General features: G+C 51.6%; 2 protein-coding genes and 1 non-coding gene across 4 annotated transcripts; 2 read left to right on the top strand and 1 right to left on the bottom strand.

Annotated features, from left to right (window-relative positions):
• Window positions 1–29,279: 29,279 nt before the first annotated feature.
• LOC136141575 (U6atac minor spliceosomal RNA) lies at window positions 29,280–29,410 on the top strand. The gene has a single exon (XR_010657749.1). It is a non-coding gene; the product is annotated as a U6atac minor spliceosomal RNA (small nuclear RNA).
• A 4,511-nt stretch (window positions 29,411–33,921) lies between these two features.
• COX4I1 (cytochrome c oxidase subunit 4I1) lies at window positions 33,922–40,181 on the bottom strand. 2 transcript variants are annotated; one of them, XM_065899296.1, is made up of 4 exons: window positions 40,109–40,181; window positions 35,649–35,816; window positions 34,921–35,052; window positions 33,922–34,058 (listed from the first exon to the last, which is right to left on the bottom strand). In XM_065899296.1, exons 1-4 carry the CDS (start codon window positions 40,179–40,181, stop codon window positions 33,922–33,924), a joined length of 510 nt encoding a protein of 169 aa, XP_065755368.1. The 2 variants fall into 2 exon arrangements, with proteins under 2 accessions (XP_065755368.1, XP_065755369.1); XM_065899297.1 differs by having other exon boundaries at window positions 33,987–34,029; window positions 34,914–35,052.
• Window positions 40,182–41,579: 1,398 nt separating this feature from the next.
• On the top strand, window positions 41,580–57,392 carry EMC8 (ER membrane protein complex subunit 8). The gene is made up of 5 exons (XM_065899303.1): window positions 41,580–42,070; window positions 50,172–50,248; window positions 55,564–55,633; window positions 56,300–56,394; window positions 56,923–57,392. The coding sequence occupies exons 1-5, from the start codon at window positions 41,840–41,842 to the stop codon at window positions 57,080–57,082; spliced, it is 633 nt and encodes a 210-aa protein (XP_065755375.1). The 5' UTR covers window positions 41,580–41,839; the 3' UTR covers window positions 57,083–57,392.
• The last annotated feature ends 12,577 nt before the right edge of the window (window positions 57,393–69,969 follow it).

Raw genomic sequence — 69,969 nt, 5'->3', positions numbered from 1 at the left:
GATCTTCCCGGACCGGGAATCGAACCCGTGTCCCCTACATTGGCAGGCGGATTCTCAACCACTGCACCACCAGGGAAGTCCCCATAGAAGCATTTTCATAAATATTTGTGGAAGGAATGGAAGGCAAGGATAGGGAGAGTGAGAGAGCAGCCTAGATGGAAAATTGCTAAAGACCAAGACCTCCTTCGCAGAGAGCGTTTGTTATGCCAGAGTATAAATACGAGGGTTCCAAGATTATACAATTTTTTTTCCCTTGGGATTCAGACACACTGCCTACAGGGACAAGTGTGGCGTCGATGACCTGGGCACACAGGCCTCCTTCAGGTTGAAAAGCGGTGTCCTGTGCTAAAAATGGCCTAAGATGTGGAGAACGGGCTGGGCTGCTTCCCCATCAGACAGCAACGCATAAGCACAGGCTCCGTCCAGCAGCTGTTCTTGACCGCTGGCTGTGGACCTCTCTCGACCAACGAAGAGTACTGGGGGTTGGCAGAATTTCTTTTCAGGGCAAATCTTTTTCAATGAAATGAGACCCGCCCCCACCCCCAATGCTTCTATCATACTCTGAAATTAAGACGTGGGAACTCTTTGGAAGCCGCACGGAAAGGTGAGTGTTCAGCCTGTCGGACGAGGTCTAAACACAGCTCGCTCCACATGCAGAGCCCGGCCTCCCACCCACCTCCCGGCACCGCGGGTGACCTACACTGTGCTTGACCTTCACAAAACCACAGGTACATGTGAGAGAAGACACAGCCGTGAGGTGTCCGCTCCCGAGTGGAGAGTGGCTGAGAACCTCAGAGGGGGAAGTGGCCGTGTCGCTGAAATAGAGCACGTTAGTCAGTAAGGCCCAGCCCAGCTTCCCTCCAACAGCTGCCTTTTGCTATGTTATTAGATCTGGAAACATTCAAGCAAAGAGTACGATTGAGGGGTCAAAACAGTAACACTCAGAAGCAGACAAGCAGAGACCTGGAGAGACGGTGCTTCAAGAACAGGCTTGTACGGCGCACACAGGTGTGTCCTACTACACCACTGTCGGTACCCAAAGAATAATGAACAGACACTCCCACGACCTCAAAACTGAAGAGGGTGAAGTGGGTTCGGGATCATTTTGAACACGTACATAGAAATCAACTGATTCCTAAAAGATCTGGAGTTATGTATTCTATTTTGAAAAGCCCAAATTTGAAACACTAATGCGGATGATAGAATTAATCCTGTACTGGGGGATCTCAGTGATGACACGCTGCCGTGCGTTTGCCATGTGGGATAAAGGAACAATAGAAATTCAAAACAAACACGGAGGTGTAGGCAGTGAGCACTTGGATGCTGGGGTGACACACAGGCAACTATGTTACGAGGACTCTGGGGGCCAAAAGCAGAGCAGGGGGGGTAATGGGAAAGGTGCTGGGATTCTGGGGAGGGGGTTGGGAAGTTTCAAATACCTAAACCCTGAGGTGCTGTGGTCACGAGGAGGCTGAAAGCAGCAGGGGAGGGACTCGGGCAACGTCAGTGTGAACACAGCAGGCTCGAGACTGGGGTCCCCAGAAGGGCCGCCTTCCAGGGTCAGCCCTTGGCTGGCGTCTGGGAAGGTGGATTTGGGGAGGGTCCCCCCCCTCCCAGGACTGATGAGTGGCTCCCTGTGCCTAAGCCGTGTGAACAGACGGCGGGGGGGGGGGGGGGCGGGGGGGGCGGGGGGGCGGTGCGGGACTCCTGCCGTCCTCCTGCGAGTCTGGAGTTTGGGTGCGCGTCAGTCAGAGGGTGCTCGTGTGAACGGCCCCCCGAATAAAGACCCCGCGCGCTTAAGCTCTAACGCATCCCTGATGGACGACACCGCACACATGCTGTCACAGCTCGCGGCTGGGGGAATTTAGCGCGTCCTGTGCGACCCCACTAGAGAGGATGCTGGAGGCTGGTTCCCCCGGACTTCACCCCGCAACCTGTTCCCTTCACAGTGGCAAAACCAGCCCTGGAACCCAGTCGGGTGTCCTAGGGGAGGACGGTAAAGAAGGAGACAGCATTCTTAAGCACACAGCCACACAAAGGCTGATACGAGGCCAAACGCAGATGAATGACAGCTAGGAAGACCTGAAGTGGGCCATGAGTTATCACAGGAATGGTTAAAGCGAGATAAATAAATAAAACAAGCCATGATCTGCTTTTAAGGGACTTCCAACATTACTGTGTTCTGAACGTAAGCTAGATTGATTACCAAATAAAAATAAAAATGAGGATGTGGTATATCAGTGTGGTAAATCCGTATATCCCGAAACGATATACTGAAGCCCTAACCACTGGCACCTGTGAATGTGGCCTTATTTAGAAGGAGGGTGTTTGCAGATGTGATCAGATGAAGATGAGGTAGACTGGATTGGGGGGCCCTGATGCAATGACTGGTACCCTAAGAAAAAGAGGGAAGTCTGGACACAGACGCGGGGAGAGGGCCATGGGACGATGGAGCCAGAGGTTAGAGCCACGCCTCCGCGAATCAAGGAAAGCCCAGGATTTCAGGAGCCACCGGAAGAAGAGAGAAAGGGAAGGATGGAGGCTTCCCTAGAGCCTCCAGAGGGATCAGGGCCCCCCGCTTACCGTCAGACTTCCGGCGCCCAGAACTGTGACAGATACACTTCTGTTTTAAGCCGCCCAGTTTTCACTACCTTGTCCCTGCCGCCCATACACCGACCTGGCTAAGGAGGGTGAGTAAGTGGAACGCATCCTGTATCGCCCAATGTAAGAGCCACAGCTTTACCCGCACGATGGGTGTTTCATACACACATCAGACTCTTTCACTCTGTGTGGCAGAGAATCAGTCAACTTCAGTGAACTGAATGACATGACTCACAGTTTTTAAATCAATCGATCAATCAGCCGCCTCTGCTCTGGAGAGGCAGCCTCTGACACTCAGCTTCCCAGTCAAAGGCAGGTGGCTCAAATCAAGTCCAAACAGGTGGTGAAAGGACACCCTCCCCTGACAGGTGGGTTTGTCTCGGTTACTGGAGTCCGGGGAAGGGGAATCTGTGAGCTTTGAAAGGGGCTGCTCCAGTGTGGGAAAAATGCTTTTAAACTCTATGTGTTCGAATTGAAAGAAACAAGTCTTCACCCTCAAAGCATTTGTCCAGGGCCATTAAAAGTTCCAAGACAGACGTTGGAATCTTAATACCATAGGGTGGATTTTAAGTCACATCTATGCCAGGAGCACCAAAAGGCCCACAACAGGATCCCTGGCCTGGGGCCAGCTAGGCGCGGGACAGGTGAGTGGGGGATCACAACCCGGCAAGGGACCAATGCCAAAGAGGTCAGAGCATAAGAAATACCTTACGCGGGCTTCCCTGGTGGCCCAGTGGTTGAGAATCTACCTGCCGATGCAGGGGACACGGGTTCGAGCCTTGGTCTGGGAAGATCCCACATGTTGCGGAGCCACTAAGCCTGTACGCCACAGCTACTGAGCCTGCGCGTCTGGAGCCTGTGCTCCGCAACAAGAGAGGCCACGACAGTGAGAGGCCCGTGCACCGCGATGAAGAGTAGCCCCCGCTCGCCACAACTAGAGAAAGTCCTCGCACAGAAACGAGGACCCAACACAGCCAAAAATAAATGAATAAATAAATGTATATATAAAAAAAAGAAATACCTGACGCGGCGTCCAAAGCCCCTCACAACACACTTAAGAGATTCCGGCACCTTCCAGAAGGAACCTTTAAGCTTAGAGTCTCTAATCCCCACATTCGAAGGCTTAGGAAATTCTGTACCCGAGGAAGAAGCCACTCCCCCAAGGTTACACGGAGGGAGGGACGGGCTAGGCCAGCTTGGGGGCTCCCGGCTTCCCGTGTCCTCGTCCGCCTCCATCCACACGCGGCCCAGCGGCCCAGGGATCCATGCAGAGCGCTCCGTGCACTTCCGTACTCCGCCTAGTCGACAGGTGAGAAAACAGAACTGGAAGAGGCAAAGCTGCGTTCCCAGGAGCCCCCGCCTCCCCTCCAGCGAACGGGACGGAGCCCAGCTCAGCCCGCATTCCCCTGCACAGCCCCACCCACTGGCCCTGGGGAGAAGGATTTGATGCAGCAGATGGCAGGGGAGTGGTAGAGAGAAAGCTTCGAGAAGGGTCTTCCTTGAGCTTTGGAGGCTGGGGAGTCTGTGGCCGGGCTGAAGGGGTGGAGGGCATCCCCTTGGGTGGGAAGAGGGGAAGGAAATTAAAGGCTTCTCATGAAGCAGGCCCAGAAGCAAACCCTCTCCAACCCACTGCCGCAGCAGAGCAAGCGTGGGAGCTGCAGCAGCGTTCAACCCCGGGGGCTCCCCACTGTTACCCTGGGGAAGAATTTACAACCTTGAGGCCGAAAGGGGACACCCGTGTGGGGTGCAGGGTCTCCCCGGTAACTCTGGATATCCAGGTGTTAACCTTTACCTGGCCCCCTGCAGCCCTGTCTCCTGGACCCTGTGAGGATTCGGGGAGGCTCACTGAACTCCAAAGACCTACAGTAGAGGCTGCCTCTCCCTGCACTTTGAAACTCAGCCCGTGCCCTCTCCTCGGGGACCCTGTGGAGACGGGACAGGGAACAGAGTCCCCGGCCAGCAAGTGCACATGGGAGGTCACCCCCACCCCATGCCCCCTCTGCCCACAGGGGGGATGGGCTCCTGGTCTCTGGGTTCCACGCTACAAGGTGGCTGGAGGTGAATGTACCTGCCCAGGTGGGGGGACTTCCAGAACTGGAGTTTGACAGAGGACATCTCGGGGACAATGGCAAGAGAGTCTTTTCCCTGGGACTCAGGACTGTTTCTTGCTTCCAGCTTGTTGGTAAAAGCAGTGGCCCTGAGCTCACACCGGCAGGGAGTTTTTGGCTTTGACTTCCCACGAGTTCGATTGTCCCGTGGTCACCCCGAGTTTTGGAGGTGGCTGTGTGGCCCTCTGCAGGCGGGGGTGGGAGGGCGCAGAAAGACTCCACTGAAAGGCGTCCCAAACCCCTGACCCCCAGCCACCCCTCTGATGGGGACTCCTCACTGGGACCCTTTCATCTGGCCAATGTAGTGAGTGCCCCCTGCGCCAGACATGGTCCCGGTTGAGCGCTCTGTGTCTGCAGAGAGAAGGGCAGGCCGAGCTGAGGGGACCCACACCACCGACCTCCAAAGGGAAGCAGAGGGACCGTCCCGGACGTGGGGAGAGCAGTGAGGTGTCCTGCGTGGGGAAGGAAGGAGAGGGCTTGGAGGCGCCAGAAGGTCCTGAGAGGGACCTCCAAAGGGAAGGGGGACACAGTCAACGTCTGGTGCATAGTGCGAGGGGGTTTACACACACGGCCCCTTTGACCCCCCAGCGACCCTGTGCCGTAGATCTTATCACCCAAGTTAACAGAGGGGGGCGGTCCGAGGGGCTGGTGCCTCGCCCCATGACAACAGCATCCAGCTCAGGCCGGGAAGCCGTGGACCCCGGCCTTCCCCTGCACCCCCAGCCCTCTGAGAGCCAACACTCACAGCCAGACGGGCCACACCCATGTCCCCATCCAGGCCGGGACAGGCGCTGGCACGCAGAGCCCCGCTCCCAGCTGCCGCGCCAGCCGCAGGCCAGGGACCACAGCCCCATGGCCAGGCTTCCAGCTGCGTTGGGCGGCAGCAGCCCTGGGAACGAGGGCCAATGGGGAACTGAAAGAGCACAGCCTGACCCAGCTGGAGTGCGAAGCCCAGTTCCCAGGGACCCAGCGAGGACAAGGTCAAGACCACACTGGTGTTTGTTTTGTTCTTCGTTCATTTCTGGAGCGCCATCTGCCTTCCCGTACTGGTGCACCCACCTGCCCGTCCCCGGGGCCCCCGCAGAGCCTGGCCAACAGCATACACGGCAGGCCTGTCCTCATCAACCGACTCCCCGGAGATGGGGCGGGCGGCACCGGGGTAGAGACTGAGCCCCAGAGGGCCCGTCTCCAGGAGAGGGCAGAGGGTGGGCAGGGGCGTGCGGGGCCCATCCGGGGACCCTCGCGCGGGGACAGGTCCAGCGACTTCCTCCTCCCTCCCTACCAAGCCTCGCAGGCACGCCGAATGCTGGGCGCCGGGCCCCTCGGGAAACCCTGACGCTGCTCCCACCAGTACAGCCCAGACGACTCGCCCGGCTTCACCTGCCCTGGGCCCTGGGCCCTGCGCCTCAGGTGTTTGCTGAATTACATCTTACCCCTCTCTTCTGGGACACTCATCAATGCTCACTCCTCACTTCATGAGCAAGGAACCCTCCACCCCTCGGTCTCACCGGTACACTCAGCACCGCACCAACTGCTTTCTAATGTTCTCAGCTCCTTTCTGGATCCAATCCAGCTGGGACGCTCCTTACTGCACAGAATGGGGGGCAAATGGGTCTTGTTGGTCAAAAACAGGGGCAATGCTTGAGCCCCAGAGCAGCCGATGTCTCTCGAGCTGCCTCTCGCACCCGACGTTGGGTTTCATCTGTTTTCACCCCTATCCTCTAGGGAGTCACCCCAGCTCCCTGCCTGGGAACACAGCTCAGTGGCCTCTTGAGTGTCAAGGGGCAGGAAGGACTGCTGCCACCCTCTGGGAGGGGACCCCAGGCCATGTCAGAAACTGAATACCCACATCCAGCCCGTGATTCATGAGTTGTCACCTGGGTGGGTCACCCCTGTGGCTCTCGGAGGCTGAGCTGTGAGGCTGGGGGGCTAAGGCCTCACTGCCAGGGAGGGGAGAAGAGAGGAGAGGGAGGGGAGGAGAGGGAGGGAGGGGGAGGGGAAGGTGGGGAGGGGAGGGGAGAGGGAGAGGAGGGGGAGGGGAGAGGGAGAGGAGGGGGAGGGAAGGTGGGGAGGGAGGGGATGGGAGGGGATGGGGAAGGTGGGGAGGGGAGGGGGATGGGAGGGGATGGGGAAGGTGGGGAGGGAAGGGGAGAGGGAGGGGAGGGGGGAAGGTGGGGAGGGGGGAAGGTGGGGAGGGGAGGAGAAGGTGGGGAGGGGGGAAGGTGGGGAGGGGAGGGGAAGGGGGAGGGGAGGGGAAGGGGGGAGGGGAGGGGAAGGGGGGAGGGGAGGGGAAGGTGGGGAGGGGAAGGTGGGGAGGGGGAGGGGCAGGGGAGGGGGAGGGGCAGGGGAGGGGGAGGGGAGGAGAGAACTGAACCGCAGGTCTCCAGAGTCCCTGGCGCTGGGATGGATGACTCGCACTCAACACAAGCACCGTGGCAGTTTCCTGAGACGGAGGCTTCCGAGGACCCGGAAGCACTTCCGCTTCGACAAATCAAGAGCGTTCTCTGTCGATGGGTGAGACGGGGTGGACCCACACCAGCCCAGGACGCCCCCTGGAAGCCTAAGGTCATCAACCTTTTTTATAATTTGCCTCTTTCTCCAAAAGATAAAAAATTTTAAATTCCCTTATTCAACGTTTTACTTCATGACGAATTCTCAGAACGGCATTCACTCCCACTTCTCAAAGTAGCCTGGACTCCAAAGTCGAACACAGAATCATTTTTGACTTTGTCACTATTTTATTCTGAGGTCTGGAGAGAAGCTCAACTGATCTCAAAAGCCAGGAACCTATTTTTACAAATGACTTTTAGGGTGTAAGTCTCCTGCTGTTACCGTCCGCCAGCAGCCTTTCAGCCTGCTTTTCACAGTGACCTTTTAAATCAACTTTAATACTGAGCATTTCACCGGCATTTGATTCCATTTGATTCTGCCGACAATTCCGGGGCGGGGGTTACGATCCCCGCGTGACCGAAGAGCCAGCTGAGGCTCAGTGACCGTGCCTTCCAAACCCTCTGCAGCAGGACTGCTGTCGCCACCCCCCACCCCCCAGCCACAGGACTGAGCTCACATCGTTGGCCCTTTCCAGACCACTCCGCCCACTGATGTTTCTAAAGCCCGGGTTCTGACAGCAAAGTGCTATTTTGTATTGGCTTCAAAGCCCTCAATCCGCAGAGCAGTGGCTCTCTACTCCTAACGATCCACTTCTTACATTCAATTCTTGCGCTGCTCGCTGGAAAACATGAAAAGACTCAAAACTACAGTCCACAAGATTGCCATGATGCAGCCAGGTTCCCAGAGCACAGCAGGTCCCTGGGGGCCACGAACGAGTGACCCTGGGCTGTCCCATTCCTCCGTGGCTCACCCACGGCCACGCGCCACCTTGACTGTGCTCGCCTGTATGCCGCGTGTCCTCAGGCGAGGCACGGTTGTTGGCTTCAAGAGATACCTTTGAAACTCCCCAAAGGCTTCTTTTGCTTATGGCTTCCCTGGAACAGGGGTTAATTTCTGCCCCTCTCTGTGTGCAGTTAGAGGACAAGTGACCTTCAGCCCAGTCCATCAGGGTTCCAGACCCACAGGGGGGCACTCCTTTCCAACTCCACGTTTGGTGAGGCCACGTTGGCAGCTTGAGATCGGCCTTGGTGGGAGCGCTTCCATGGTAATGGGCCAGCACTAAGGAATCAGGGCCGTCCCCCAGGCCAGCTGGTTGCTAAATCTACCAGCACCCACCAGAGGAAGGAGCTAGCACTGGGCTTACTGTCCAGTGAGGGGTTGAATTAGGAGCTCCAAGACCCCTTTCTGGCTTCAGAACCAACGTCCTCCAACACACAGCACAAGGGGACTCAGAGGAAGGGCCAAGAAGGCCGGAGCTGCCAACAGGTTTCCTTTGAGAACTGCCCTCCTTCTTCTCCAGGCGGCGGGCGGCGGGCGGCAGCAGCTGCATGCCTGCAGGAGCTCAGGCTGCTTAGTGTCTGCGGGGCTGTCTAACGGGCCCCCGAGACAGAGGGCCTCGGCCTGCCATGACTCTCCTAGCTGAGTACTTGCTTTCTGTTCGTTATTCGTAAAGGACAGCCCACCTTCCAGAAGGGCTGGGGGGATGCCAGCAAGGAGTTTCCACCCCCAGAATCCCCACCCCCATCCTGATACCCCAACCAGCAGCATGTGCCACTGGGGAGAAGGATCTGGAATGTGGACCTCAGGGTGGCTGGGGAGACCAGGTAGCCCTCCCCAGGAGGCCTCCTGCGGTGGCCTTCGTCCCCTCGTCCCCCTAATTCTGCTCCTCCGGGGTCTGCCAGTCTCAAAGACGCAGAACAAGCGCAGACCCGGGCTTGCTAGCCGAGCTTGGGAAACCAGAAGGCTGCTGCACTGATCGTTACTGAAGATTCCGCGTGTCGGGGGACCGGAAGACGCCTGTCAGCGTTACCTGTGCAGTCTCTCCCTCTAGATGGATCTGCACGGGAAGCCGGGTCATAAACAGGCAGTGTCTCAGCCGGCGCAGGGCCAGACAGCAGGGGCTGCATGAAGCAGACGCTCCGCAGCCCCAGCTAAGAGGTCTGGGTCCTCCGCGGCCAGTGGGCCCAGAACGTTGTGGGGCAGAGCTGATACCCACTGCCATGGGCACCTCCTGGAGGGGCCGGGCCTCTGGGACTCTCCCTTCCCCAGATGTGGGCCAAGTCCCTCCCTCTGCCCCGGAAACCCGTCTTCCTTCAGCTACGCCGACACCCTCGTGGGGCCAGCCAGTCCGTGTAGGGGTGGAAACCACACCTGACTCTTGGCCTACGTATCTCTGCTCTGGTCTGGTCCACCAGACGGACGTGCTGTCCAGGTCAAGCCTCTGTCCCTGCAGGCTGTGGACAGACGGCCGCCAGCCTCTGCTTGCTGGGCTGCGGGTGCAGGGGCTTGAAGGACTGGGCAAGCCCAGGGAACTGTTGAGACAGCACCTGGCACAGACCGATCCCAGACCGATCACACGCAACAAAGGTTAATGACCCCCACGTGCGGGATCCCGGGCTTCACAGCCCTACACCTTGCCAGTTTTCAGGAACTCCCTCGTGGACCAGAAGAGTCTCCGATCTCTATTCTAGGAAGTGCGCTTAGAGGTGCGGGAGGTTGTCCCCTACACCCCAAACGCCCAGAGAAAAGCCACCGTGTTGCCTCTTTCAGAGCTTTCAATGTGAAAGTGCTTTATAACACTGAGTTGAAATCTGCCTCCCTGGACCATCCCTCCAGGGTCCCACACCAGTCTAATTCCTAACTCCTCCCTGGCAGGACGGCCTCTGCAAGGCTTAGGCTTCCCCACAGGGCTGCCCCTTGAGGTCAACACCTCCATCCTCTTCACCTCATGCACACAGCTCCTCACTCCCCCCCACTGGCTTGGGCTCCGGCTGCACCTCTTGGAGGCATCTCCTGGTGATCGTGGGAGTCTACCATCAGGCGAGAATCGGGGCACCACCCCATCCCCGTCCCCAGAGGCGCCCAACATTAAGAGCTGGCGTGCATCCTTGCAGAGGATTCTCTCAGGGAGAGAAGCTACTTTTCAAACAAATGAACTGTAAGGCGAAGTGTTATGTCCCTTCTATTCATTCTACTCAAAACAAAAGGACTGGCTCTGTCTCCTCCTTTCTCCTTCTTGCTGGCTAGAATGCAGACATGATGGCTGGAGCTCGAGCAGCCATTTTAGACCATGAGGCACTGTGCTAGGAATGACAGAACAGCACAACAGGAGAAGCGTGAGGTCCTGATGACCATATAGTAGCCACACCAGCCTGGAGCTGCTCCCTCTGGAGTTTTCTTTTTTAATATGTGGACAGGAAATGATCTGTCTGGTGAAAGACCTGTTTTTCTCTCGCATGTCTTTCCCTATTCTTCCTTCACTCCCCCTTTCCTTCTCTCCCTTCTTTCCTCTTCCCCTTTTCCCTTCCCTCCCTCCACCCCTCTCACTCTCCCTCCATCCTCTTTTGCACTGAACTTAATTCTCACTGACACTCAGCCTGACACTGTTTCCATTTCAACCAGCAAAGCAGATCAAGTAGGGAAATAAATTGAGCGGAGTGGCCCCGCCACCTGCTCTGCAGGAAAACAACATCCATCAGAAGAGACGGCTTTTTCCAGACAGGCCATGTGCAGAGGAGGAACACAGACCAGCACCGTGGGGCGGAGATGCTGCACAGGCGGGTCCTGCAGCGCCCTGGCTCGGCCCAGGACCACGGGCTTTGCACCAGCTTCCCTGGGCACTCGCTCTGCGGGCTGAGCACAGAGGGTGTCACTCACTCACCCACCTGACCCATGGGCTGGCGTGACAGGGGCTCAGCCTACCAGGCACAGAGCCGGCGGTGCCCACGATTTAAAGAGAGCACGTGGTGGGGGGAGGGGGAAGGAGGGGGGGTGAGCTGAGACCCTTGGTCTAGAACCCATGTGTTAGCCACCACCACCCCCGGCCCAGTTCCTTCTCAGACCTCAGGCCCTTCACTAAACCTCTGTGCCAGAATCTTCCACCTGCCCCCCCAACCTGTCCTCCCTGCCCCGGCAAGGCTGGCCTATGTGGCTCCACTGGCTCGAGGGTGGGGATGGGGGGGAGGGCTGGCTAATGGGGAGCCCCGTGGGAGACTGGAGGGAGGAAGGAGGGCACTGTCGGGCATCTACCCGCTGGCCACCCTCCCGCCCCCCTGCCCACCACTGGCTGTGTCCCTTCATCAGAGACCCCTGCTCCTCTCAGGGAGACGGAAGCCACACGACTCTCTCCTTCTGGTTCCAGAAATTTCTTCCTTCCCTCGCCCCTTCTGGACTGGGGTGGGGACAGCTCCTCTGCAACCAGCCTGGGGCCCCCAACTCTCCCTTGAGGTTCTGCTCACAGCCACACAAAGGGCCCCTGCACTACCCTAACCCGAGGGGGCCCTCTGCGTGGCACGGGTAACCTCATCATTTGTAAACATGGATGGTCACGCCTATTTCCAGGGTTGCGGAGAGAGTTCAGTTGATGGTGCAAATAAAAAAGCTGCGTCATCTCTCACAGGCCCTGCAGGCTCGGCCAGACCGAAGTCCAGCTGGGTCAGCAGTAGGTCGTGGCTGCCAAATGCAAGGGTCAGCAACTGGTACTCAGACCTGGGGTCCAAAAGAAAGGAGGTGGGAGGTCTGCTGGCCCCTGTGGTCAGGCCACGGGGAGGGCTGAGTTCACGGCGGGCCTGGCACCTGCAGACCAGGCTGTGATAAGAGCGGGGCTGGCGCGGGGTCGGAGGCCAGGGCAGCGGGGGAGCTGGAAGGGCCACAGCTGGTACCTGGAGACGGGAAGCTGTGCGGGACCCGAGCGCTTCTTCACCGGTCTGTGACCCGCTGGGTGGACAAGCATTAGAGCTCATGGCTCCTGCCAGCAGGAGTGGGTAGGTGGAAGCTGCAAGGAGGTGGATTTGGTTCAAAAGGAGGAAGAAATTTCCAGCGATTCGAGGTTTCTAAAATAGAATGCCTCCCACAGGGAACAAGGTCCCTGCACAGGGATATTCGCCACACTGCTGTTGGGGGAAGGTAGAGGCAGATTAAGGGACCATCAATAGAACTGTCACATCATGGGACAAAATGAGCCACATTCAGAGAGGAGGGGTCTGTAGGTCCTGCTGTGGGACAAGCTCTGTCATAGATGGTTCAGTGACAAAAGCGACTTCCAGAAATGCAGGGGTAGCTGAGGATGAAAGTAAATAATGATAGTAACAGGGTCTGGCTTTGAATAAAATAGGAATCCACGAATGCACATTGATATCAGTGGATAAACGTGGACAGACCTCCATCATGAACCAACCCCCCCAAACACAGGATTCCCTTAGAAGAACTCAGCATTATTTCTGTGATTTTCCAGTCAAAATGCGTAACTTGCTATGAGGAAACATCAGACAAACCCAAATTGAGAGGCATTTGACAAAAGACTACTTTGGAATATTCAAACATGTCGAGGCTGCAAATGCCAAGGAAAGACCCCAGAACTGATCCAGATTGGCGACGGGCCATCGTGTGATCCTGGATGGGGTCGCGCCCCAAGAGCAAGAGGCTGGAGCCGTGGGTCCCATCTGTTGGGAAACCTGAATGGGGTCTCTGGGTGAAGGGTGCACAGGAATGCTTTGAAATGCTCCTATGTTTCTGTAAGTTCAAGAAAGTTTCAAAGAGTAACAATAAATGTAAAGGAGAAAAAACAAGCAAAACATAAAGTGTTGGCGGTGACTGCCATGCCTCCCGCCCGATGCAATGTCACAGGAAGGACATGGCGCCCTCTGAGCCCTTCCTGCCAAAAACTGAACTCGAGTCGGGTCCAGCCTGGCGGAAAGAGGGACACACAGAGACCCACCATCCATGTCAGCATGTGAGACATTCTCCAGCACAATGACCCAGTTTCTTCCACAAACAAAGGGCCAGAGAGAGAAAAAAGAATTGAAGGAGACTTACAGCAGCCTTTCTTGGATCCTAATTCAAGCAAACCAACTTCAGGAAGACGTTCACGAGAAAAATCAGACCAACGTGGACCCTGCTTAGATACTGGACAATACAAGGGAATTACTTCCTGTTAACTTGTCTGCATGGGATCATGCTACGGCTATGATGCTTTTTTTTAAAAAGTCCTCATCTTTAAGAGAACTTGGACACATCTGTGGACAAGACAAGATGATGTCTGGAATCTGCTCAAAAACACGTGAGCAAACGTGCATCGACAGATGAATGGATAAACAAAATGCGGGACGCACGTACAATGCAGTATTATTCAGCCTTCTAAAGAAATGAAGTGCTGACGCCTGCTACAACTTCAGTGAACCTTGAAAACATTATGCTAAGTGAAAGAAGTCAGACACAGAAGGCCAAGTATTTTTACTCCACTTATATGAGGCACCTAGATAGTCAAATTCATAGACACAGAAAGCGGAATAGAGGTTCCCAGAGCCAGGGGAGGGAGAAGGAGGAGTTAGTGCTTAATGGGGACAGAGTTTCAGTTTGGGAAGATGAAAAATTTCTGGAGACAATGATGATGATTGCAGAACAATATGAATGTGCCTAATGGCCCTGAACTGAGCCCTTAAATGGTTAAAAATGGTAAGTTTTACATATTCTACCACAATAAGAAAAGAAATGCGGGGGGCGGGGGTTGATACTGGCTGATACCACAGGCTGGTACTCGTTGAAACTGGATGATGAGAATCTAGTGATTCCTTTTACGATTCACTCTACTTTTATGCAAGTAAGAAATGTTTCCACAGTGAAACTCTTTCTTAAAACCTTACAAATAAAACAGCAGTCCCAACACCCAGGGCTGGGCTTCCCTGGTGGCACAGTGGTTGAGAGTCCGCCTGCCGATGCAGGGGACACGGGTTCGTGCCCCGGTCCGGGAAGATCCCACATGCTGCGGAGCGGCTGGGCCCGTGAGCGATGGCCGCTGAGCCTGCGCGTCCGGAGCCTGTGCTCCGCAACAGGAGAGGACACAACAGTGAGAGGCCCGCGTACCGCAAAAAAAAAAAAACCAAAAAACACCCAGGGCTGACAAGGACAGCTATGAAAACCACAGCAGCATGGAAAATGCTCGTGAGATTATGTTCGGTCAAAAGCTGGCTCTCCAATTATGTCTACGCTATGTTTAAATCACATGCAAAAATATGAATTGAGGAAAAAAGTCTGGAAGAACACATACCAGAATTACAATAGCTGTAGTGTTCGGATGGTGGGATCGTAGGTAAATTTCGTTTTCTTTTTCTGAACTTTCTCTAATAGAGTTACTTGTATAGGTTTTGGAAATAAATTAAATACACCCCAGGGCAGGCAGTCACAAGCTGTGAGAAGGGTGCCGGTCGATAAGGTAGCAATCCTTGTGGAGAGTTCTGGGACTTCTTGGGAGAGGCAGGCTGAAGCGTGACCCAAGGATTTAGGGAAGAGCCACCAGCCCAGGGCAAGGGGTCGGTGCCTTCTGCCCCTGGGGTGTGAGGGGGGCTTCCCCCACGGCCGGCCCCTCCCTGGTGTGCAATGGGCGCAGGACAGTGGCGGCCCGGGCCTGAACCCAAGGCGCCGCCTGCACAGGAGGGCCCGCTCGAGCCGGGCTGCGGGTGCTTCCTGTGCAAACGCCCGGCGGCTGCGGCGTCCAGGGCTGTGGTCGCCCGGCCCCAATCTGGGCTCCTGTTGCTCAACCCGCCGTGCTTTTCCTGTTCCCCTTTCCCGACGGCACAGCCTGGGCAGCAGGGGCCGGGGGCTCTGCGGGCTCACCGCATGGCGGACCCCCCCGGAGCTGTTTCCACGTCTCTGATTGTTTTTTCCCTCCCTGGGTTGCTAAACAGCTTATGAAGAAACCCCTTTCTTTTGCTTTTTTATTCTGGGGCAGGAATCCAGCACCGTCTGCTTGCCGAGAGGCTGTGCCGTCCAGCCAAAGTGGCAGGACAGGCCCCGGGGCCCCCCAAGGCCCAGGTGGGGCAGCTCCCCTCCTCCCGCCCCCTGAGGAATGGCGCCCAAACCTGTCCAGAGGTCGCACGATAATAGTAACAGCTAACATGTACCGAGGCGGCGGGAGCCGGCCCCCTCCGTCCCCCCGACAGCCCTCCGGAGTGGGCCCGCCGGGACACCAGTGTTCTGAGGAGGGAGCTGCAGCATCACAGGGAGGTGACACAGTCAACCCAGGTCAGGCGGGGGAGGGGGGCCAACCAGAACCAGGACTCAGCCGCTCACCCTCAAGGATCCCCCCGCACTGTCCTAGATGCCCAAGTGCCCCCAAGGCCACACGAAGGCTACAGGTACAGGAGGTCTCGGAGTTCCTTTGGAAAAGTGAAGGCTCACCCTGAGGTCACCCCTTTTGGAAGGAAATTTCAAGGGGCGGAGAAAAATGCCCACAGGGAAAAACACCTGTGTCAAGGAGAGCATCACTTCTGGGGGAGGGAGGGGCCAACTGAGAAGAGGTCCCAGGTAATGTTTTGTTTCTTACACCACGTGACAGGTCCATGGGGTTCACTGCGGTATCTTGCGTAGAGGTTTCTATGTCTGAAATATTTCATAACAATTTTAAAGCAAAAAACAAACCAACCAACCCAACTGCACAGGCCTTTTCTCTAACACTGAGTCAACACTCTGAAGAATATTAGGCAAGTGGCTGACGATCTTTGCAGCAGACACTGGACTCCAGGATTTATCCCAAGACACATCCTCAGGATTGAAGCCTCTAGCAGACAAAACAGGAGTGGAACGAGGCCCTCCCTGACCGTGGAATCGTGGCTTTGATGACGGCCAGCCACAGCACCCTCCGGCTCCGAGGGAGGCCCCCTAACCCTGCAACAGGTCTGCCCTCCCCTCCCTTACAAGAACCCCGTGGGAGACTACCAACCGCGCTGACACAGCAAGCTGGCCTCCGGGGAACCTGCCGTATTTTTCAAGCCCAAGAAAAGAAATCTTCTGGCTGCTCAGACAACTGAAACAAACATTGGCTTTTCTGATTCTGAGACCCACAGGGATCTTTATTACATAAACATCTGAAGGATCTGTTCTGTGCAAATGGACAAAAATACATAATTCACTTACAACATAAATAGCTCAGCGTTCCACTGCTCCAGCCCCTGGCTATATATTTTTTTTTTCCAGTTGTTATTATCTCGTTTTTTCCAGAATGGAAATTAGACTTTATAAAATTACATTTTAAGTAGTCCATGTATGGACCATATTTCTCAACTTTTTACCAAACTACATGAAAAGCTGTAGTAGTCTAATATGTGAACCTGTGATAAAATGTCTATTAGAACGAATTTAATGAATGTTGGCATCAATATTTTTTTAACATCTTTACTGGAGTATAATTGCTTTACAATGGTGTGTTAGCTTCTGCTTTATCACAAAGTGGATCAGCTATACATATACATATATCCCCATATCTCCTCCCTCTTGCATCTCCCTCCCACCCCCCCATCCCACCCCTCTAGGTGGTCACAAAGCACCGAGCTGATCTCCCCATGCAATGCAGCTGCTTCCCACTAGCTATCTATTTTACATTTGGTAGTGTATATATGTCCATGTCACTCTCTCACTTCGTGCCAGCTTACCCTTCCCCCTCCCCGTGTCCTCAACTCCATTCTATGTCTGTGTCTTTATTCCTGTCCTGCCCCTAGGTTCTTCAGAACCATTTTTTTTTTTTAGATTCCATATACCTGTGTTAGCATACGGTATTTGTTTTTCTCTTTCTGACTTGCTTCACTCTGTATGACAGGCTCTAGGTCCATCCACCTCACTACAAATAACTCAATTTTATTTCTTTTTATGGCTAATATTCCATTGTATATACGTGCCACATCTTCTTTATACATTCATCTGTCGATGGACTCTTAGGTTGCTTCCATGTCCTGGCTACTGTAAACAGAGGTGCAGTGAACACTGTGGTACATGACTCTTTTTGAATTACGGTTTTCTCAGGGTATATGCCCAGTAGTAGGATTGCTGTGTCGTATGGTAGTTCTATTTTTAGATCCTCCATACTCTTCTCCCTAATGGCTGTATCAATTTACATTCCCACCAGCAGTGCAAGAGGGTTCCCTTTTCTCCACACCCTCTCCAGCATTTATTGTTTCTAGATTTTTTGATGATGGCCATTCTGACTGGTGTGAGGTAATACCTCATTGTAGTTTTGATTTGTATTTCTCTAATGATTAGTGATGTTGAGCATCCTTTCATGTGTTTGTCGGCAGTCTGTATATCTTCTCTGGAGAAATGCTTATTTAGGTCTTCTGCCCATTTTTGGATTGGGTTGTTTGTTTTTTTGATATTGAGCTGCATGAGCTGCTTGTATATTTTGGAGAGTAATCCTTTGTCCGTTGATTCGTTTGAAAATATTTTCTCCCATTCTGAGTGTTGTCTTTTCGTCTTGTTTATGGTTTCCTTTGCTGTGCAAAAGCTTTTAAGTTTCAGTAGGTCCCATTTGTTTATTTTTATTTTTATTTCCATTGCTCTAGGACGTGGGTCAAAAAGGATCTTGCTGTGATTTATGTCATAGAGTGTTCTGCCTGCATTTTCCTCTGAGAGTTTTATAGTGTCTGGCCTCACATTTAGGTCTTTAATCCATTTTGAGTTTCTTTTTTTTTTTTGCCTTTTAAAATTTATTTATTTATTTATTTTTGGCTGTGTTGGGTCTTCGTTTCTGTGCGAGGGCTTTCTCTAGTTGCGGCGAGCAGGGGCCACTCTTCATCGCAGTGCGCGGGCCTCTCACTATTGCGGCCTCTCGCCGCAGAGCACAGGCTCCAGACACGCAGGCTCAGTAACTGTGGCTCACGGGCCCAGTTGCTTCGCGGCATGTGGGATCTTCCCGGACCAGGGCGCGAACCCGCGTCCCCTGCGTTGGCAGGCAGACTCCCAACCACCACCAAGGGGCCCACCAAGGGGCCACCAGGGAAGCCCCTTGAGTTTCTTTTTGTGCATGGTATTAGGGAGTGTTCTAGTTTCATTCTTTTACATGTAGCTGTCCAGTTTTCCCAGCACCACTTATTGAAGAGGCTGTCTTTTCTCCATTGTATATTCTTGCCTCTTTTGTCAAAGATAAGGTGACCATATGTGCATGGGTTTATCTCTGGGCTTTCTATCCTGTTCCATTGATCTATATTTCTGTTTTTGTGCCAGTACCATACTGTCTTGATTACTGTAGCTTTGTAGTATAGTCTGAAGTCAGGGCGCCTGATTCCTCCAGCTCCGTTTTTCTTTCTCAAGATTGCTTTGGCTATTCAGAATCTTTTGTGTTTCCATACAAATTGTGAAATTTTTTATTCCAGTTCTGTGAAAAAGGCCATTGATAGTTTGACAGGGATTGCACTGAATCTGTAGATTGCTTTGGGTAGTATAGTCATTTTCACAATGTTGATTCTTTCAATCCAAGAACGTGGTGTATCTCTCCATCTGTTTGTATCATCTTTAATTTTTTTCATCAGTGTCTTATAGTTTTCTGCATACAGGTCTCTTGTCTCCTTAAGTAGCTTTATTCCTAGGTATTTTATTCTTTTTGTTGCAGTGGTAAATGGGAGTGTTTCCTTAATTTCTCTTTCAGATTTTTCACCTTTAGTGTATAGGAATGCAAGAGATTTCTGTGCATTAATTTTATATCCTGCTACTTTACCATATTCATTGATTACCTCTAGTAGTTTTCTGGTGGCATCTTTAGGATTCTCTATGTCTAGTATCATGTCATCTGCAAACAGTGACAGTTTTACTTCTTCTTTTCCGATTTGGATTCCTTTATTTCTTTTTCTTCTCTGATTGCTTGGCGAAAACTTCCAAAACTATGGTGATAATAGTGGTGCGAGTGGGCAACCTTGTCTTGTTCCTGATCTTAGTGAAAATGGTTTCAGTTCTTCACCATTGAGAATGATGTTAGCTGTGGGTTTGTCATATATGGCCTTTACTATGTTGAGGTAAGTTCCCTCTATGCTTACTTTCTAGAGGGTTTTTTATCACAAATGGGTGTTGAATTTTGTCGAAAGCTTTTTCGGCATCTATTGAGATGATCATACGGTTTTTCTCCTTCAATTTGTTAATATGGTTTATCACATTGATTGACTTGCATATACTGAAGAATCCTTGCATTCTTGGGATATATATGATTATTTCAAGAACTCGTGGAGGGTTCTGTGGCGAGTGACCGAGGCTCAGTCACCATGAGCAGAAGTCTGGCAATGAAAGGCTCTGTGTGGAGTAAACGTGGGAAAGCCTGGAGCGGGGCCAGGACACAGGTCCCCAAGGCTCTGCATCCCAGCATCTGGCCACCGGCTCCCTTTTGTGTCGATGGTGTGCAGGTGGCACTGGATTCTGAGGTTCTGCTTTTCGGGATTGCTTCAAGTTGAAAACACTTTTAAGGGAGTAACTCGGAGCTATTGAGGATTTGGTTCCAGTCCACGCAAGAAAAAGTGAGTCATGAATCTTCTGGTTTCTCAGTGCACGTAAAAGTTACCTTTACACTCTACTGAGCCTATTAGGTGTGCAGTAGTATTATGTCGAAAAAATGTGCAAAAACAAAAAAATAATTACCACAGTAACATCTAAGATCACAGAGCACAAATAATAATGAAAAAGTTTAAAATATTGCGAGAATTTTCAAAATGTGACACATGGACATAAAGTGAGCAAATGCTGTTGGAAAATGGCACTAATAGACCTGTTCAACACCGGGGTGCCACAAACCTTCAATTTGTAAAAAAAAAAAGCCCACCACCTACGAAGCCCAGTAAGGCACAGGGGAGCGGGCAAGTGTTTATACCTCTAAGCTCACCTCTCTGAACCTCAGCTGCTCATCTATGATTCGGGAGGGGGTGGAGACCAGATCCACAGTTAAAACGTCTCCTCTGATCTCAGATGCCCAGGGTGGGCTTCCAAGAACTTTTTAGCATGTTTTTCAAATCCGTTTCAGCCTGAGAGTCTTGGCACCTAGAAGACCCATGAAAGAGATCCACTGAGCCCGTGTGCTCAACCACACGCTTGTACGCATCTGCACGCTTGTACGTTATTTCTGGGGAGAGGATTCTTAGCTTTTGTTGGATTCTCAAAGAGGGTGGTGAGTCCAAAAGTCTTTGAACCTGTCTGTTGGACCCTTTCTGTTATGAATGACCAAAAAAAAAAAAAAACCCCAACCTAAAGTGGCTGGAGTAGAAAAAGGAGAAAAATGGAATTTATTGGCTCGGGCAAGCAAAAGGTCCAGGGGACACTTGGCTTATGTAAAGCTGAATCCAGAAAGCCCAAGTCTCTCTCCATCTCTGGCTCCACTTTCCTCTTTTGGCTTCATCACTGTCAGGTGGACTCACTATAACCAGGTCCCCCAGTGGGTCCAGACTCACACCCTCACCGTTCCAGATGCAGCAGAAGTCCTGGCATCGCACGGGCCCAGTGTGGGTCACTTGCGCATTCATGAGCAAATCCCTCCGGCAGAGGACCAGGATGCTCATCCAGGACGTGGGTTCTCAGTCTCTCCAGCCCATCTCCCCTGCAGCCCCAGAACAGTGGTTCTGCCACTCATGAGGATCCCAAGCTGGTGTTTTCCAGGGGACATCTGGGAGGTCTGAGGAAGTGGTAGCCCTAATGGCTGGGAAAGTCCTCTGGGGCAGCCTTGTGACTTGCTTTGCAGGTGACCCCAGCAGGTTCCTGATCAAAGGGAAAACCCCGCGAGTCCCTCTCCAGCCTGGCACAGCTACAGCGTGTACAGAAACGCTTGGGAAGCACCAGAAGCCAACGTGGCCACTGGCCAAGAAGCCCCAGACATGGAAATGCTGCCTAAACCCCCTGCTGGTCACACCTCTGGACACACGTGGTCACCTCCAGCTTGTGCTCTCTGGTATGTGGACCCTGATTGTCTCAGTACCCAACAGAGAAATTAACCAAAGCCATCCCTAACCCAGCCAGCCTCTGAGCTTGCGTCCTGCCTGACAGCTGTGCCAGGAGCCTCGGGCCATCATGGTTGAAGGTGGAATGCCCAGGCACTGCAGTGGGACAGACCAGGGTTTAGCTCCTGACTCTACCAGGTAATACACAACATAGACATTAGCATGATTATTTACTGAGTAATACGTGCCAGCGTTACAGTAGGGAACAACGCAGACACAGGTGTTCTGGAGCTTACGAAGGTGAAGAAGGAGGTGGTGATGGTGATAACAGTGATGATGAGGATGGTGGTAGACCACAAGATCCTCAGGAGAAGGCGCCGTAGTTCCTACTTCCCGCCCCTCCATGTCTAGCACCGTGCCTTGCACGTAGTAGGTACTCAAGAAATGGGTGTTGTTGATGGACTTATTCTCCAAGTCGCTCTAGGCAGAGAAGCCCTCCAAGGGTGGCTCAAGCTGGCCTCCATGCAAATCTCCTTAAAGTGGTGTGTCTTACCTTTAAAACGGACTTGAGCCTCTTTCTACTCTGCGGTATATCTACGTTTCTTCTACTTGTAAACAACAAGAAACTTTTTCCAAAACTTCGAGTGAAAATGATGCCCCAAGAAAACATACCGTTTACTCCTGTGGCTTTTGAGACGCGCACGCACGCACGCACGCGCACGCACACACATCGGAGGTCCACAGAGCCCAGGGCCAGAAGCACGAACCCAAACTGTTAAGCATCTGGGAAAATGCGTCTCTCCTGGCGGCGCTGAGCCGGAGCAGAAGGGCAGCTGGGCACTGCCCCACCCTCCAGACGGGACCTACCAGGAGGAGGCTGAGCCCGGACTCGGCCACTCTGTGCTGAGAGCCAAAGGCTCTGAAAAGGCCTCTGGAAACTTTGTTTTCCCCTTAAAACCTGGTGTTTCCATCACGGGGGCCGTATCACCACTGGACGGCCTCTGGACGACACGTGGGTTCTGGGACTCACGGCATTTAGGGAGCTGCTACTCGGGGTGGCCAGAGTCTCAGAACTTGCTCAGGAACCCTCGCAACTCCCCAGCAACAGCATTTCCAACCAGGAAACAGCCAGGAAGAGGGCAGGACACTCCCCAGGGCTGCTGGCCGACCAGAACCTGATCAGAGCCCGGCTCCCCGCTCGCACCACCCCACTGCCTCGCCGGCCTGAGTTTCTATTTTGCCATTTCTGAAGTGAGTCTCCTACACCATCTCTCAGGTGGTTTTCAGTTCTGTCACATAACATCCATCCTCCAAAGAGTGGAGGTGGACAACAGCTGAAGGGCGATTTGATGATGACACGCTCGTCACCTGATCCCCGAGGATGGGGGGGTCCTGTCCTTCCCGCAGCAGGACGCTAGCACTGACGTAAAAATGAACCAAGGGGGGGACAGTCAATCTCAGTCCCTCCCCTGCGCGTGTCAGGAGGCAGGTCCAAGAAGCCTACAAAAGCCAGTGCATCTTCCTTGGGGGGCAATTTTACTTGGAATTTGTGGCAATCGTTATTTCTATATTAAAACAAACACAGCAGTGTCATGGACTAAAACACAAAATTTCCGTGGATTTTCACGATCAAATACAAGACTTTTGAAGGCACGTCACGTACGCGGCAGGACAATTCAGATCACTGCCCCACAGTCCAGATTGCACAAACTCTTCTGCCAACTATTCAGTAGACAAGCTTGACAAGGGAAAAAAAAAAATTGGGGGCGGGGGGCTTCCCTGGTGGTGCAGTGGTTGAGAGTCCGCCTGCCGATGCAGGGCACACGGGTTCGTGCCCCGGTCCGGGAGGATCCCACATGCCGCGGAGCGGCTCGGCCCGTGAGCCATTGCCACTGAGCCTGCGAGTCCGGAGCCTGTGCTCCGCAATGGGAGAGGCCACGGCAGTGAGAGGCCCGCGAACCGCAAAAAAAAAAAGAAAAAAAAAAAATTTTTTTTTTAGTGCAGAGCCTGCCTCTGGGGGCTCCAGGACAAGCACGGAGGCTGGATGCCACCTCGTGTTCATTTGGGACATGACAGCCAGCTTGTGAGGATGTCAGATTCAAAGGCCTGCTGGCGGACGGGGTTCCTACGTCCCTGCGGGAACCTCGCATTTCCCGGCCTCCCCACCCCTCCCCCGACAGCCTGTCTCGGCACCTGGGCCCCCCTTTGTTAACAGGCTCCTCTGCGTGAGGTGGAGCCTCCCCCAGCCTGGCCTCAACAGCACCCATGGGCTGGTTAACCCCAGGTTTGCTGCCCCGCAGATCATGGCCCAGCAGCCCTGGGTTAGGCAGAGAGGTCTCTGTTTTCAACTGGTTGTCCAGGCAACTTGGGAATGAAGGCAGTGGTTTGAACCTGCACTTGAATCACCTGGGGCTGATTTTAGACGCTGCAGACGCACCCAGGATAAGGCCCACGCCTCAGCGCCTTCACACAGTCTCCCAGGTGATCCTAAAGCCCAGCCTGAGCTGAGAACCACTGGGATGAAGACTTGCATCACATGAATTTCCTGAAAAGAGTTCAGCATCCGGGGACTTCCCTGGCGGTCCAGGGGTTAAGACTCACGTTTCCAATGCAGGGGGTGCAGGTTCAATCCCTGGTGGGGGAACTAAGATCCCACATGCTGTGTGGCACGGCCAAAAACTAAATTAATTAATCTTTTAAAAGATTTCCGCATCCTTGGGAGGGACGGCAGCAGTGAACCTCACTCCTCAGCCGCGTGATCAGCACTGTCAGCCGTCCTGGGACCAAGGGGTTCAGGGATGTGTAGGCTGCCTGCATGGACTTGGCCTGTGTTTGGGGATTATACCCTGCTTTTGCAAGGACTTTGTCAGGACACCCTAAATATCCCGTTTTCAGCTTTTTTCAATAAAACACATAAATTCCACAGTTAGAGCTATTTTCTGCCACAGTAATTGGTGGAATTAATCGGGTAAATGACAACACCAGGAATGCAGGGCTTTAGCGCTAAAATTGGGATGGACGATCCTGGGAAAACTAAGATAGGTTTGTCACCGTCAACCTCAGACCTGCCTCAGACTAGCAATAACTGGAGCCTCCCCGTGCATTTTCGAGAGTGGCAGTGGGAGTGTCCATCAGATTCTCGAAGGGTCTGTAATCCCCAAGGATGACAATCCTGCCTTCCGTGCTTATCCACAATACAACCCTGCTGGTGCGCTGGCCTGAATCTGACAATAGCACAGCTAAGTTTTATGGAAGGAATGAGATCCCAAGGAACATCCAACCCAAGACCAGGTGCTGCCCACAGGGCAGGTCTAGGAAGGGAAGGCTCGGGAGGTCACTGGTCAGCTGGAGAGCAGTGGACATCTGAGTTTAGCTGGTTTTGTAGTTAACTTTGGTTTGGTTGGGGACTTGGGGAGAAATCACTGTTACAGGGCAAAAGGTGAGGAAATCGCTTGAAAAGACCCTTAGAGGTTGACCCTTTCCTAGGGTTTGGACATGTTTGTTTATTTAATAAACATTTACTGAGCACCTATTTTGTGCCAGGAGTTGTACAGATGCTCAAGCGAAAACAGCAACACATCAGGCACTGAGTGGTCTCTGGTGCAGCCCAACTGGAATTCAAATCCAAGCTCTGACTTTACCGGCTGTGTGCCTTTAAACAAGTTACTTAACCTCTCTGTGCCCCATCCCGTAATCTGTAAAATGGGAGAATAACCTCACGTCTGTAACGAGGAAATAAAGCACGTAGGGCAGTGAGCCAGAGCTGGGACCCAGGCAGTCTGAGATGGTGATGGTACACTTAACCCCTCGCCAGCCTACTTCACAGATAAAGCCCTTATGTACTTTAACCCAGGGAGCAGCAAGGCCAGAAACAACTGGCTCTCAGGCCTTGTAAGCCTACATCACATCCTTGTAAATTACGTTTTGCTTTCAGGGTCTGTACCAAGTCAAACCAAAGCATCTCCCTGGTAGTGAAATGAAGTTTCCAGCCTGCAGAGCTGAAGTCTGCAGCGGGATCTCCCCATGGGCCAGAGGATTCTTCAGGAGGACAGAGAAAGGGCAGCTGGAGGAGAGGACATCACTGCGACTGCCTGGTTTTGATGGGTTTGGCCAAAGCTGCCCTGCAAGTGCCCAGCCTGTGGGTGAAGCACCGCTACAAGCAGAGACGCGTGCCGGGGAGGGTGTGTGAACAAACGTGCCACCCATACCTCAGCTTCTGCACCCCAACTCTAGAGAAAGCTCAGGAGAAAGCCCCACTCACTGTGCTGGTACTTTTTTCTGGATGTCCCACCCTACAAACGGGATGGCTGAGGCCTCGGCTCTCCCTCTGCTGTGCAGAATTGAGAATACGGCCCAATGAACTACCAAGTCTAACTCTCCAAGACACAGGTCCAACTGTGCATCTGAGATGCTTGCAAGCTGAAGACAACCCTTTAGAAGGCACGTGAGCCCCTACTTTGGAGTCAGAACTTCTGCTCAGGGGTGATAAAGGAGTTAGCCAAACTCCAAATGAGCAAAGGACCTGAACAGACATCTTCCCAAAGAAGATACACAACATGCCAGCAGGTACATGAAAAGATGCTCAACGTTACTAGTCATTAGGGAAATACAAATTAAAACCACAGTGAAATACAACCTCGCCCCTGTTAGAACGGCCATCATTAAAGTCAAGAGATAACAAATGCCAGCGAGGATGTGGAAAAAAGGGAACCCTTGTGCATTGTCGGTGGGAATGTAGATTGGTGAAGCCACTATGGCAAGCAGCATGGAGGATCCTGAAAAAAATCAGAAATAGAACTGCCATATGATCCAGGAATTCCACTTCTGGGAACATGTCCAAAAGAAATGAAAACTCTAACTCAAAAAGATACCTGCACCCTTATGTTCACAGCAGCATTATTTACAATAGCCAAGATATGAAAATAACCTAAGTGCGCATCAATGGATGAACAGATATAGAAGTTGTGGTACATATATGTACACGATGGAATACTACTCAGCCACATAAAATGAAATCCCACCATCGGCAACATGACTGGACCCTGAAGGCATTATGCTAAGTGAAATAAGTTGGACAGAGAAAGACACTGTATGTTCTCACTTACATGTGGAATCTAAAAACGAAAGGAAACAAACAAAAAAATCCAAACTCATAGAAAGAGATGAGACTTGTGGTTAACGGCAGTGGGGGTGAGGGTGGGGAGGCGGGATTGGAGGAAGGTGGTCAAAAGGTGCAAACTTCCAGTTGTGAGATAAGTAAGTTCCAGGGATGTGATGTACAACGTGACAACTCTAGCTAACACTGCTCCACGAAATACTAAGGAAATAGGAAATACTAGGAAATAAAAAGAGTTCTCATCACAATAGGAATTGTTTTTTCTTTTTTCTTCTTTCTTTTCTTTTTACTGTATCTATATGAGAGGATGAGTGTTGTCTAGACCTATTGCGGTAATCATTTTACAGCATATGCAAGTCAAACCGGCAGGCTGACTGCCTTAAACTTACAAAGTGATGTACGTCAATTATCTATCAATCAAGCTAGGGGTGGAGGTAAAGAATGTAGAGTTAAAAGAAGAATCAAAAAATAATTTTAAAATGTAACTTCATTCCAAATATTGAAGAAGCTGCCAAGCACTTGGAGAGAAAGTGGGTCAAGTCAGTACCTAACACGTCTGAAAGTTGCGGCAATAGGACTGGTCACTCATCACACTCAGGGAAAAACTAAAGTTCTGACGTGAAATTTGACACAATAAGGTAATATTGGCATCAACTTCTGAAGCCTTTCAAAGCACAGAGAAGACTTACAAGGACTCAAGAGTTTCTAAGAGTCACTGTCAAAAGACAGAGCTATCTACTTCCTCCTAAATAACAGATTTTCCCCTTCAAATATCAATACCAAGGATAAATTAAAAATAAGCGTTCAGGGGCTTCCCTGGTGGCGCAGTGGTTGAGAGTCCGCCTGCCGATGCAGGGGACACGGGTTCGTGCCCCGGTCCGGGAAGATCCCACACGCCACGGAGCAGCTGGGCCCATGAGCCATGGCCGCTGAGCCTGCGTGTCCAGAGCCTGTGCTCCGCAACGGGAGAGGCCACAACAGTGAGAGGTCCGAATACCACCAAAAATAAATAAATAAATAAATAAAATTTTAAAAATAAGCGTTCAGGACTTCCCTGGTGACGCAGTGGTTAAGAACCCGCTTGCCAATTCAGGGGACACAGGTTCGATACCTGGTAGGGGAAGATCCCACATGCTGCAGAGCAACTAAGCCCATGAGCCACAACTACTGAAGCCTGTGCACCTAGAGAAGCCACTGCAATGAGAAGCCCGCACGCAGCAACGAAGACCAGCCCCCGCTCGCTCCACGTAGGGAAAGCGCACACGCAGTAACGATGACCCGACACAGCCAAAAATAAATAAATTTATTTAAAAAGAAAAGGATTCCTAAGACTTAAAAAAAATAATAATAAGAGTTCAACTTATTCAACTTCTTTTCACAAAAAAAGGAGCCCTGTCTCCCATGGTGACACTCCCTTTTAGAGAGCACACTGGGACACCTTGGGCTTCTCACAGGCCCAAGTGACGGCCTGTGAGCCACACGGGAGGCCATGCAGAGACTCAACATGCCAGGCCTTGCTGCATGCGCTCCACACCTGTGCCAGGCCTTCTCCAAGAAATACGCTTAGGCTGATCCCGCATGCGATGGAACAACGGAAAGCTGGGCTCAGCTGCTGCTACAACAGTAACTGCCACTGCAGGGGTAAAGCTGCAGGCTGGGTGACACTCACAGGAAGTGAAAAGAAGTGGACAGCAAGCAGACAGGAGGCAGACAGGAAGCAGACAGGAGACAGACAGGAAGCAGGGGCAGACAGGAAGCGGACAAGAAACAGGAAGCAGGGGCAGACAGGAAGCAGACAAGAAGCAGGGGTAGATAGGAGGCAGGGGTAGACAGGAGGCAGGTAGGAAACAGGGGCAGACAGGAAGCAGATAGAAAGCAGACAATAAGTAGATAGGAAGCAGGGGCAGACAGGAAGCAGATAAGAAGCAGGGGCAGACAGGAAGCAGACAGGAAGCAGACAGCAAGCAGGGGCAGACAGGAAGAGCTCCTTTCTCCTCCAGCCTTCCAGCTCCCTGAGGGCCCCCAGCAGCAGAGGCTATGCCAGCTGGCCAAGCCCAAATGCAGTTTGCAGCATCCTGACCCCAGCATCCATCAGCCAGTATGGAAGGGTAAGTTTGAAGCCAAGACAGTAACTTACCGGGCACTGTCCATCTCTTAGGCTACTCTGTGACCACGCACATTTAAGAACCTCCATACAACATCAGACGACTCTACGACCCCACCAAACAAGATGCAAACGGCCTTCATACAAAGGAAGATGTTCTCACCCTCAGCCCAAAATGAGTCCCGGGAGCCACTGCAGGCATCCCTGGGCGATGTGACTTGCTCCTTCAATTCGGTCACAGTCTCGTCTGAATATCGTTACCCGGGGACTAAAACGTAAAATTAACCTCCAACAGACGTGGAGAAAACAACACGGAAAAGGCAGGCAGAAAAGAAAAACTAGTTAATACGCACACGGGCACACGCAACAAGCAAGGCAGAAAATATGCCTGGATGCTGCCGTCCTGAGTTCTGAAACAGTCGTGAAGCCATAATTAACATTCTTAATGTCCTTCTTCTTCTGCTACCCATTCTGCTTCCTTTGCCCCTCTCCAGGGCTCAGCTGGTTGAGGTTCTGCACCTATTGGAGTGACCTTCATTCACGTAGGTCATGAACAGGGTCTGAATGCTTGGTGGTCCTGTCTCTCTGTTGTTACTATGAACTACTGTTTTACGTTGACTTTGACTGTTGGACTTGGAAGATCTAAGTAAGAGGCACCCAGGAGAGTCCCCTGGGTTCTAGCCATAGCTTTCCTCAGCCCCATTATGTAACACAAACCCCATTTCCCGTTTATACTCAGGATCACATGTCCCACAGAGTGAGTAACCCTCTTCTCTTTCTGTTGGTCAGCGGCAATGAGAAGCCCATCCAGTCTTGGCGAACTCAGTCTCCAGCTCACGGGAGCCCACTGTGGCGTCTCCTGGTGGAAGCGTTCATTCATTCCCTAAGGAATCAGACCTCCAAACCAACAGAGAGAGTGTTCACAAATGGGAAACAAAGACCCTGTCGATGTGTTATTAGGTGTAACTGTGAAAGGAGACACTCCCCTTTCCACCTCGGATCCCTGGCCCATGTATTCAGTCTAAGAGAAAGAGAGAAGCACACACTGGTCCCTGATTAAAAGCATCATTTCGTATGAAAGGAAAGAAAGTTAGCATTCTCCTTGACGAGGATGGATGATGCCCTTGGGTCTCACGACATGCAGACAGTTAAAGCATTGCTACCTACTTCCCGGCTCTTCCCACTTCTAGGTATATTCCCAAAGAATCGAGAGCTGAGACTCAAAACAAATTTGGTACGCCCATGTTCGTATCAGCACTACTCACAACAGCCGAAGGAAACAACCCAAATGTCCCTCACAGGACAAAGGGATAAAGAGAATGAGGTGTATACATACAATGGAAATTATTCGACCTTAAAAAAGGAGGAAACTCTGACATATGCTACAACATGAACAAACCTTGAGGTCCTTATGTTGAGTGAAATAAGTCATACACACAAGGCCACACACAGTATGATTCCAGTTACATGAGGTTCATAGCGTCTGCAAATTCATACAGACAGAGAGTAGAAGAGCAGTCACCAGGGGCTGGGGGAGGGGAGAAAGGGGAGCTACAGTTTAACAGGTACGGAATTTTCAGTTTGGGATGATGGAAGTTCTGGAGATGGAGAGCGATGACGGCTGTACAACAATGCAAAGGTACCTAATGCCATTGACCTACACATTTAAAAATGGTTGAAACGGTGAATTTCATGCTATATTCTCCCACAATACAAAATTGATATAAAAAAGGCATATACTGCATCCTGTAAGACAGAATCCCATGCCCTGAGAGCGTTATCGCCCAAGTGCCCACCAATGAGTGTTCAGAAGTCCGCTGCCTCTAGGTGAGGGGTAGCGGGACCAGTGAGCCTGCTGAGGCACGAAGGAAGTCCACCGGTGCCGTGCTGGGGCTGCTCAGTGGTCTCCGCCATTGGCAGGTTAGGTACACGACATCCGTGGCCGGCAGGTCAGCCTCGGGGAAAGGAAGTCTAGGTTATGGGGCCTGCACGGCCTCCATCCCTGCCACCACGGCGGCTTAGTTCACGGACCCACTGAACACACACACACTGACGTGCTGGGGGGAGAGCCGGCCAACAACCCCCACTCTCGTTGGCTGCTTCTGTCTCTGAGCGTTGCTCGCGCTTCCCTGTTTCCTCGTGTGTCTCAGGACCCAGACATTGAAATACGTCGGACAGACGTTAATCCATTGTCGAAGCTGAAGTTCGCTTTCCTCAACTTCTAGAAGGAGGTGTGGTTCAGGATAACGTTTCTAATTTCACAAGGTTGTTTTCAATTTGGGGTTGAAAAATATGGCAACTGGCCTTCTGAGATCTGGGGCCTGTCTTCAGTTCCTCCACACATATCTGGGGCTCGCCTTTCCTTCAGCCCTGCCATCCCTGCCCTGGTCTGATCCCACTCTCAGCAATTTCTCTGCAGGGTGGGTCCCTGTCTCAGAGGTCCGCCCAGGAGGGTCAGTGTCAGGACTGAGAGTACTCCTGCCCCCTGGACCTTACTGAGGCCCCCCAGCATTCGCCCGTTGTTGGACCGGACAACCCTCCCAGCTTCATCAGCTGGTCCCACCACACCTCCTCCCTGGCAAAATCCTTGGCTACCCCGGGGTCTCAGCTCTCAGGTCCATCAGCTGTCCCTGCTTCCCCTGGCACCAAAGCGGATACTGTGCAGGGCTTGTGGCCGTGCTTGATCTGCCCCCACCCATCTGTCCTTCGGGGGATCACGGGGGTCGGTTCACAGTAATATCTCCTCACCTCATTTTTTGGTATTACCAACAGGGTTTTTGGTTTTGCTCTCTAGTTACCACTTCTATGCGGGGTTTCACAGAAATTCAAAAAGTATGCCACCACAGCCTTTACCTCCCCAGAATCCGCCCCCCCCCCAAATTGGTCATGATCACTTTTATTGTTGTAGGCAACCAGTGTTTGGGTGGATCTGCCCTCATGGTTTCCAATCCCTTTGCTCCCCCTTCTTTCTTATAGCTCACTCCTTCCGAGTTTTCTCCTTCCTGGATTATGTCCTTCAGCGCTTCTGCCAGCAAAGGCCTGTTGGTAATCAATACTCCTCATGTTCGCCTGTGAGTATCTTTATTTTTTCCCTCGCTCTTGCTTAATAGTTGAGCTGACTTTATCATTCTAGTTGAAACTATGGTTTCACTGCCTTGTGGCATCTAGGGCTGTGTTTGATACGTCTGCTGCTACTTGTTCCTTTGTACATAATGCTTTTTAAGCTCTACAGGGTAGAAAGCTGCCAGCCGGTAACAAGGTGAGCACTGACTGACAGGCACAAATAAAGAAGAGTAGAAAAGGATGAAACACACTTTAAACGGCTAGGAGCTCTCCACGCATCAGGTGAGAGCCAGCAGCCCAGCAGGGCCCTGCAACGCTCCCAGGTAGAGTCCAAGCCTGGGCTGGTCAGGGACCCCCCACTCTGAAGAATCTCCACTCCTGGGGGGGACAGGGACCCTCTGGCCTCCGGGGAGCTAAGCCGGTGGCTGTCCCGTCAGCCTTCTTGGTGTTTCTCCAAGTCCTGCCCCAACTTCATGTTACACAAGGAACCACAACAGTCTCCCCAGACACCCTGGGAGGGGCAGGGTGAGCTCCCTGTCTGCGGCTACATGAGCACACCCCGCAAGAGAGCTCAGCCTGCCCTCTCTCCTGGGCCCCCATGCTCTCCACACCCTTCCCCTCCTCCCTCACATGGTCTCAGCCCCACGGGTCGTCTTTCAGGTCCTCGAACCGAGTAAGCTCCGTCCTCAGGGCCTTCGTCCGCGGTCCTTCGAGCATGACTGTCTCCACCCGTGCCCCCTCGTCCCTGCCTCTGCTCAAGGGTGGGCGAGAGTCATCAAGTCTCAGCTCAAGGGCTACCTCCTCGGGGACGTCTCCCACCACCGACCTCAAATTTTTCCCACCCCCAGCTGAAACCCCCCCTCCATCACCACCCTGAGCCCCCTCGAACCCTCTAATTACGTTGTCCGTTGTTTCACTCGTCCTCGGTGCTCCTGGGAGCCCCAACGGTGAGCCCCAAGGGTCGTGTTCACTGTTACTCTGACAACATGCAGACCACGTGTAAGTGCTCAGTAGGTCTCCAGCTTAAGGATGGCAGGCTGCATCGAGCACTCATTGTTTCCTCCTGAATTTCCACTAAAACGGCATAAGTGCTCAGTAGGCCTCCGGCTTAAGGATGGCGGGCTGCATCGAGCACTCATTGTTTCCTCCTGAATTTCCACTAAAATGGCAGTAAAGGGATTTTTTTTTTTTAAGGCATAGACCCACAAAGACAGAGAGACAGAAGAGGACAACAGTCTCATCTTGGAAGTTGACGCTGAGGTACAGGTGGCCATGCTCTGAGCAAGGGCAAGAGTGGTTCCGACGTGGCCGGGGGAAGCCCCCAGGCCCAGGGAGACTCCGTGTGAAGCCACTCCGGGGCAGCAGCAGTCCGGGGGTCAGTCTCTAGCACCCCCGACTCCCACTCAGGCAGAGCCCTCGGCCTCTAGCTGCATTCAGCTCCACCACCCAACCCGGGAAGGGCCCCTTCCTCTTGGGGTCGTTCTGGTGAGTGAGACGGTGAGCGCCTGGCCCATGGCAGGGGACCCATCAGTGATCGTTCAAGGGTCAGAAGAGCCAGGTGAGGGGCCAGGTCAGAACTCCAGCCCAACCACAGGAGCCCTCGCTGGCAAGGAGCTGAAAATGGCACTGCCTGAGGGAGGTCCAAGCCACCCAGAGCCACACTGGTCCTCACAGCCAGACTCGCAGCCCACAGCTCCCGGCACTTCCTCTCCCCCCAGACGGCCCCCCGGGGAGTCAGCTGGCCCTTGAGAACAAGCCAGCAAGGCCATTTCCAGAGCAGCGGGAGATACTGCAATCAGGGGCTACAGTTCACCTGCACCTCCTGTTACACTGGTTGGTTCAAGCCCTCTCACAAGCCTATCTAAGGCCAACTTCCTGTGACATTCCTCTGGTCGAGCTCTAGGGACCAACTTCCCTTCCCAGTCACAGCTCCCCCCCGACCCACCCCTGCACCAATGCTGCTGGGAGACCCCTCTGCACCCGCTCTATTCTGGAATGTGTTCTGCTTCCCCACGCAGGGGCTCCAGGCCCCAGGGAGGGGAACGGACGTTAGAGCAAGGGGAGAGACCACAGGACAGACGGAGGAGCCCCTACAGGACGCCTGCCGGGAGCTCGGGCAGGGCTCCTTAACTCCTGCCCGGCCTACTACTGGCTTCGCTGTTGCTTCTTAGATAAAAAAAGGCAGGAGCACAGAACTCGGTCTGCCCTTCCCAATCTCGTGGTCACACACTCCAACCAACACTCACAATTAAAAGGGGAGAGACAGTCCCAGGAGAAAAGCGACCACGGTGAGGTCTGTCAGTCTGGCTACTGTGATGGGGATTTAACTCTCATAAAAATCTCTTGTCAAAACATCCCATACCACAGGACTCCGTATTTTTAGTTTTTATATGCTATCCCCTAATAAAACTTATTTTTGCCAGTTCATTTATACCCAAAATGTACTTACTACAGACACCTGAAAAAAACTTACTGTGTTTCAAACGACGCTTTCACTTCCTTCAGTTATCATCAAAGAAGCAGCCACGAGGACGTCACGTAAACTGCTCGTTTATTAGCACTGGTACTGGGAAAGAACACGCCCGTAAACGTGCGGAGCTGCAGGGAAGTGACAAGGGGGGGCTCCGGCGTGCGAACGGCGGGCCCTTACTTCTTCCACTCGTTCCTGTCGTAGTCCCACTTGGCTGAGAAGCCCTGGATCGGGGCCACCTTCATGTCGAGCATCCTCTTGGTCTGCTTGGCCACCCACTCCTCCTCAAAGGTGTGCGGGACGGGGCCGTACACTGCAGTCCAAAACAACTTCGTGAGGCAACGCTGTCCTGACCAGGTGTTTCCAAGCCAACGCGCTACACGGGTGAGGCCTTCCCCCATCTCACTGGCAACCCGAGCGGCACAGCCATCTGCCACCTGACAGCCACACACAGGCGAACGCACTGATTTCGAATCCTGGGCACTGACAACTCGGTATTTCCAAATTAATCCTTCCTTTGTAAAAGCAAGCAATAAAATACTTAAGCTAAAGGCAGAGCGTCCTCTCTCTAGGATACAGACAATGGGTCTACAGGCAAGCACAGAGCACAAACAGAACGAAAGGTCACGCGGGGGAAGAGCAGAGGGTCACAGGTCTGTCACCGACCCGCGTCCACAGGCAGGCCACAAATACAGGATCACACCTGCTCAGCACGGGAAGATACCTGCTCGGCTGGACAGACAGAACGCAGGACAGGCAGCGCAACGCCGGCCGGGCGGAAACTGCTAGGTCCGAAGACCCAGAACTCTGGTTACTGAGCTGCAGTCCCCGACGGCAGAAGCAGCCCTTGACGCGTAAACGTTCCCTTCTCCTTGAGCTAACCTCCACTACTCCTCCTTCTGACAACTGACTGGCGAGCAGAGAAAGCACTACTGGATACGTGGCGGGCCACACAGAGGACGCCGTTCGTGGCCGAGCGCGGCCCGCTCAGAATAAAGCACACTGCTTACACCGCTCCTGTTCACGTGAGCCAGTCTCTCAAAGCCGGTACACACGCTGGGGATGGAGCCCAGGACGGAAGCGCCGATTTCGTGTGGAGGCCCCACGGCCCACTCTTGGGCACTGAAAGATGCAGCCGTTCCGGGTGCACGGCCCCTTCTCGCCCCGCCACTCACCGTACAGCTTCTCCCAGATAAGGACGAGCCCAGTGAAGCCGATGAAGAACATGGCGGCGCCCACGACCGTCTTCCACTCGTTTGTGCTCCTGTTCATTTCTGCGAAGCTCTCCTTGAACTTGAGGCGGTACACTGGGGACAGAAAGGACGGCGCTGTAGGCGCAGAGGGCCACGGGGACCGACAGCCCCTCCACAGGGCGGGGCTCCATCACTCCTCCCCACGACACGGGGGCGGCAAACATACAGCTAGGAACACAACACAGGCCTGAGGCCCGGACGCACCCACGCACACATGAGGGGAAGGAAGGAGATGCATGGAGTTTACTCTGGGCACAAAAAGGCAGTGAAATGCCTTCTCCTTTAGATTCAGCTTTAAGGGTCTACTTAAGCCCATAATACTTTCATGCCTCTTTCCTTCCTGACAGTGAAATCTCGCTGATCTTGCATCAATAATTTACAGCCAACCCAGTCCCACCCAGGGAGGCCCTGAGAAGCTACTCTCATACGCTAAGCCCTCTGCAGAGCCCTGCTCAGTAGCTCTGCATCCTTGTTCCCGCTCCTCCGCGGGGGGGCTGGAGCCCACAAGCCTGGACAAAGGGGCCTGGGCCCTGGACAGCCCCACAGAGCCACAGCAACCCACCCTCCCCAGCACGCTGGGCTCTGGGAGGCAGCCCAGGACCAGAATTCTCGGCCAACGCAAGCTGCCCTTGCTTCCCTTCAATACCCACGTTGAACTTTCTCATCGATGGAGAGGCTGCTCCAGGAGGCCTTCTCCTTCTCCTTCAAGGCCTTCTGGCTGGCAGAAAGGCTCCTGACGTGGGCCACATCGGGCAAGGGGTAGTCACGCCGGTCGACGTAACTCGGGAGAGCATAGTCTTCACTCTTCACGACACTTCCTAAAACATGCATTGGATAAATATTTGAAAATTCACATGGCTTCAGAGTTACAAACAGGGCGGTGCTTCTAAAAACCAAAGTAAGTACGTGTATGTGCACCCTGAAAACTTCAGTTACCCCAGGGGCTGTGGCCACCATTCCAAACAGCCACAGGACTGTCATGTGCAACAGGGAGCAGGCCTTTCCTGAGGGGCCCAGACGGCAAAGTGAGGCTGGCAGATGGGTAACAGCAGCGCTTTTCATCACAGCAAAACAAAAACCTGCCAGGGGCATCGCTGACAAGGCGGCACTTCCAGCAACGACCAGTGTTCACGCACAGGTCAGAGGGGGCGCTCAGGTTCCCTGGACTGGACTGCAGACTGGACTAAGTGAAGGCCCTTCTGCAAGGGACTCCAGCTAATGGGGAAGAACAAAAACAATATAAAACTCATGAAAAGGGCTTCCCTGGTGGCGCAGTGGTTGAGAGTCCGCCTGCCGATGCAGGGGACACGGGTTCGTGCCCCGGTCCGCAAAGATCCCACATGCCGCGGAGCGGCTGGGCCCGTGAGCCACGGCCGCTGAGCCTGCGCATCTGGAGCCTGTGCTCCGCAACAGGAGAGGCCACAACAGTGAGGGGCCCGCGTACCGCAAAAAGCAAAAAAAAAAACTCATGAAAGAAACAAGGTTCAAAGTTCAGAAAGAAAGATGTATGAAAAGCTGGTTACTGCACCCCTGCTTATTACAGCAAAGTATCAAACAACCTGTGTCCAACCAAGGACGCACTAAGAAGCTGTGCTCCTTAGAAACACGCCATCATGGAGCCATTTGGCCTGTTCAACAACGGTTCACCAAGCACCTACTGTATGCCAAGCGTGGCTGCAACCTGGGATGATCAGTGAACAACGCAAACATTCCTGCCTACCAGTGTCAACGTGCTAGAAGTAGGAATCAAACAATAAACTACAGAGCATGTTGGGAAATGAGAGAGCTGGGAAAAAAGGAAAAAGGCAAGCAGAGGAAGGGAACCAGTGGTACATGCACGGCAGGAAACAAGTTACAATAGTACAATGAATGACAGAGATCCATGTGCCCAAAATGGAAAGACAATTGTGTACCCACCAAGTCACAGAACACTATCAGGGTTATGTTTTCTTTTTAAAAAGCTAAGTTACATGTAGATACTCACAGGTATGTGTAACTAAACACACAAAACCCCTGGCAAGTTAAACCCAAGCTGTTATCAGTGGAAAGAGGAGAGGACAAAAATGAGGATTCTGCTCAAAAAGTGAGAAATTTTAGTGCCTTCACGTGGGTGTGTCCCCATGTATTCTTCCAGTAGAGAGGAAAAAAGTTCAGACAGCAGGAAAAAAAAGGAATAGCTTCAATTTTATTTAGGGTTTTCCCTCTGCAGAAAGCTGTGTTCAATTCTACCCTACATCTGCAAGAAAATTTTGTGTTCCAAACTGATTTAGAGGTATGAAGTCCTGCAAACATGCTTCACCTCCATTTAGCTTAGTCCCAATGATTAAAATCTCCCCAAACGTTAACAGTAGTGAAACAAAACCTTGAGTCTTAAAGCAGTAAAGTTTCTCTAGGTGCGTATCTGTGACTTGCAAATGCCTAGCGTCCTTATATATTTATACCCGACCTTATCCCAAAAGGATGTGAGATGAAAATGGCTAGAATTACCTTCCAATTTAAAAACTCTCAAAATGATGAGTGGAGTACAAAGCACTCAGGTTACACATGAGTTATTAAAAACTGACGTTAACTGCAGTCATGAGAATGTTCTACAATTGACTGCGTGATAATGGCACAACTCAGTCAATGAACTAAAAACCACTCAAGTGCACCCTTTAGTGGGGGAATGTGTTATGCAAATTCCATCTCAATAAAGCTGTTATAAAGACGTAAATGCTCATAACCTTCAAGCACTCTAAGCATGAAATTGCACTTTCTAGAACAAGAATGGCCAATTCGTGCTCTCAGGGCTGCCAAGGGCTCTTCAGCACTTTGGGCCTGGTCCCACAGTAAATGGGGGGCGGGGAGGGGAGTGTGGAGCAGACACATAAAGGTTAACACGCCAAGCATCCCTGTTAAAAAGTGAGAAAAGCAAAGACTTTGCATTCTAGTGCATGTTTTAGCATGTCTATCCTCAAACTGGATGGATTTGGGGGAGCCTCTGCTGAGGCAATCTGGTGAATCTAAGCTCCCCTCTCAATCAGACGTGTCACCACACAAATATCCAAACTTCCCACAAGGGCTACCAATGGTGTTCCAGACTGTGCTATTTTATGTGGAGAACCGGTTCATGTATTCGTGTGCGACTTGTACAACTAAAACTTTAAAGGACGAGACTTGTCTAATGGACTGCAATTCTCTCCACCTGCCTACCGTGTGCTGGAGACGCGGCAATGAACAAGCCCGGTAAGGTCCCTGGCCTCCAAAGCTGGTGCTCTAGAAGCAGACGACACTCAAACCACCCCAAATCCACAGTCTCTAAGGAAGCACAAAGCAAGGTAAGGCAGGACAGGTGGTCAGGAAAGGCTGTTCTAAAATAACACCCACACGGAGGGTGATGATTCGAAAGAAGCAACCATCCACACCTGTGGAGCTGAGGCAGGAGGGGCCAGCCCGGTGCATCTGAGGAACAGAACACCCGTACGGGCTGGGAGCCTGAGCCCACAGGAAGGGCTGGCGTGGGCTGCTCTTTGCCGCTCTGGGTCTGACATGAGGAGACCAGAGAGGCTGGGCGCTGTTCCTACTCCAGGCACAAGAAGCCAGCAGGGGCTTCAAGAAGGGACTGACTAGATCCGACCTCCTCTGCCTAACGCAATACCCTAAGAATAAGTCACGGCCAGTGCCACCAAGGGAGGTTCGAGTTGACTTCTTACAGAAGATCCAAACGACCAAAGGGACGTGAAAGAACTCCTGGGGGTGACGGAAGTATTGTATGTCCTGCCAGGGGTCGTTGTTACACAACTGTGTGAGTGTACCTAAATCCATAGAAACGTAACACCTAGAAAAGATAAATTTTCCTTTCTGTAAATTATACTACCAACTAAACTAAGCAAACAAACTAAAAGCTAAGGAAATATATTAGCAAAACCAAAATGGAAACAAAATGTAATTTCTGTCCTACGTGACTTGCCAGGCTTTTAGTGAAGGAGTGCTTCTTCCTGCGTGTATTAACTAAACAACTAAGTTTTTTCATTACCTAGTCATTTAAATTACATATTTCAATAATACTCTTACTAAAATGATCTGTTTTAGAGTCTATGTCCATCGTGTTATCCTGAGCAGTACCAGCAATATAGAGAAACGTCAGACAACAGTACTGCCAACTAAAGGACACAATTTTAAGGGAAAATTCACACACAGAGCAACTCAGGCAACAGCTTTTGAGCCCCTGGATACAGAAGCCTTGCTCTCGACTTTACCACCCACCACTCAAACCTTGCCCTCAACCCCTCAGTAACACAACCTGCCATGCTGACTTGCATTTCCTCCTGCTGCTTGTTCTCCCTCCGACTGGAATGCCACTCCCCTCTGGAATGTGAGGTTAAACCTACTAGCCCTTCAGCAGAGCAAGGCCTCTCCTCTAGAAGCCTCCCCTGTACCCCAGAGGCCAGGCTAAATGTTCCTCCTCAGGGTCCATCTCTTACTGAAACGCTGCCTTCATGTATCTTTCCTCTCCAGACTGCAAACATCCTTGGGGAATGATTTCATATCTCATATTCTTTTATTCTAAGTGCCTAACAGTGACAAGTACAAAGAAGATGCTTGATAAATGCAAAACTAACCTCACTATGTGCCAGGCACTGCACTAAGTTGTTTACATATATTTCAGGTGAGAAAACAGATTCCTAAGCTTGAGTAACTAGTCCAAGGTAGAAATGAGATTGAACCCAGTTCAGGCGAGGAGCTCCAAGCTCCTTCCCCTCCGTTGTCCCAATAATGTAAACCGTGTTCAAGGTAAGTGGCTGGGAGTTTTGTCGGAGAGAGAGAGTGTTAAAAGTCAGGTATAGTGGGGATCTCTTAAAAGGGGTGCAACTTGAACTTGGACCTGAAAATATGGGAAGGGAAGGAAAAGGGGGAAAATACCAGTCTAAGCAAAGACTCAGACCAGAATTCAATATGATTCATAACTAACTCTCTGATCTAGAAGTATGCCCCATTAACATATTTATACCTCCCCTCAAGTTCCTCAACAGCGTGATCAGGACCTTAGCCATCTCAGCCCTCTGTGTTTGAAACTCCAGCACAGGGCCTTAATTAAACAGAGCAGAGCAAAAAGAAAAGTTACACTTACCATGTGCCCGTACACACACCGAAGTGGAAATTGCTCGCTTGCCAATTAGGCTAAATACTCTGGTAGCCAACATTCTGAAAGACAAAAACGTACCTTCCCTGTGAATAAGCGTAAACACCTATTAGGAATGCTTCTTCTTTTTGCACCAATGCATTTTGGAAGTCAATGCAATTCTTTTTTCTTCTTCTCCCCCCTAACATAACTGATCCCTTCTTCATTACTGACTCTGAATTCACTAATTAAGCTAGGATGAGGTTTTTTCTTCTCAGCAGTCAGCACGTCTTAACGGAGCTTCATTATAAACCAAGCACCAGATGCACGCACTTAAGGCAATTCGGAGAAAACTGGGTTTTTGGGTTATTTTGCATATCGTTTCTCTGCTTTTGTCTTTTAAACATTGGCTTTCTTACAAAGCAAAGAGAAAAATATTTTTAAAGGAGACTCTGGAAAAGCTAGAATGTGCTGCTATGATGGGCTCCATTGTTCAGAGAAAAAAAGTCAACAGTTCAAAGCGACGGTGGCACGCACTGCATTCGTTATTTGGTTTAAGACCTAATGTGTGCACAAGACAGGAAGGGGAAACCCGGGAGAAAGGCTGCAAACAGGGCCCTGGGCCGCTTCCAAACCCTGCAGGACAACGAATGACCTGGATGACCCACCTCTCACCTGGGCCTTCACTGAATCATGCCTAACTGCCCTACCTTCCCCTCCCTTAAAACTGGACGTTTCAGGGGACCCCACCGATGACGAAAAGGATGCCAAACGCATTCAGAAAACACCCATTACGGGCAGAATAAACAGAAGCATGACATCAGGGCTGAACTCGTTCCCGTTTCCCGTGTTTTCTCCACCTGCCTGGCCCGCGCGTGGGCGGACGCCGAACGCCTGCCCCTGAGCCCCGTTACACCCGGGGCGGTGGCGCAGCACCGTCTGAAGGAGTGGCCGGGAGCCCGCAAAGCGACCTGCCCTAGGGTGCGCGCCCGCGGCCAGCGGACGCTCCAAGGTCAGAGCCGAAGCCAGCCCGCGGCCGCGGCAGCGCAGGCGAGGACCGGCCGATGCTTCTGGGAGGCACAGAGACCGCCACCCGGCAGCTCCGGAGCCCGGAGCCCCCGCCGGCCGGCCTCAATGTCACCGGGACCGGAGGCCCAGCGCCGGTTCCTGCTGGCGCCGCGCGGCGCTCACGCAGGCCCGACGGCTCCCTGCGCCCGACCCTCACCAGTCTCGCGACGCAGACCGGTCGCCGGCTGCCTCACCTGCCGCCGCCCAGCCGCTGCTCACCTTGCCCGCCAACGACCGCCCTCTACGCCCCGGCTACTCACGACCGGAAAAGAGCGAGGCCGCGCCGCGGAGCACCACGGGATCGAGGAGGACCCCACCCCGCGCCCGACCGCACTGGAGGTCACAGGACCGGAAGTCGGGGGGCGCCGCGAACGTCGTAAAACGAAGAGCCGGGCTGCTTTCCGGCGGCCGCTGGGAGACAGCTTTTCGGCGGCGCCCGGCGAGAGGCGCGAGGGGAGTCTGACGTGGGCTCATCGGTCTCTCCCGGGGGGAAGCCGGCGTCGAGAGGAGCCGAGCCCGAGCGGGGCCTGGCCTGTGGGGGCCTCCGCCAGCCGCGGGGCCGCGCCAGGCAGCCGCCGCCTCGTCCCACTTCTCCCCTGAGGCGCCGCACGGCCGGGCAGCGGATCCAGGCCTCGGCCGGCGCCGGGCCTCCGGGGCCCTCCCGGGCTCAGCATGCCCGGGGTGAAGCTGACCACCCAGGCCTACTGCAAGATGGTGCTGCACGGCGCCAAGTACCCGCACTGCGCCGTCAACGGACTGCTGGTGGCCGAGAAGCAGAAGCCGCGCAAGGAGCACCTTCCTCTGGGCGGCCCGGGTGCCCACCACACCCTCTTCGTGGACTGTATACCCCTCTTCCACGGCACCCTGGCCCTCGCCCCCATGCTGGAGGTGGCCCTCACCCTGGTAAGCGCGGGAAGGGTCCTGCCTCGGAATCAGCAGGGCAGGAGACCGCCTGGCGATCAGCTTCCGAGCAGTCCTAGCTGGAAGCTCACAGTGGTCCAGCCGGAGTCTAGACCCACCCCCGAGGTAGCCGTGACCACGAACGGACGACCCGCGAGGGGGCATAGGACTTTGCCTGCACTTAGCAAGGCCCCGCAGATGGCCGCTCGTGGTGGCAGCGGCCGCAGGAGCGATCTTAACCGTCCTGGGTGTTTTTAGACGCTTTAGGCGACGAATAATGCATTCATTTCCTCACACCAATATCCTTTATAGAAACAAGCCGTCGTTAACTGAGCGATGATTTGACAGCGTTTGTATTTGGGATTTTGAGTCACGGGAAGTTTTGACACTGCGGTTTGGCTTCTGCGCACCTTCGCGGGGCCGGATCCGTGTGTGCCGTGGGTGTAAAGGCTGCGGTTCTTCCGACGTTAGTGCCCCGGACCCCGAGGGTGGAGACACGTTTAGAGGCAGCGTTGGCCTCACGGGCACTGCGGCCCGAGAATGCGCCTGAGCGCTTTGTAAGGGAAGCTCGTCTGTCCTCCTTAGTGACATCTAGAATGCACCCGTGGTTTTAAAAGCTAAAACCCGCAGATGGCAGGTTTGTGGAATTTAAAAGCCGGAGCAGACATACCTTCCAGCCCGCACACTTCTGTGGGTCTGCTCACGACTGGTCGGTCTATTGAAGTACAGTGAGAAAAGATGTGGCATAGGGATAGACTGGCTGGTCATTGACTCCTAGGCAGTGCTTATTGAGGTATGGTGACCCATAAAGGAAAAAAGAACACCGATAAATTTGAGTTGAAACCTTAGGGAAAAATAAACTGTAGACTCAGACCTGCCTGGCTTGAGGTACAGTTTTTCATATACGTATAAACTATGATACTAAAAAAAGTTAGTTGATTATGCAAAAGGTAGTTAAGTTTGAGAAGGTGTAGCTAGAAGTCCTTTCTCTATACCTCCCAACAAGTAAAATGAATTCATTTTGTAATTTACCTCATTATGACACCCATGTAAAGTCTTGGTAAGCAGAAAGTATCTTTAGACAAACGGTCCTCGCCTAAGCTTACTGGGCACATCTTTGAATGCCTTTTAAAGTGAGTCATTGTCTGAATTTCTTCATATCATCTTGGGGCAGGAGATAGATAAGAAGTAGATGATATTTATAAAATCAACCATTTTAGCTCCTGAAGAAATAGCTTGTCAGTACCAATACATCCCTAGGGTGTGCCTGTGTCTGTTACTTCAAGTCTTTTCAACCACCTGTCTTGATTATTTTGTTATCAAGGGAATTGCGTGGCGATTGGATATGTGAAGTGCATTCACTTTCGGGAACTAGGTTAACCAGTAGCATTAATGCAGGATTATTCAGTTGTCCAGTAGTGTCAGGCCTGTGCTGGCGGAGGGATATGGCTATGGATCAAACACTGTACCTGCTTAGCTGTTGAACTTGGACCAAGCGGACAAGTACAGTAGCGAAGAATAAGTGCCATATCAGGAGTTAAGCAGAAAGTGGGGAAGGTTCTCGTAACCCAGCCTTCCTTCAGGGGATGGAGGAAAACCACTCAAGGCAGAGGGAGTAGCTTGTGCAAAGACCAGGAGAAAATGGGGGGAGGGGTACTTCGGGAAGAGCTAGAGTGTAGAGTATAAAGCGACCTGGCATGGAGAGAGGTGAGCAGTGGGCAGATTTCATTGTAGAGGACCTTGCAGCTCACACAGCGGAGTTTGGGCTCCATCATGAGGACAGGGAAGCCACTGGAGGACAGTTGCATGGTCACATTTGTGTCTTGGAGTGATTGCCCCAGCCTGCAGCAAAGAGGATGTTGGAAACGGGAGTGTATATAATACTAGAGGCAGAGAGGTGGCCTAAACTAAGTGCACTGGGGAAGCAGAGGAGACAGACCAGAGAGAGCCAGGAGGGAGAATCCACAGCATTCAGTGGCTAATCGTGTGGGGACATGGGGAAAAGGAAGCAAGGGTGACACACCTCTATTTCTGACTTAAGCATCAGAAGGACAGTGGCACCATTCGTTGAGGGAAAATGACCTAGTGTTGACGGCTGAAAAATGGGTCTGAAACTCAGAAGATGGGTGGGCTTGGGCTGGAGACGTAGATGGGGGACCAGTAGCTTCTCAATGACATTTGAAGCCGTGAGAGCAGGTCCTATTGGCTGGGACTGTGTGTAATGAGTAGAGAGCCATGGACAGAAACCTGAGGAACTCCAGCTTCTGCGGGGTGGGTGGAAGAAGGGAAGTCAGCAGACTAACCAAGGTGGAGCCAGGGTGGGTAGGAGGAAAAGGTGTGTTGCTTTAAATCCCTAGAAAATCCTATCAGAAATAAAGAGCATCTTAAAGGCAAACTTGAGCCTCACTTGGAATTGTCAAAATAGGATTAATTCTTTTCATCCTTAAGTAAGCTCTACAGAGTTAAAGGGTTACGTTCCTATTACAAGATATAAATGCAATGCTTGAACGAATTAAATATACCAGCGGTAAGCAGCTGCATTCGGAGTCGCCTTTACGTGAATTTTCCCCAAGGATTAGGGCTGTGTCCACCATTTACCTGGGGAGGGAAGATGCCCAGAGGGGACCTTGACTCTTAAGGCAGGCCCACTGCCACAGCTTGTTAAGGGGCACTGCTTGAGGCCTTGTTCTGACCCTGTTCCCCCTGCACTCCAGACTCGCCTTCCAGCATGTCCCCAGATGTGCCCTTCAGTGTTTGGGTCTGCTGTCCAGCAAAATTAGGTGCAAACTAGATTCTCTGCGCTTAGCTTCTTTTCAAACAGTAGAAACTAACAGCCAAAGTTTTATCCTTGCCAAGCAGTGGTGGTTTGTGCTTACCTTTCTTCTGTTGATCAGAACTTTGAATCATAGACTCAGAATTTGAAAAATACGAGAAAGATGTCAACTGGGTACAAATTAAATAACTTTCAAAATAAAGTTATAAAGGAAAATTTGCAATTTGAGTCCATCCACAAATTTTGTATTACAATCAAGATATTTAAGTTTATATCATTCAGCTTTTGACTTAGCAACTTTATAACCTGAAGGCAGTGAAAAAAATCTCAGTGTATGGAGCCATGGTTTATCAGCTATAGAAGATGTAGTTTTAATAAAGCATGTAACTCCATAAAATTGTATAAACGAGGCCTAATTCTCGCAGCTTGTTTCTATTCAGGGAGTTTCGTATTGAGTTATTTTTGATAAGTGGGAAAGACTGACTTGATATGCAGTCCATCAAGGGCAGCCTCAGATTCCTTTGCAAGGCTTTTCATTATAATTTTCCATTAAAAAAAAAAATCCCTGCATTTCTGGGTGCTTTCTATTTTTTTTTTAAGTACTTATGCCTGTTAATTTATCCTTATAACCCTTTGACGTAGGTAGTGATGGAATTATTTCTAAAAGCAAAAATCCATGAAATGTCAGTAGGGAAATGAGCATAAACCTGCTGTTTCCCTAAGCCCTCTTTGCCCTTTCCCCCGGTCGGTGGCTTCCTGGTGCCGTGGAGCTGCTCTGCATTACATTCTGCTCCAGGACTTCCTTCTTTGCCGGTTGGTCTAGTCACCGTGACTTGGTCTAGAATTCTTTCTGCTGCCTCCACATGTGCCTTCTCCACTCATCCGCACACGCTGCTGCCCCTCTGGCTTTCGGCTCAGCCCCCTGCTTCCTCCTGCCCCTTTTTCTCTCCAGAACATAAACGTGCTGGCCTGGGAGAGGGAGCTGGCTGCTCTGGGCTCTCCTTTCAGTTCTTCCCCTTGACCTTCACCCTCTGTCCCCATGCCATTTACCTCCAGGGCTTTTCCTCCTTGGAGCCAGCTCCTTTCCTGCCAGAGGAGAATCGGCAGCCGGCTTGAGAAGGAGCTTTTCTTCTCCGTGAAACTAACAACCCCTCTACTTTTAGAAGCCAAGGCCTGCTCATTGCTGCAGACAGGGAGGCTGACAGACACACCCAGCTTGTAAGTGGCAAACACGGGAGCAGCGCCCTGCTGGGGGTGGCTCTCATCAGCTCCCTGCCTCGCCTACTTCACGGCTGTTATATAGCCACCTGAGGTGGGTGATGGTGCTTTGAAAATTACGAAGTGCCTCATACGTGCAAATGTTAGCGAGATTGCCGAGAGAAGCTGCTTTCTTTGTGCAGTCTAACTGGAACGGATGAGTTGGGCCCAGGGCCTTCAGTCGTTCTCCTGTGTGTCTGGAATGGAACGAGCCTGAGAGGGCATTGAACAGAGGGTGGCAGACTTATGCCAAGGTGAAAGTGTCCTTCTTTCCCTCTGAAAAGTAAAAGAAACTACATAAGCAAATGCAGGATTTGGACCCTGTATTCAGAGTCACTTGACGAGCTTCAGAGTGTTGCCCTGAACTTTTTCATTTTGATCGTTCACAAGGTGCATCATGGGAGTAGGGCATCTCAGCAGCAAGGTGAGGAAGGTGGAAGCGGATTCGTTGAGAACAGCGGTCAGACAGCTTCTCAGTTCTTTTGCCTTGTCCGGCCCCACTTGGGAGGGAGCGAGTTGCCGTTTGGGCTGACTTCAGGATTCTGAGGGCCCTCGAGAGCTGCCTGCCCCACCCCCACCCTCCCGACTGTCCACACTGCTCGCCTCCTCCCACACCCTGACTCTTACTGCCCGCCGGGTCACTCTCACCGATGAGGTCTGGTTCCACTGAAACTTGTTTACGTCCCCTCTGTGGGCTCTGATGGCCAGTTCTCCATTCCTCAACTGGGGGCCACTTGTGTCTGAATCTGGACAGCTGCGGACAGGCTGTACGTGCCTGTCAACAGGCATCCAGACTTAACCTGGTCGTTCTTTTTTGAATCATTGAAAGGTTTCTAAAGCCAAGCCAGAGCTTTTGTGCCTGGTTCACTTTTGGGTCAGCCTCTTCAAAGAGTTCTACTAGGGAGATCCCTGGTGACCTAGTGGTTAGAACTTAGTGCTTTCAATGCCAGGGCCCAGGTTCAATCCCTGGTCAAGGAACTAAGATCCCGCAAGCCATGCGGCATTGCCAAAAAAACAAAAACAAAACAAAAGGGCTTCCCTGGTGGCTCAGTGGATAAGAATCTGCCTGCTAATGCAGGGGACACAGGGTTCGAGCCCTGGTCTGAGAAGATCCCACATGCCGCAGAGCAGCTAAGCCCGTGCACCACAGCTACTAAGCCTGCGCTCTAGAGCCCGCGAGCCACAACTACTGAGCCTGCGAGCCACAACTGTTGAAGCCCGCGTGCCTAGAGCCCGTGCTCCGCAGCAAGAGAAGCCACCGCAATGAGAAGCCTGCGCACCACAACGAAGAGTAGCCCCCGCTCGCCGCAACTAGAGAAAGCCCACGCGCAGCAACAAAGAACCAGCGCAGCCAAAAATAAATTAAATAAATAAATTTTTTAAAAGAAGAGTTCTACTAGAAGTTCAAGGTCCTGACATTATTTTTCTGCTGGAATTTGGTTAGGCCCTTGGAGTTTTACATACAGGAATTCACCCCTCGTTAGGTAAAGTGTAAGTTGAGCTGTGCATTGTGTTTGTCACAAGAATCATCCTTCATGTCAAGTGACTCCTCTGCTCTCTGAGTGCAGGTATGAGGTGACACCACGTGTTTGCTAAGGATTGAGTCCTGAACCGATACCTTCAGCCCAGGAAAGGGATCTGGGAGCAGCTTAGACTGCTCGCTGAAGACTGCTGTGGGAGTCCCTGGTGGCGTAGTGGTTAGGAATCTGGGCTTTCACTGCCATGGCGCGGGTTGATCCCTGGTCAGGGAACTGAGATCCCGCAAGCTCATGGCCATGAGCTTGGCGCAGCATGGCCATAAAAAAGGACTACTGCTGGGGATGGTCAGGATAGCAGCAGCAGAAAATAATTATCTTATATTAAACGTAGCTGTGGTGGGCCAAAAAATGGCCCCCCAAGGTGTCCACACCTCAATCCTTGGAACCTATGAACGTGTAACCTTACGTGGTAAAGGGACTGCAAATGAGATGAAGTTAAGGATCTTGAGACGTGGTGATTATCCTAGATTGTCTGATGGACCCAGTGTCATCACAAGGGTCCTCGTAAGAGACAGCAGGGTAAGAGTCAGAAGAGTTGTGACAGAAGCAGAGGTCAGAGTGGTACGGCCACCAGCCAAGGAATGTGGTGACCCCTAGGTGTCGGGAAAGGCAAGGAACGAATTCTCCCCTAGAGCCTCCAGATGGAATCAGCCCAGTGGACCCAGTTTAGACTTCTGACCCGTAAGATAAATTTGTGTTGTATTAAGCCACTAAGTTTTTGTAATTTGTTACAAGGGCATTAGGAAGCCAGGACAGTAGCCAAACTCAGGATACCATCTGTAGTTGTGACTCTGGCTATAAGAACAGCCCACACCACAGGGCTGGGAGAGGGACACCAAAGTAGGCAGGGGTGAGGGTCACCTCAAGTGAGGACACACTCAAGAGACCAGTCTTTGATCAGAAACAAAGACTGAGAGGGCTACACTAAAGGATGGGCTAACTTAACGGGTTTGAGTTCAGGGAATGGGACCAAATGCCAAATTTTAGAACAGGGCTATGCCCTTTGATACCACATAGAGATACATTTAGAAAGAAATGAAAGAATTTGCTGCTGTGAGCAGCAGTAGAGAGTTTCTAGAACTCATTCCTTTAAGAGCTGATAGAAACAAAATATAAGTAATTGCGGAATAATTTGCATCAACGTTACAGTGAAAGAGCCATTATAAACATTTTGTAGACATGGCTCTCGTCTTTTGAGTGGATGACCAAAACGTCTAATTCGTTCACTGAGCCTTGGTTTTGCCCAAATGTGGTAATTTGTGAGCTCTTAGGAAGCCAGAATTATTATTCTAATCCTTGTGTGAGCGAGGGAACCTTGGTCTGTAACCATTCTGTAATGTCTGCTTTTAGTCATAAAGGAGACTGTTGGAGACCCAAACCAGAACTTGAGAAAAGGAGCAGTAGAGCTATGTTTTAAAAAGGAAAAAAATAAGAAAGAAAAGAAAAACATTTTTAACCAGTTACTTTGAAAAACTCGAGGATCAATTTTATCTCTTCTTTTGCAGACTGAGGATAGAATTTACTGCAGTGTATTATTAAAATTCCATTATGGCAAAACAGAATGGCCTTTTGTTGCTTTTAATAATAGCTTTAGACCTGCAGGATGCTAAATCTGATGAGAGAAGAGTGGCATTATAAAACCAAAAACGTTAAAAATCCGCTGCCATGCTCCCATTTAAAAACATGCCACAGAGAAGGGTGTGCGCGCGCACGCACCTGCCTGTTTACCCCACGTCCCGGCATGATGGGTTTTTCATGGTGTGTTGCTAGGAATACTGAGATACGGTATTAAAGCAGTTGGCTTTGAAACAGACTTATATTCCCAGGCTGGCTGTGCTAGCTGGCTGTGCAAACTTAGACCCTCTCCGAGCTTTTTAGTTTGCTTATCTGTGAAGGATTGATTTAAATGATCTTAAGGCTTATTCAAGCCCCAGAATGCCTCAGTGCTTCATATTGTCAGAGAAGATGGGTAACTCTGGTCTCACCTCACCCGCGGCACTGTACCCATTTAATATATGTCTGCCCTGGGGCCTTCTGCTGGGACTGGGGGAGGAGGTCATTCCTCATGTCCAGCCCCACCCTTCCCAGTCATTACAGGGTCCTCCTCTGTGAGAAGACACCCCACCTCAGTGAGAGTGGGAGCCCAGGCTCTTCTTTGCTTTCTCTGGCCTCACGTGGACTGTGGAAAGCAAATTGGGGTGACCTTCTTTCCCCTGAACACCCATTTCATTCTTGTTTTTTTTGTTTTGTTTTGTTTTTTGGCGGTCCTCCTCGGCTTGCAGGATCTCAGTTCCCCAGTCAGGGATTGAACCCGGGCCACGACAGTGACAGCCTGGAATCCTCACCACTAGGCCACCAGGGAACTCCCCCATTTCATTCTTATAGGGAGGAGAATACACGCCTTATATCTGACTTGTCCCAGCATCCGGCGGGGGGGGAGGGGGGGTTCCCTCTGGGGGTTCCTTCTGTTTATTGAGACTTGATATTTAAGGGAAAATCATTCACCTTTTCTTCCCAAATTTTATTCTTCTTTCAGATTGATTCATGGTGCAAAGATAATAGCTATGTGATTGCTGGTTATTATCAAGCTAACGAGCGAGTAAAGGATGCCAGGTATGTCCATGCAAAACCCCTCTATGGTCTGAAAGAATGATACTGTGAGGGAAGTGATCTCTCATACACGTTTTGACCTCTGTGGTCTCAGGATGCAAAATCTGTTAGAACCCCTCTGGGCCCTCCTTGCTTGTTTATAGTATTCCAGGGGGACTGCGGTATGGGTAATTCCAAACAACAGTAATTCTAAACATTTATATTAACGTTGGGATTCTGTTCTGTATCTTCTTTATTTTGCTTGAAGGGAATTCATATAATGAAAGCAACAGTCCAGGGCCTCCTGTTTCTATCCCCACTCAGCTGTGTCTTGCTTCCCATTCCCAGGGTGGGAATGATGTAGGGCATAGAATTAGGAAAGAACTCCACTCTTTGGGGGGGTTAAAAAAAGAGTAACTTGTAGGTGTGGTGCTCTTAAGGTCTGAGACTTTGATGAAAATGCAGTGTTTGCTGCTTCTTTCATGTTAGGTTCCGGTTTCTTTTATCCAGCTATTTGCACCCACTGTGATTCTCACTAATGAGCAAAGCTGAGGTCTTTGCTTTATTTCTGCGTCAAAGTCCCAGCAGAAAAACACTTGACACCCTGTAGTTAGGATAATTTGTGGAGGACTTAATAAGGCGGTTATTTCCAGAGGTGTGAACGGTATGTAAGAGAACTCAGGAGAGGGTGGTGCAGTCACCTGGAGCTGGTGATGAAAGCTGGTACCTGCGCTGCCAGAAGGGGTGAGGGGGCTTGGGTCAAGACGTCCAGCCCGAGGATAGAGTGCCCTGTGGTCGAGGGTACGATCAGCAGCCAGCCTGATGGGACCTCACAGGCCGAGTCCCAGAGGAATCAGCACCCTGACCAGCCGAAAGCCAGAGGCAGAAGCCGGGGTGCCCTCGCACGCTTCCCTCACGTGGCCAGGCGGCCTGGGACGCGGTGAAGGACCCCAGACCGAAGTGTCTCCTGGAGTCACATCCGCTTGCCCAGCAAAGGCAAGAGGCTGGACTCACAGCGTTAGGGCATAATACAATAAGCTGATGAAACACTTCAGGGATGGAAGCCGTTTTGCCCTAGAGGACTGGGCCCAGTCGGGACTCAGAGGGAGACAGGGTCACCGGCGCAGACTCCCGTGAAAGCCTCTGTGTGGGCCACGGCGCAGGGGCGCCCTCTGAAGCCTGGCTCCCACGCTCTTCCCGCCCGCTGCCGTTCGGGCTCTCTCTCAGGTGCGTCTCTTGTTGACCACGCCTTCCTCTTGAGCCCCCCCTGCCTCCCGGGTGCTGATGAGCTGGGGGTATTCATGGCCTGTTCATGGCCGGTGTCAGTCTTGGTCTTTGTTACACGGAAGAGGCTGCAGGGCACAAAGAGCCTGTCCCGGGCCAAGCTCTGTGCTGAGCCAAGTTGGACTCTTGGCCCTTGCCCTCGAGTTGCTGGATTGAACACAGAAGGCACCGAAACCTAGGCCTGTGGTGCAGGCCCCCAGGCCCCATGCCGGGAGGGCGGCACAGAGGGCTGTCCAGCAGTGGCAGGCGGGCATTGAGTCCATTGCTGTGACCAGAGGGGCCCCCGGGGAGGGGTGTCGTTTGAACCGGATGCTTGCGCGTGGCAGGGTCCCGTCACGTGCAGACGTGGAGAGCAGAGGGAAGAGTGCGGAGCGGGGACAGCGTGATGCAGACACCGGGTGGAAACCGGCAGGAGTGTGGGCCGCACGCACCCTGCCGGCTGTGAGGCATTGCGCTGTTTTGTAAGCAGCAGGGAGCCGTCCTTGGAAGGTTTCCTGGAAGCAGACAGTACTGTCCCGCAGCTGTTCTCGCAGGAAGGAGAGGAGAGGGCCAGAGGTGATGGCACTGGCTTCCTTCCTCCCCCGCCCCCAGACGCGCCTGCACGGGCTCTCCCCTCCGCTGCCTCACTTGGCTCATGGCCTCTTCACCGTCCTGCCTCTATTGGGACCTCATTGCAGCCCAGCCTAGAACTATCTTGCTCAGACACCACTTTCATGCTCTTCACACCTTCTAGAATTTCCCAGGTCCTTCACCTGCTCTGCCCAGGAGGTCTTCATCCTCCCACTGAAGCCAGTGTCTAAGTGCCTACCAGCCGTTGGTGAGAGCTGTAGAGTGTGGTGGGCGGTGAGACAAGTGTGTCCAGTAACCCTCTGGATCCCTTCTGACCCCGTGAGCCTCGGCCGTACTCCGCGATCTAATCCACCCCCCCAGCGTGTTTGGAGTAAACCTCCAGTCACTACCACTGTGCCTGGCCTGGGGCTTTCTTGGTGTCATCCTTTCGAATCCTCACAAGGGCACTCAGCTGAAGAAACTCCAGCCGGAGACGCTCGCTGCACCAAAGCCACACAGCCAGGAAGCTCAGAAGCTGGGATCGCGCTGACTTCTTTCTTCAGTACCGTTTGCTTCTACCTAGAAAACCTTCCCTTCTCTCTTCAGCCTCGCCTAGCTAAAATTTTGCTCCTCTTTCAGAAACATCGGCTGATTCACATCGTCTCACAGCATAAGCTTTGGAGCCAGGTTAGACTTGGATTCAAGTCCTCAGTGACTTACTGATTCACCACTTTGGCCTCAGTGGTCCTGTCTGTAAAATGGAGCTAAAGAGTTCGTCCCTCGGAGAGTGGTAGTGAGGAGGGCAGACCGAAGCCACATGCAGCGTGCTTATTAACTGTGTTTGATTCCAAGTAGAGGCCGGTCCTGTTACTAGTCCTGCGATTACCTTTTTTAAAAAAGGATCATTCAGTCACTGTTTTAATCGGAAAAAAAGAACTGTGAGGTGTTTGTAACCTAAAAACTTCAGGTTATCCCATCAAGTTTTATTTGATCATTTCATAATTGCTGGAGCTTTGCTTCATGATAAACATTTCATGAGGGATAGATTTCAGTACCAGGTCCAGTGCCTTGGCCTGAGGTAGCTGCTCAGTAACGAGCTTTTAGATGTAAACGTAAGATCTCAATCACAGGTAGATGCCTAGTTTTGTGTGGGTTGGGAAGGGGGATTGGCAAGTGGCTTCCATCTCCAGGGTCCCCACCATTGTATTTGGCAGCTGACTGTTCCCAGGAACAAGGACTTGTACAGCCTAGTTGGAAACAAAGTACTGACCTGACTGTCACAATGTGACAATCTGACATTAGGAGTGGAGCAGGCCGGTGTTAGAGACTAAGTGTGAAGTACAAATAAGAGGTAAACAAAATTGGTAGTTCTTTGAAATACTTTGGCAATTCATTGACTATTGTAAGTTTTAAGTTCTTTCAAAAGAACACGTGTTAAGTGTGAGTTTGGGGGCACCTGAAGTGAAACATAATAAATGTTTCTCGATCCCCTTCCCAATAAAAGTCACCAAGCACTACGATAATCATAAACGTTAGGATCATAGTATTTTGCCAGTTTCTTTGTGGCAAATGCTCCTAGGGAGAAGATCGCGCTCTTAGCAAACGCTGGCTTCGTTTCCCTTCGCACGTAAGGTGTGAGTGAGCGAGGACCCGCAGAGACTCGGAGCGAGCGCGGTGCGCCTTCTCTGCAGTGGGCGGGTGAGTCAGCAGGTCCCACTACGCCGACTCCGGTGAAGCGCTGCCTTCACTTTGAGGGCCTTCCGGGGTGACCTGAGGCCCTTTCTCTATGTTTCATTTTTCTTAACACGATACTGCAGGTAAATAATCACACATCTCTATAAATTCTCAATTTTAAAAGTGAAAATAGAATAATTAGATGAACTTATTTTTATAAAGCATTGAACCAGCTTTTTTCACCTCAATCACAAAGAAACGATCGTAATTGTATGGTGTGTTTCTTTATGGCTCTGTCCCTGCTTCAGAAAGCTGAGACTCCTAATTGTGCAGGGGGAAAAGCTGCGCAAAAAGACAACTGCATACCAAGGCTTAAGTGTTCAGAGAGGGGACGAATGGACCGTCTGGGGCAGCTGGCAAGACGTCCCAGAGAGGATGGTGTTTTCTGGGCATTAAAGATGGAAGGAATTGAGTAAGCAGAGGTGGGCGCCGAAGGGCATTCCAGACCCGGAAAGGTCTGAGTGGGGGGAGGGGTGTGTGAGGAGGAGACGCGCAGACAGTTCCCTGGGATGGAAGGCACACAGAGTGATGCTCCGGGGGTGGGAACGGTAGCTGGTCCCGTGGCGAGAGCGGCTGGGTCTGCCAGCCTGAGCACGGGGGGGGCTTTTATCTTCTAAGAAGAGCCTGGAAATTGAGACTGGTGAGGAGGCAGTTTTAGAAACGCATGCCTCCGGTGACAGGCTGAAGGGGGCGGGCGGCAGGGAGAATGAAGGAGGCAAAGCGGAGGCGCCTGGAGCGGGGCTGGAAAGAAGTGGGAAAGGTCACCTCAGCCAGAGAAACTGGGAACAAGCTGGCCTGCCTGCCTCGGATTCCAGCCTCCCCGGATTCCAGCCGCCCCGGATTCCAGCCGCGGGGCCTTGGGAGCCTGGCAGGCCGTAGGGAGGCTTCGGGGTGCTGGCCCTCCGGGGTGAGGGTGCAGACGCCAGACTGCACGGCATAGTGAGGAAATGGAGCGAGAGGGACAGGATCGTCAACTTGCTAAAGAGGTTGAAGAAATATGGTTGAAAGCGAGAAGAGAAGTTGGACCGTGGCTGGACAGAACTGGTTAATTTTCTTGTCCTAAAAAGGAAGAGACTCAGATCTGACATCAGAGCTGGGCCCGTTGTGGGGGAAGGGAGCTAAGTAAGGCCCCGAGGGGGAGGTCAGAGTGGATGGGCCTGCGGGCGGGAGGAGGGGGGCGCAGGGACGCGTGAGACCCGCTCTCCAAGTCACCCTATTGACGTAAGGTGGAAAGTTGCCATTTATCAAGGTTGCGGTGGGCACAGGGCCAGAGCCACCCAGGGAAGGCTCACGAGCACTGAGAAGATCTGGAATGGCTTAGGGATTTTTAAAACTAAAAAAAAGGAAAAGCAACTGACTCCATTCCAGCGGCTGAGGGCGAAGATGGAGGTGGGCCCTGGAGGCTGCTGGCCTGGGGCAGCTCTCAGCAGTACAGTTGTCTGCAGGCCCTGGGTGGCGCTCTCCCCCGGGGTCCAGGGAGCCTTTCCCTTTAGAAGACACCCTCTCAAGATCCCCTCCCAGGGCTTCCTGGTGGGGGAAGGGCCCTGCTCTCCCCTGTGCCCCACATGGCCCACGCAGCATTCCCCATCTTCACCAGTCACTGCAGGGGGAACGCAGTCACCAGAAGCTACTTAAGCGGGCGGGCGTAACAAGCTCGGGCAGCCTGCTGGTGCCCTTGGTCTTTGTATCATTGCTGTTCACTCTGCCTTAGGCAGACAGCGTTGAACGGCGTTAACTAGAATGCGGTAACCTCGCTGGTTCTTCTCTCACAGTCCAAACCAGGTTGCAGAAAAGGTGGCCTCCAGGATCGCCGAGGGCTTCAGCGACACGGCTCTCATCATGGTAAGTCGCTCTCGCTCGCTCCTGAGTCTTCTGTGTGCTGACGTGGAGCTTTATCTGTTGATGTCAGCGGTTTTCCTCTCTGCGGGTACTTCATCGGACCGTGGGCCCCTTCTGCAGTCTGCTCGCAGCTGCACGCTTACACTTGCTGAGCCACAGGCCGCTGCTGTCCCGGCGCACCGATTTCCAGGGGTGGGGGGCGTTCCACTTCAGCAGGTCTCTCAGTGGGGTCCCCATGCCAGCAGCACCACCACCACCTGGGAATTTGTTAGAAATGCAGATTCTAGGGGCCTAGCAGTCTGTGTTTCAGTAAGCTTCCAGATGATTCTCACTCAATCTCAAGTGTGAGAACCATTGGGAGGGAGCCAGGGAGGGGAGTAGCTCTCATCAAGAGCCCTGTAAACCTCAGTTCAGATGGGATTCTAACAGGGAAGGCAGAAGTAAAGTTTGGAAGCTTCACGTTTGTGAAAAAGCAGTAAAGTACTTAGTGTTTCTCCGGTATGACACAGTACACCTGGGCCGTGCTCTCGTGGTGTCATGCGCTGTGAGGTGGGGTTTCTGCCACGGGCAGTGTTGACACTGGTCCTGGGAGAGCCACGAGGAAGGGCCTGCAGACTTGCAGCAGAAGTGCTGGCTCTGTTCACGAGCATGTCCTTTGTCTCTTTGCAGGTAGACAACACTAAGTTCACGATGGACTGTGTGGTACCCACAATCCATGTGTACGAACACCACGAAAACAAATGGCGCTGCCGAGACCCTCACTAGTGAGTGCCCTGTTCCCAGGATGGCCCACGTGCCACGTGCGCTGGTGCCATTCCAGGCACCCAGCTCCCACAGGAAAGCTGATCCCAGCCTTCTGGGTTTTTAAGTTAGCGTCTTCCCCAGAGGAGTGTGCAAACCTCACACAGAAGTCATGCCTGTTCCTCGACCCCTGGAGGACTGAGGCCTACAGGGTTTCCAAGCAGTCAAGACAACCTGAGTGTCACTCGAGGGTCTTCCCGCCTCAACCCCAGGGCACCCCTCCCCAAGCCACACCCTCTTTCCAGGCATTTGGTTTGGTTTATTTGTAATCAGTCATCTACTTCCAGCTTTTTCAGAATTTCATTTGGAGGGTGACTCTTTCACGTTTCAAATTCTTTACGTACATCTTCATGTGTTTAAACGTACGTGTTTGTTGGTGTTCAGTATTGTCTTCCTTTATACCACTCTGCATGTGGCTGGTTTCCTGTTTACTCTATTGAAAAGCCACCGGTTTTCATTAAGAGGCTGATTTCTCCTGTTTCACCTCGTAGCGATTACTGTGAAGACTGGCCAGAGGCCCAGAGGATCTCGGCATCACTCCTGGAAAGCCGGTCCTACGAAGCGCTCGTGGATTTTGATAATCACCTGGATGACATTCGGAATGACTGGACAAATCCAGAGATCAATAAAGCTGTTCTGCACCTGTGTTAGGGAGGGATCTCAGTGACTGGCCTCTGGGCATTTCCACTACACTGAAGAAGAAAAGCTATTTTTAAATGTAAATAAAATCTCTCATAGCCCGTGTGGAAAGCTGACAGTTTTCAGAAGTGGCGTGTGCCTTGAAAGAGGGCACAACGTCCCATCAGTCGTCTTTCTAATGCACAGCCTCGAGAACAGGCACAGACTGTCCCATCTGACCATCCCCGTGGAGTCCTTCCCAGTTGTACGTTGCTATAATTCTTTAAATCAAAGCTATTTCTGCTTGTCCAAGATTGTTCCTATTAAACGATTTTAACCTTTTATAATCTGCAGAGAATACTTTTTTTTTTTGCGGTACGCGGGCCTCTCACTGCTGTGGCCCCTCCCATTGCGGAGCACAGGCTCCGGACGCGCAGGCTCAGCGGCCATGGCTCACGGGCCCAGCCGCTCCGCAGCACGTGGGATCTTCCCGGACCGGCGCACGAACCCGTGTCCCCTGCATCGGCAGGCGGACTCTCAACCACTGCGCCACCAGGGAAGCCCTGGAAAGAATACTTTTTAAGGCTTATGAACTATCTTTAAAAAAAAAAAAAAAGGTCCAGATCTTATACCCAAATGAGAGTGCGTGTGAGTTTTCATCCTGTTTGAGTTAATATCGTCCAGACCTGGGATTGGGCAGGCACGTAGCGTGCGGGTGCCGAGCAGTGTCTGAGAGCTGTGTGCTGGTGTCAGCAGCTACGAACAGCACGCCCCCGCCCACCCCCCCACCCCCGCTGTCAGGCTTCCGTAGCTGCCACGACTCTACACGCAGGAATAATGCCACAGTTGCCTGAGAAACCTTCATCATTAAGGGTAAAAACAAACATTGTTGGGAAGGCAGCTTGGATGGGAGCACAGCGTAATAATCCTCAACCAGAAAGCTTGTAAACCCGTGGAACCGAAAGAAAAGTGGAACCATGCTAAGATTATCTTAAAAAGGCAAGAATCGGTCCTGACTCCTGACTGACTTGCATGATTGTCCAAATGGTTCTAATTTATGTCTTCAAAACAATTATTTTTTTTTGTATTTGAAGCAACAAAAGCGGAACAAAACTTAGGGTCCCGGAGTTTTATACTGCACTGTCTGTAATCATTATACTTGAAACAATCAGTCAAGCTTTTTAACCCAGTCGTAGGAAACTGATGGGGAAACTTTATGGTTCCATTACATCTTTTTCTTTTTTACATGAATTATTTCACGCAGAGTTCAGAGAACTGTACCTTTGCTACTGTCTTTTTTTGGACTACATGAAGGAAATTTGTAACAATCGGATAATCTATTGAAAAGGTTTATGACACGGCATTCACTATTTTCTCTTAATTAACAAGTAGGAAACATTTCAGCATTGCTTACAATAGATGTGCTTTATCTGGTCCACCAGATTTTCTCTTCTTTCTTCAAACGCTGCTCGCCCTTGGCTTTTTAAGCTGACTTTAAGTCACGTGGGGAAGACAAATGAAGGGGTGATGGATGCATCGGTACACTTTATCTTTTCACTCTCCTCGACTTAGACGCCAGGGCCAGCACAAGTGGAATGCAGTGCAGTCTCGTCCCAGATGGGTCTGTATTTGTCTCGAAAAAGAAAGAGTTATTGCCAGCATTTACCACAGAAAAGGCTGTCTTGGGACTTCCCTGGTGGTGCAATGGTTAAGAATCTGCCTGCCAATTCAGGGGACAACGGTTTGATCCCTGGTCTGGGAGGATACCACGTGCCGGGGAGCAACTGAGTCCATGCGCCACAACTACTGAGCCTGCACTCAGAGCCCGCGAGCCACAGCTACCAAAGCCTGCGCGCCTAGAGCCTGTGCTTCACAACAAGAGAAGCCACCGCAATGAGAAGCCCGCGCACCGCAACGAGGAGTAGCCCTGCTCGCCGCAACTAGAGAAAGCCCGTGCACAGCAACGAAGAGCCAACGCCGCCAAAAATAAATAAATAAATAAAAATAAAATAAAGTAAAAAAGAAAAAGAAAAGGCTCTCTTTTCCTGGGATTAAAATGAACGTGTGCTACCTCCAGGTCAAGGTCAAGGGGAACTGGCAGAGCTGTTTGGAACAAAAGGTGTGGCCAAGGCTAGTTTTGGAGGCATTGCAAGGATAGTCTTATTTTCCCTCATTTTCACCTCTTTGTGGAATTCTTGTTCTTGATGCCACCACCTTCCCAGGAACATGTACCGTTCTCCAGTTTGGATTTCAGCCTAGAACCAGGCGCCCCGTCTATGGCTGAGTCGGGCTTATGTTTTCAAAAGAAAGCATATTAAATACTCTAAAGGGAGGAACGTATCTGTGAAAAAAACAAAAACAGATTTCCAGAGTGCAGATAACTGGTCCTGGATGCTTGTAAAGACAGCAGAAGCCTCTGAGGGGAGCCCCAGGCCCTGTGCTGGGCTCCCCTCCCTGTTACCTCTCCAAGCCTTGCTGTGTGGCCTCTGAGCCTCCAGTCTCCTGGCCCTAAGAACAGTCTTCATTCTTCCCCACGCAGCATAAAAGTGAGAGCCTGTCAGTTAGCCACTGAAATGGACTCATACTCTGCCTTTTCCTAGAAAAGACTTAAAGGAGCAACACAAAGTATATTTGTACATTGAAGAGATCTTCGTCCGTCAAAATGCCCCTGAGTAACCCTTTCCTACTTAAATCTGAAGGGGTCGGAGGGGAAGGGGGAGGGCCGGGGTGGGGGGGTGGTGTAGCGATATCCCCTTAGAACCAGCCATATGCTTAAAATCCTGGTGGACATTTTTCTGTCTTCCATAGCATCTATCCATCATGAAGTGAGTGGGACAGATGAATTACTGGTTTATGTAAAAATGCCATTTTCCATGTCTAAGAACTGGGGATACTCGGGGCTTCCCTGGTGGCGTAGTGGTTGAGAGTCCGCCTGCTGATGCAGGGGACACGTGTTCGTGCCCCGGTCCGGGAAGATCCCACATGCCGTGGAGCGGCTGGGCCCGTGAGCCATGGCCGCTGAGCCTGCGCGTCTGGAGCCTGTGCTCCGCAATGGGAGAGGCCACAACAGTGAGAGGCCCACATACCACAAAAAAAAAAAAAAAAAGAACTGATCATACTAAATGTGAAAAGGTAGGCATAAACGACAAAAAGCAATGCGTATACTAAGGAAAAATTGACTTTGCTAGTTCTAATGAAATTAGATTGACCTAGAATAAAAGGCAAGTTAGAAATCTTGAGTAATTGAAGTTTTCCAGGCATCTGGTATTTTTAAGCCTCCTCAGTGTAAAAAGTTCTAAGTAGCTTTGACTTAATAGCTCATTTTTCTGATTGATGTGTTTGGAAAACTCTTGTTCCTGTGTGTAGTCATTTTCAGCTTTTCTGACCTACCTTTTTAGTTTTGCCTTCAGAGGAAAAATATTTGTTTCCAAAAGTGCCCCGTTTTAGTATTTTAACTGTGTTAACACGGTAGCTGCTCTGTGACATCCTGTTAAGTAGAAGCCAGAAACATAACCATGAGCATCCATCTCCATACCCTGCGGAGATTTTCAGCAATTTTAATGAAGAGAGCTGAATTTTAAAATAGACTTTCGTTTTACTAATTGACATTTCTTTAGCCTTCCCATCAACTCAGTGCCTCTTAAGCATTAGATGCTTTTCTTCGGTTCAGTAGAAAGCCTGGCAGCAAATGTTGGTTTGTGTTCCTCCTGCCACCTCTCAGATAGGTGGCGTGTTAACCTGACTTCGTGCACACTTCAGCATCCAGGGGATAACTTTGATATTTGTATCCTCATAACGTTGACTTGTTGTTACTCCTAAAATGCTTACGATCTCCTCGAATGGGATGCAAAATCTGATCAAGTTTTGCATTTCTCCAAAATGAATCCCCATTCTTCTAAGGAGCTTTTTTTCCCTTAAAGATGAACTTCTTGGGATCTAGTCCAGCTTTAGAACCGCCCAAAATTGTGTCTTCCTTGGTCTTTTGCTTTCAAAGTAGTGTGACAAGTGCCAGCAGAAGCTCCACTTCGATTTGAGTGGAGGAAACCTTTGGCTTGAACTTGCGTTACCATATGAAGCAGAATAGCGTCCTGTATTTAGTGCTGTCTGAGAAAAGTTCCGGATACAGTCAGTGAGCCTGTAGTAAGTAATTGCGTTTCCGAATACAGACACACCGCGGAGATACTATGGGTTCAGATACAGATCACCGAAATAAAGCAATAGAGTCACATGAATGTTTTGGCTTCCCAGTGCATATAAAAGTTATGTTTACGTTATACTGTAGTCTGTTAAGTGTACAATAGCGTTATGTCTGAGAAAACAATGTACGTACCTTAATTTTAAAATACGTCATTGCTAAAACGTACTACCCATCATCTGAGCCTTCCGCGAGTCGGGATCTTTTTGCTGGTGGAGGGTCCTGCCTCAGTGTTGACGGCTGCTGCCGGATCAGGGCGGTGGTTGCTGAAGGCCGGGGTGCCGGTGGCAGTTCCTTAAAATGAGACAACAGTGAAATTTGCTGCATGGACTGACTTCCGTGAACAATCTCTCCGTAGCATGCAATGCTGTCTGATAGCATTTGACCCACAGTAGAACTTCTTTCAAAACTGGACTCAGTCCTCTCAAAGCCTGCCGCTGCTTTGTGCACTAAGTTTATGGAATATTCTAAACCCTTTGTTGTCATTTCAGCAGTCTTAACATCTTCATAGGGAGTAGATGCATCTCAAGAAACCCCTTCTGTGTCCATCCGTAAGAACTCATCCGTTCAGGTTTTATCGTGAGGTTGCGTCAATTCTGCCACCTCTTCAGGCTCCGCTTCTCATTCTAGTTCTCGTGCCGTTTCCACCACATCTGCAGTTCCTTCCTGCTCTGAATCTTGAACCCCTGAAAGACGTCCATGAGGGCTGGAATCGACTTCTTCCCAACTCCTGTCCATGTTGGTATTTTGACCTCTGCCCAAGAATCACGAATGTTCTTAATGGCAACTAGAATGGGGAATCCCTTCCACAAGGTTTTCAATTTACTTTGCCCAGATCCATCAGAGGAATCACTGTGGCGGTTAGAGCCTTAAGAAATGTGTTTCTTAAATAATAAGACTTAAGGTCAAAATGACTCCTTGATCCATGGGCTACAGGATGGAAGTTGTGTTATTAGCAGCATGAAAACACTATTAATCTCATTGTCCGTCCCCATCGGAGCTCTCGGGTGACCAGGTGCATTGTCGGTGAGCAGCGATATTGTGAAAAGAACCTTTCCTTCTGAGCCTCAGGTCTCAACAGTGGGACTAAAAATATTCAGTAAACCGTGTTGTCAACAGATGTGCTGTCCTCCAGGCTTTGTTGTTCCATTTATGGAGCCCAGGAGGACTAGCTTTAGCATCATCCTTAAGGGCCCTAGGGTTTTCGAAATGGCAAATGAGCATTGGCTTCCACTTACAGTCACCCTAACATTAGGCATTAGCCCCTAACAAGAGAGTCAGCCTGTCCTTTGAAGCTTTGAAGCCAGGCATCATCTTCCCCTCTGCAGCTAGGAAAGTCCTAGAAGGCATCTTCTTCCGGTAGCAGGCTGTTTCCTCTACAGTGATCATCTCTTGTTCAGTGCAGCCACCTTCACGGATGACCTGAGCCACAGCTTCTGGAGGACTTGCTGCAGCTTCCGCCTCAGCACCTGCGGCTTCACCTGGCACTTTCGCGCTACGGAGGCGGCTTCTGTCCTTCAACCTCACGAACCGACCTTTGTTTCAGACTTTCCTCCTGCAGCTCCCTCCCCTCTCTCAGCCTTCGCAGAACTGGAGAGAGTTGGGGCCTTGCTCCGGATTAGGCTGTAGCTTCAGGGAATGTGGCTGGTTTGATCTCCTATCCAGACCACTCAGACTTTCTCCATATCAGCAGTAAGGCTGTTTCCTCTTCCCATCAGTGTGTTTACCGCAATAGTGCTTTTAATTTCCTTCAAGAACTGTTTCTTTGCATTCACAACTCAGATAACTGGCACAACGGGCCTCTGGCTCTGCTTTCCACACGCCTTCCTCACGAAGCTTCATCGTTTCTAGCTTTTGATTTAAAGTGAGAGATGTGCGGCTCTTCATTTCACTTGAACACTTAGAGGCTACCGCAGGGTTATTAATTGGCCTAATTTCAATATTGTTGTGTCTCAGGGAATAGGGAGGCCCGAGGAGAGGGAGAGAGGGGGGGACGGCTGGTCTGTGGCGCAGTCGGAACACGCGTGATTTATCGATTGTTTGCTCTCACATGGGTGTGGTTTGTGGCGCCCCAAAACAATTACAACCGTCACATCTAAGATCACTGATCACAGATCCCCATAACAAATATAACGAGAGTGGAAAAGTTGGAAATACTGTGAGATTTACCAAAATGTAACACAGAGTGAGCAAATGTTCTTGGGAAAATGGTGCCAATAGACTTGCCCAACACAGGGTTGCCACAGACCTGAAATTTTTTTAAAATGCAGTGTCTGCAAAGCGCAGTAAAAGGCGATCTACCCGTGCTTGTGAAGTTCTCTGGACAAGGCTTCGGACCCAGCGCAGCCCCCATAGTCGGGGAGTCTGCCCCGCGACAGGACACTCACCCGAGCTTGCTGAGGGCCCTGGGTGCGCCCTGGGTGCTGAGGGTTACGTGAATTGTGTAGAGTGGACCCCGCTGTCGTCCCCCAGCTGCCCTTCTCCATTGCGCTGACCTCACTACTGAAGAGATGGTCATTCCTCAGAGAAGGGTGTTCTCAGAAACTGATCTTCCTTTGCCTGGGAAGTGCCTCGTCGCCCCGGTTCTTAGACGGCGGCGCCAGGCTGCAGCGGTGTGTGGTGTGCGTCCCAGCTGGCTACTTCAGCTCTGTGGCCGTGGGCGAGTTACCTCTCTGGTCTCGTCTGAAAAAGGAGGGTGATGACACCTACTTGCAGGGAGGTTGTGAAGACCAGAGGTACTAATACATGTGCTAGCTCTTAGTAGAATGTGTTTGGGCTACGCTGAATAAGGTTCTTGATGCACATGTTTTAACAGTTCTACAACATACTGTTGGCCAGACTGACCCTCAAGGTAAAGCCTACTTAGTCCTTTGCTAAGAAAGATGTTAAGTGTTCATTCATCGTAAACATTCAGTGAACGTTTATTGAATGAATGAGTGAATAAAAGCATTTGCTCTCAGCAGTAACAGCAGCTTACCTTTCTCTAACCCTTCGTTTACACTTGTCTTCCCAGTCCATGCCCCCCACCCCAGCCCTGAGGATGTGGAAGGGTGTGATGGTCTGCGTTTCACAGGTGGGGAACCAAGGCCCGGACTAGAAGTGACTGCCTGAGGACTCCTACGGCCAGATCCCAGGGCGCGGGCCTCTCCTGGGAGACGAGGGGCAGAGAAGCCGTGTCCCTCCTCCTCTTTCCACGCTGCCTGGCCTCGCTCCTGCCCCCACCCCAGTCTTAATGCAGTTTCTGGCTGACTACGATGTCAGTGTCTGTTCACAGTAGAAAACCCAAAGGAAACTAGAAGTCACTACCATTCTGCCAGCCTCCCATTCCCCCCTGTTCACAAAGACGCGACGGAAAGCTGTCACATCGTCAGGATCTCCTGAGACCTTTAATGTCTTGGATACTGAGATGCAAAGTGGGAAGCATGGGAAGCCTAATTTGACGAGCTTACAGTGTAAATTAAGAGGTAAAACGCATAATTACAAGGAAACTGTTAGAAAACTTGTGCAGATTCTCGGGCTCAGGCACTGAGAATCCAAATTCATTGAGATTTCGGACCCAAAAGTCAGTTTTTAGCAGGTAATTCAGGCCATACTTTTAAAAACCCTGAACTCTGACCAGAATCCATGCATTATTGTGAAGAATTAGAGATCCTCAGAACTGAAGTGACTTACCCCACTGTGTACACTCAGCCAGGGACAGAGGACTCGGACCGTTAGGCCGACCCTGTGAAGTTGCTAATTCAACAGGTCAGCAGCTCAAGCATCACAATTCCATAGGGTTCACCCTGGCGGGATTCAGGTCTCCTGAGTGAACTCTGTCTCAGCAGGAAGCTCTTTGATTTTTTTTCTCTTGAAATGTGCCACGCACGGAATGCATGAATGTGCCGTAAACATTTGAGCAACAGGAAGCAGGCAGGTGACGCGGGACTCACAGCTTCTGAGCCATCTCAAGCCCCTGGACCCAGGACGGCAGGGCAAGGACAGTATTTTATACTTTCCCTGCGTCGCAAGTTATCTTATACCTAGGAAGACCTGTTGATTATCTTTAATTTTTAAATTATATCTGGAATCTGTCAGTACCTCCCACTTCCTGGAGACGGCTCTGTACCAAGAGTGCTCCGTGCAGCTGCCTCCTGTGTCCCCAGGGCCCTGTCCTAGGCCCTGGTGTGCGGGACATACCCCCGGAGACCTGCTGTTGTTCAAGTCGGACAAAGGTAGGAACTGAAAAAGCAGAATCATCTGAAATCTCCCCATTTGCTGAATATCCTCTCCCCTAAATGTTACAGTCCTTTATTTTTGAATTCTGAAGTCTTAGATTTAAATTTGTTGAAAGAAATGTAATTGATATTTTCTGGATTATTTAATCACTTCATTTCCAGAGCCGTTAAGTTTGCCCTTTATATTCACGTCCTACGTTCTCTATGTTCCCGTCTCAGACATATTTGGCAAGAGGTTTTTTTTCTTAATAAGATTGACTTATTGAAATATAACGGGTGTATAGAAAAGTGTACAAATCACAGGTGAATTTTCACAAAGTGGACACAGTGGGCAGGTGCAGGCTCTTGTAACCACCACCGAGCTCCAAATATAGGACATTAGAACACTGCCAGCACCCAGGAGCCCCTCATGCCCAAACCTAGGTTAGTTCCGCCTGGTCTTTGAGCTTTATATAAATGGAAGGGTACAGCATGTATTTGAATTGTGTTTGAGATTCATTCATGTTACATGCAGCAATTTTTCATGCATTTTCCTTGTTGTGTGTTATTTCACTGTGGATGGACATTTGGGGTTTTTCCTGACTTGGGCTGATACAAATCTTGCTGCAATTAATTTTTTTCTTTAATTCATTTATATGTTTGGTTGCACCGGGTGGGCTCATTAGTTGCAGCTTGCCAGCTCCTGAGTTGCAGCTCTTGGGCTCCTTAGTTGCGGCACACGGGCTCGTTAGTTGTGCCACACAGGCTCCTTAGTTGTGTCATGCGAACTCTTAGTTGCGGCATGGGTGTGGGAATCTAGTTCCCTGACCAGGGATCGAATCCAGGCCCCCTGCACTGGGAGCACGGAGTCTTAACCCCTGCGCCACCAGGGAAGTCCCTAACTTTCTTGTATTGTCCTTTTGTGAGCGTACGTACACGTTTCTTTCAGGATTATGTGCAGAAGTGAGCCTGTCGGGGTGTGTATGTTCAGCTTTTTAGGGGACGTTACCAGTTGAACATCTGCCCCCCACTTTCTCCGTACCTTCAGCAACGCTGCGTTGTCAGTCTTTTGAATGTGAGACATTTTGGTGGTGTGGAGTGGTATCTCATGGATTATTGGTCTACATATGAAAAGTAAAATGATAAGCTTTCCAGAAAATAACAGGAGGATATACTCACGTCCTTGGCTTGGCAAAGATTTTTAAACAGGACACCTAAAGAAGTGATCAGTTGTAAAAAAAAAAAAAAGTGGTCAGTTGTACTACATTACAGTCAAAACTTTTGTTCATTCAAAAAAAATTACGACTGTGAAAAGGGAGGTCACAGAGCGAGAGAAGGTATTTATAATACAGTCACCCAACAAAGACTTCGATATATCTATCCAAATATATTAAAATTTTCAGACCAATTTTCTTAAAAAGGCAACCCAACTGATCAGGTACTTCCCAAATGGAGATATCCAAATGGCCAGTAACATCAAAAATATGCTCAAGCAGGACTTCCCTGTGGCGCAGTGGTTAAGAATCCGCCTGCCAATGCAGGGGACACGGGTTCGAGCCCTGGTCCGGGAAGATCCCACATGCCGCGGAGCAACTAAGCCTGTGCACCACAACTACTGAGCCTGCGTTCTAGAGCCCACGAGCCATAACTACTGAACGTGCGTGCCACAACTACTGAAACCCGTGCGCCTAGAGCCCGTGCTCTGCAATAAGAGAAGCCACAGCCTACGCACCTCGACGGAGAGTAGCCCCCGCTCACTGCAACTAGAGAAAGCCCGCACGCAGCAACGAACACCCAGCGCAGCCCAAAATAAATAAATTTAAAATATATATATATATATATGCTCAAGTAAAGTCATCAAGGAGAAGCAAATTGAAAACAAGAGTTTTTCATGGGAAGAAAATGTGAAGAAGCAGAATCCCCCCGCTGCGCACAACTCACATGTCCTGGTCCTCCCGGCACAATCTCGCGTGCTGTGACAGTGTCGGGCATCCGAAGAAGCAGCAGCCTCCGTGGCTCCCTCGACTGGGCTGGCGTATTCCTGAGACTCGGCTTTAATACTAGGCCTCCGCCAATAGGGAGCAACAGTGCTTTGTCTGAGGAGCTCGGCTGTGCCTTTCTCCTCGCCTACTTAGGACGTGTCCCTCTGTGAGACTTTTAAGGAAGACTACTGTGGGTGTCACCTTCTGCCTCTGCCATCCTTGCCTCCCACCTCATCCTGCCCTGCAGCTCAGAGCTGGTCCTTCCAGAGTCCAGCCGTTCTGCTCATCACCTCTAATGCCTGGAATTTACTCAGTGCCGGCCTCACTCGCTTTGAGGAGCTCAAAGCCATTTGCAGATCCTGCTGGTAAAATGGCTGTCCCGTGGTCAGCCAAGCTCTCTGCTAAATTACTTCTGGGCAAAGAGGCCGTTCTCAAGACTCACGGAGACCTGGGGTGCCTTTACGAGCAGGCTCTGTGCCCACAGAAACCCCAGGGGGAAGGCGCCGCTCCTCCAGGCATTACGGGATTATCCAGGTGGAGCAGCGTTCCGCATAATTACGGGAGTGTGGTTATCCAGGCCGGCTGATGCTCTGCACACGCAGCCACACGCCGGGCCACCACCCACATCCGGGCAGAGGGAAACTGAGGCAGGAGTGGACCTGGGCGAGTGGGGCAGGCCGGCAGCAGAGAAGAGGGGAGTGCATTTTGGTTGGGGGCCTGGGGGAGCAAAGCAGATGGGGAGCAGCCTGGGACCCAAAGGAAATTAAGTATTTTTCCAGTTTCAGCAAGGAGTCACTTGGCATTCTTCCCAAATGTCTCTCCCCAGCAGCCCACCTTTGAGACCAGCTTCATGCGGGCGGAGCCTCAGACACCCTGTGGACCCCACACCTCCCCTGGGCCTGCAGGAAGATCGGGGGGGGGGGGTGCTCAGAGCTGCCCCCCGCCCCCGCCCCCACCCCCCGCAGCCTCTAACCCAGCTGACTCCTGGCCCTTCCTTTACTCAGCCGTCGGGACACTGAGAGCAGAAGGCGTAGAGAAGAGTCCCCTGCAGGCCCCGCCCACAGGCCCTTCAGTGCGGTGAAGGCCACAGCTGGTGCGCAGACACACAGGAGGAGCTTGAGTTCCTAGGTAAGGGCCGTCCCTCTGGTGGACGGAAGCTGGGGCAGAGAAGCCTCCCAGGTGGGCCTCCCACCTGAGCAGCCAGGGAGGCGGGACAGAGCCAGGACGTGGTGGCAGGGAGTGACCAGCCACCGGGAGTGTGGGCAGGTTGAGACCACTATCCCTGGCTGCTACCACCCTGTTGCTCGGCTATTCCCTGCAGCTCCACCCTGCCCCCCAGCCCTGTGGGTCCGGGGATTGGGTGGTGGTCAAAGCCTGGCAGTGTGGGCGGGAACTGTCAGCCCGGGGGTCGTGCCTGGGGGCCAGGGTGACAGCTGACTTATCTCGTCCTTTCCATTCGCGCCTCTGATGTCTCACATACCTGAGCATCCAGACCAGGCAGTGTGCCCCATGCCCAGCATAGAGAAAGTGTGGGTGCTGTGTGTACAGGCTCCAAAGGGCAGGGGAGTGGCATTTAGGATGAGGAGGAACATTCCAGTGAATCGTGGAAAAGGAAGTGTTCCTCTATGCACACAGGTCTCCCTCCTCTGTGCCAATAAGCAAGGACTGCCCTGTGGTCAGAGAGAATGTGGGATGTGAGAGCACATGCCCACCCACTGCCCACCTTGCTTGGTATCTCCTGTGAAATACCTTCGATGGTGCCAGCTTCCTGTGCCACCTGGGGGGCACCTGTCAGAACCTCAGAGACAGATGCTGCAGGGAGACGCCTGGAAACGTGTGTCTCTGAGAAGCTCCTTTAGCAGAGCCTAGCTGTCTGTCTCACTGTCCGTGGAAGAGTCTGAGGTTAGAGCTGAGCCGTCCTCACCTGGCCCACGTGACGGCCCACCTTGGTCTGGCCCTCCCACCCCAAGCAGAGGGGCTGGACCAGTGTCAGGAATGTCCTTTGACGCGTGTGGCGACAACAGAATTCTAGAAGCCAGGACGAGTCTGGGAAAAGTGCCACCACGGTCATTTCCCTCCGGCCTCCGGCTGCGCCTGGGCCCCCTTCGCGCAGTGGCCTTGGCTTCAGCCCTGTTACAACAGAATGACGTGCGTGGGAGCGGTGAACACGGCAGAGGCCAAGCTCAGCCGTGGACAGCGTTTAGTTACCCCCAGGACTGCGCCCAGCGGAGCAGAGGCCGAGTTCTCCAGCCTGACCTGCTGCAAAAGGCCTCTGGTCCTCCCACTGGGACGGCTGTGTTCTCGGCGTGGGAGCCGAGAACGCACTGGTGACCCCCACACCCAGCTCCGTTTACTCTGCCTCTCAGGCTCCGGGCTTTAATTGCAGGAACATTCCTTACTCCAGGGTGGGGGGCTGTGGAGGGGAATGTCAGAGTGGAGCCTTTCAGCGATGCTTCCTTCTGAACTGCAGGAGGCTGCAGAGCTAAGCCTGGGGCAGGTGCTGGGGGAAGAGGCCTGCCTTCCCTTCTGGGACTGGGGTGAGCGCTG

Source organism: Phocoena phocoena, chromosome 20 (assembly GCF_963924675.1).
Source record: "Phocoena phocoena chromosome 20, mPhoPho1.1, whole genome shotgun sequence".
In the NCBI taxonomy this organism is placed as follows: domain Eukaryota; kingdom Metazoa; phylum Chordata; class Mammalia; order Artiodactyla; family Phocoenidae; genus Phocoena; species Phocoena phocoena.
The sequence above is the reverse complement of the archived record's forward strand: the minus strand, read 5'-3'. Positions and strand labels throughout refer to the sequence as shown.

Excerpts from the sequence above, each read along its gene's own strand:
- COX4I1 (XM_065899296.1), bottom strand. The coding sequence starts at position 40,181 with ATGTTGGCTACCAGAGTATTTAGCCTAATTGGCAAGCGAGCAATTTCC. Across the intron at positions 35,817-40,108 it reads GGTGTGTGTACGGGCACATG|GAAGTGTCGTGAAGAGTGAA; the intron begins GTAAGTGTAACT and ends TGCATGTTTTAG. Across the intron at positions 34,059-34,920 it reads TATCTGGGAGAAGCTGTACG|TGTACGGCCCCGTCCCGCAC; the intron begins GTGAGTGGCGGG and ends TTTGGACTGCAG.
- EMC8 (XM_065899303.1), top strand. The coding sequence starts at position 41,840 with ATGCCCGGGGTGAAGCTGACCACCCAGGCCTACTGCAAGATGGTGCTG. Across the intron at positions 55,634-56,299 it reads GCGACACGGCTCTCATCATG|GTAGACAACACTAAGTTCAC; the intron begins GTAAGTCGCTCT and ends GTCTCTTTGCAG. Across the intron at positions 56,395-56,922 it reads CGCTGCCGAGACCCTCACTA|CGATTACTGTGAAGACTGGC; the intron begins GTGAGTGCCCTG and ends TTCACCTCGTAG.